Below are 71,327 nucleotides of genomic sequence, written 5' to 3' on the forward strand. Positions count from 1 at the left end.
GTGTGTCCAAAACAAACTCCCAACATCTGCCTTGTGGCAGATATCAGCTGTGATGTTCACCTGTCTCACTATAAAATGCAGAAGAGATGCGGTGAGTGGGGTGAGACTCAGTGAGAAGAAAAAAGAGAGGCCCCAATTTTTAAAAAATTAAAATTTTAAATTATTTTAATTTTTAAAAAGTTTTTTTAAAAAACTAAAACATTTTCATTATGTTAAAATTTTCTTAAAAATGAAATCTTGCCAGATTTTCACTTTACCCACATGAGTTTATGCAAATGTAAATACATTTGGACTGTATGTATGAGACTAATTTAAAGTATAATTTAAATTGTTCTAATTGTTTATGTCGTTAACTGTTGCCATTATATTCAGTGGTATGCGGGAATTATGATTTCTGAGTAACAATATAAAAAATATTGCTGAGGGTTCTATATGGAGTGGTATGGGAGGAGGTCAAGGAGTGTGTGACACTGAGTTACCACACCAGATGATGCCAACCCTAGTGATGCCACTGGCTCCCTTATTCAGCATGTCTGAACAGCAAAACAGAGAGAAAAAGGGAGAGCAGATACACCTGTTTCATCCACTACCCTTAACTTTTTTAAAAAAAGGAAAAGCAGAGATCTATATATTTGGGGAGCCAGCATAGTTTAGTGGTTTGAGTGTTGGACTACAGCTCTAGACCAGGGTTCAAATCCCAGCTCAGTCATGAAACCCACTTGGGCAAGGCACACACTCTCAGCCTCAGAGGATTGCAATGGCACATCTCCTCTGAACAAATATTGCCAAGAAAACCCCATGATAGGTTTTCCTTTGGATCACCATTGGTCAGACACGACATGAAGGCACACAACAACAACTATATGTTTGGGCACCAAAATGGAACTCATAGGAAAAGAGGAGGCTGGTGAAAGAAAGAAAGAAAGAAAGAAAGAAAATCCCTGGGTGCATTTTGGAAGACGCTTTCAAGTGGTGTCTTAAAGGTTGCAACTTGCAAGTGAATTTATTTACTTAGGTAAAGATTCTGACCTGGTTCCTTCATTTCACATGTGCAGATTGTTAGTTTTGAATAAAAGAGTTTGCTGGAACATGTTGACATGCTCTTCTTTCTTCTTATGTAGGAACCTTTCCCTATTCTGTCTGTGTTATCTCTGCCACTGGAAGCAAATTTTCTGTTAAAGAAGCAATGCCCAGGAACTCTAAAGGTATACCTGTAAAGTACAGAAGAAAATTCTTCTCCAGCACTCTTGATGACCAGCATAAGTTAAGGGGGAAAGGAGATTTTTACTCAGATGGAGTCAGAATTAGGGAAGGAGAGGAGAAGGAAGGCTCTTAGAGGGGAGGCTGATAAGCCAATCTGATTTATCACACAGATATCTCTACTCTTCCCTCCCTCCCAACCTGAACTAAATTGTCCAAGTGACCTACAGGCAGTTTGACTTGCGACAAGACAAGTGAAGAAGGCACACTGCACAGAAGCTGAGGTTGGTTGCTTTTAAAATTTGGTCCATCTGAGCAAGAGTGGGGGTTTGGTGGAAAGAGGGATCCTGCAGGTTGGTGGTTATTGTTTTGGGACACGTTTGTAAACCAAGAGGAAAATCATCTCACAAGAATTAATGCCTGCCTGTCCCATTTTTAATGGAGAAGAAGACTTGTCCCCCCCCCCCCCCAAGTTGCAGGATTGTGTGTTTCTGTGAGGCAAGAGCCTATGCTCCCCTGGTAACACTGCAACTAGTAGGGTTTCCAACATTAGGCAAGGTTTCTCGGAGGAGCCAGATGAAATGTGCATATGGGTACTGGGCAGTAGCAGTAGTGGAGGGTGGCACTGGTAGAGGGTCGCTCAGAGACAATGGCGGCAGTGCCATAGTGAACACTTGTTAGTACAGTGGGCCCTTTGAATCTGCTGAGGTTTGGTTCCAGGACTCCCATAGGTGCCAAAATACATGGATGCTCAAGTTTCATAAATACAAAGGCATAGGAAAATTGCCCCTTCTATAAAAGGGCACAATCAAGATTTGCTTTTTGGAATTGGTATATATTTTTGTATATTTTCCACCTGTGGATGCTTGAATTTGTGGATACGGATGGCCAATTGTACTGTGCAGAAGAAGGCAATGGGAAACCACTTCTGAATGTCTTTTTGCCATAAAACCCCTATCATGAGACAATCCCAAATGTACAGAGTGACTTGGAGGTCTCTCATTTGGAAAGTCACCATAAGTTAACTTGATAGCACTTAAGAACCAAGTTGCAGCTTATACAGTGAGCCATCTTAACTCTCATATTTGGAGAAAAGTCAGAATATGAATTAATTAAAGAAATAGCCATGAATTATAGCAGAGGAGGAAGGATGGGTGGGTTCACATGCCTGAAAAAGTCAAAACAAGGAGGCAGGAACGAGGGGTTGTGTCTACATGTGTGTGTATGTGCATGTTTTGAACATGTACTTTTCATTACAAGCTGCATCTTCACTGCTTGTGCTCTCCATGGAGGCAAATTTAACATTCTTCCTCCCTGCTCTTGAGGCTGAGAACTAAGGACCCTATAACATGGGGTAAAAAAACCTGGCTTACCTTTCCCAAATTGAATTCTAATTTGGGAGGCAGCTGGATCCTATCATACGTAAATCGCTGCCAAAGTTGCTGGCCAGATCCAGCCCGGATGCAGCCTGGGTTGAAGCCATGCCCAGCTGGCCCTTTTTCGAAAATGGAAGCTTTCTGCTTTACAAAATGGCCGCCAAAGCATTTCTGTGGACCCGGGCTGTATTTGGGTGGTGATTTCGGTGGCGATTTACTTATGATAGGATCCATCTGCCTCCCAAATTAGAATTTGATTCCTGAAAGTTAAGCCATGTTTTTTACCCCATGAGATAGGGTCCTAGGAGAGAAATAGTGAATTACTGCATTTTTAAAAAGTAATTTTATGAAAGTTAATCTAGGTAGGGCCTCCCCAAAAGACTACCACATGAATTCCCCATTTTGGCCATTTTCTGCATTGTTTTCCTGAGTTATCCTGTCATTTTATGACTTTCTTCAAGTCATAAAACTGCAGAGGTAGTCCTAAAACAAATTCTAAAGTGCACGCCGTAGTAATACCCTTAACAGATCAACCCTAAAGGCCCCAAATTGTCTGAGAGTTTCAAGGTAACATGCAGACTAAATAATAGTAATGTTGTCACTACCTCTTTTCCTTGTAAACATTTTTAAAAAAGCTTTTATTAAAGATTTATTTAAACAATTACATCACATTTGAACAAATCTCATAATCCAGCAAAAGTCCAACACTGCTCTTTCATCCCCTGTTATAACAACTCCAGGAGGGACCACATTACCCCGGTTCTAAAGTCCCTCCACTGGCTGCCCATTAGCTTCCGGACCCAGTACAAGGTGTTGGTTATCACCTTTAAAGCCCTAAATGGCTTGGGTCCAAGATATCTCCGGGACCGCCTTCTCCCCTACAATCCTCCCCGCGCACTCCGCTCCTCTGGGAGAGGCCTACTTCAGCCACAAAAATCTAGGCTTTCGACTACCTCCCAGAGGGCATTTTCCATTGTTGCCCCCAGACTGTGGAACGGTCTGCCGGATGAGATCCGTCTACTTACATCCTTAGGCCCGTTACAGACTGCAAAAAATAAAGCTGCTTCAGGTCTCTTTGGAGGTTTGCTGTTTAAATGATGCATGGGTCCTAAGAGTCCGGAGGTTGCGCCAAAGCCACACTCCATTCCTAAGCACTGGAGTGCAGCTTTGGTGCAGCTTCCAGATCCTTAGGATGCATGCATCATTTAAACAGCATACCTCTAAAGAGACCCAAAGTAGCTTTATTTTGGCAGTCTGTAACAGGCCTTAGATAGCTTTAAAAAGGCTGTTAAGACAGATCTCTTCTGGCAGGCCTTCCCAGAATAGAGAACCTGGCCTTAGAAAAACATCTGGGAAATATACTGCTGCTCCCACTGGTTGCTTGTTGGTATGATGTTGATGACCTTCTGGTCAGTTTTTAACTTGTATATTTGTTTGTTTGTTGTTGTTGTTTGTTCTGTTTTTTAAAATATTGCATTGAATTTAATACTTTTTTAAGGAGGGGAGGGTACCAGGGATTTTATATATTTTGTATTTTTAACTTTGTTAGCCGTCCCGATTGTTCTCAGAGGGGCGGAATACAAATAAAATTTATTATTATTATTATTATTATTATTATTATTAACTTATCAGAGTAACAAATTGTAAAACCAATGATAATTGTGTTCAGCACAACTGTATAAATCCATAGTAGTGTTTCTGGGTGAGCCAACATGGAGTAGAGGTCTGAGCACTGGTCTAAGATACTGGAGACTGGTAGGGATCAACTCCCTGCTTGGCCATAGACATCCACTAGGTGACCTTGGGCAAGTCACACTCTCTCAGCCCAGAAAACCCTGTAATAAGAGTTGCCTTAAACTTGCTACAAGTCAGAAAGGACTTGAATGAAGTCACACAAACCGAACATTTATTGTCCAGTGTTTTTGGCTAACAGGAAATCATCAGATCTGTGTATACTGAATTTTTAAATACTTTTAAATATTTCTAATGTGTAATGTTTTTAATTTTTCAATTGTTTAATCTTTGTAATGTTTTTGTATTGTTTATAATTTGCACAGTTTTGGATTGGTTGGTATCCGCCTTTCAGAATCATAGAATCATAGAGTTGGAAGAGACCACAAGGGCCATCCAGTCCAACCCCATTCTGCCATGCAGGAACTTTCAATCAAAGCATCCCCAACAGATGGCCATCTAGCCTCTGCTTAAAGACCTCCAAAGAAGGAGACTCCACTACACTCTGAGGGAATGTGTTCCACTGTTGGACAGCCCTTACTGTCAGGAAGTTCCTCCTAATGTTGAGGTGCAATCTCTTTTCCTGTAGCTTGCATCCATTGCTCCGGGTCCTGATCTCTGGAGCAGCAGAAAACAAGCTAGCTCCCTCCTAGAGTTCCTACATCAGGAGAAAGGCAGGACATAAATAAATAAATAAATAAATAAATAAATAAATAATTGAACCAAATTAGTCCCGTCTGGCATCACTCTTCACAGGTTCTTTTGCTCCCGATAAACAAGTCCAAAATAGTACCTGAACCACTGTGAGGTATGATAAGGGGATGGTCCTCTAAAGGATTTTCAGAGTGTGACCTGGAAGGAGGAGAGTTTCTGGGGGGTATGGAATGAATCTTTTGGGGGGATTTTTGATGGTTGACCCACACAACAAGCATTTGGGTGTCATTTTCCTGTTTAGCTTTTCCTGTTCTTGAGGGGTAAGGTTCCCTTTTACAGAGCCCTGGAAGAAGGCAGGGTGCTGATTCCCATTGACAAACCCCATTGACATTGGTCAATCTTGTCTGTTCAATCCACCATAAACGAAGAAGAAGAATCCCTTCTGCACCCAGCACTCTCCTTACACTTTTTGTTTGTGTGACTACAGGCTCCCAATGCCGAAGAGGAAGACTGTCAGCCAACTGCAGAAGCTGTGCTTGGAGAATGTGGCTAACAATATGGACCGTGCCTGGGTCAAGGACTACAGACAGAACCACCTGGGCAAGTACCACTCTGGGGACCTTAACTTGTAGACAAGAAGCACACGATGCCTGATCATCCCTTTTTCTGGCTCCTTGAGAGGCAGCAAAGTTCAGGACCAGCGACAAGTCTGCAGTTTGCAAAATCTGAGTAGGAAATCTTGGAGGGGAGGGAAGCTGTTTTGCTGAAGGGGTAATTTTGCAGGTCAATGTTTTAAAAATTATAGAGTACCCGGATCTTTTTGTCCTTTTTTAAAAAAACATGTAATCCTCAAAGGATTCAAAATCTGCCATCCCCTGTCGACTGCTACTACTCTCCACTCCACTCTGCCCAATGAGAGAAGATTAAACAAGTGAGCCATAGAAAAGGAGGTCCTCTCCTTGTTATTTGTATGGTCCTCTTTCAAGTTGTTTAATGTATCAAGTGCAGGTGTACACTCACCAGAATACTCCGGACTGCCCCCTGAGGATTCTGGCCTTGAATTCATCCCATACTCGCTCTCATTTGTTCAGCTCTTGCAGCAAAAAAAGAGCTGGTTGCCTTCCCCCACAGCCCCTGTTCATAGCTCAGCACCTCTGGATGAAGTACCCAGCCATGCTGTCAATGCTGGGTGCCTTGTTCTGACCTCAGAGTGACTTGTACCTACAGCTTGCAGGGACTGTGAGTGAAGACAGCCCCTGTCATCACTAAAAAGAGAGCCAAAAATATACAGCAAAAGGTGACCTATTTAAACACAGGTTAGGGGAAGAAAGTCCCAAATTGGGTATGGGTGTTGCAAAGAGAGTTCGGACTTGATTCAGAGGTTGGCCCTGTGTTGTGTAAACAAGACACACTCAGCTGTTCAGCAGTGGAATGCACTCCCTCACAGGGTGGCGGAGTCTCCTTCTTTGGAGGTCTTTAAGCAGAGGCTGGATGGCCATCTGTCGGGGATGCTTTGATTATTAGTTCCTGCATGGCAGAATGGGTTTGGACTGCATGGCCCATGGGGCCTCTTTCAACTCTATGAGTCTATGATTCTGCCATTTTATTTAATGGGACTTGAATATCCATGTATTTTGCCATCCATGGTAGATCCTGGAACCAAACCTCAGTGGATACCACGGGTCTACTGTAAGATAAGAAAATGCCCTAGTGACCCCATCTCAAACCTATCCTCCCCTGCCATGAATTCTTGGCTCTTAACCTTTTAGGACCCCTTCACATGGCATAATTATGGGACTATGGTTCCACTTTTGAACGCCATGGCTAAACCTAATGGAAACTTAGGATTTGTAGTTTGGTTAGCCTCAGGGGAAGGCAATGGTGAACCTCCTCTGAGCAAATCTTGCCAAGAAAACCCAGGATCGGTTCACCTTAGGGTTGCCATAAGTATCCAAAATAAAAATATCAGAAATGACTTGAAGTCACAAAACAACAACAAGAACGATGAGGTACTGGAATTCTCTGTTTGGGAATTGTAATAAGCTGCAAATCCCAGGATCCCACAGGTTGTTGTCATGGGAGTTAAAGTGGAATTACAGCCCTATGACTGAGTATTGTGGAAAGGTGCCTGAGTAGAGCATCTGTCTTAAGTGTTTTGGCCCATTCCATCCAGGTTCTACAAAGTTAATTTATATTTTCTCCTTATTCAGCTGGCTCTCTTGTCCTGAAGCTGTTCTACATAGTGGCCAAGACTGAACAACGAACCTCTGCCATGCTCCACTCACTCTTTTTGCCACAGCTGAAGGAGCTGTATCTGAGCAAATGCCCTGAACTGGTCAATGAGGTGACTGCCCAGATCATCACAATGCGCTGTAAAGTAAGCAGGAGTGTGTGTGAAAGAGAGATAACTGAGAGTTCTTGGTAAAGTAAGACATGAAAGAAGAGTATAAAATCACATATGATTTCAAACAAAGGGTCACCCACATGAGAGAAGAGTATAAAATCACATATAGTCTGAAACACAGGGTCACCCACTGAAGATCAATGGTAGGAGATTCAGTACATAGAAAAGGAAGCACCTCACTCATTGAATGGTTAACCTTGCTACAAGAAGCAACAGTTTTGACTGGAGGTCCTTATAGGTTCCAGCATAATGTATCTATCACAAAAGCACATCTGCCAAAAATAAAAATATATAAAAATTGGCCCAGTCAAAATGTCGGATCAAAAAGCTACAAAAGTGTCTGAAAGTAAGTGCTGCATCACTTTGCATTTAAATTTTAGTGAGGCGTAGAGGTTTGAGTGTTAGACTATTACTCTAGAGGCCAGGATTCAATCCCCCACTTAACCACGAAACCTAGGCCCCATTCCCACTGGCCCATTTAACGTGGGTGGAACTGGATAGATCCGGATTGCCCTCCCCCCCACCGTATTGAGTGCCCACTACGATTGAGGGGCATTTTAACCCGAATGCCTTATCGGGTTTAGCTTGAGGGCGCCTGCTGTCAATCAGGCAATCGTCATAGATGACGTTTGCAGGGGCATCGGAAGTGTACTCCCCCCTCCTTTTTTTAAAGAGCCATGCACAAAATGCCCCAAAGTACGCACATTTTGTCAAATAAACCTCTTTTGTGTGTGTGTGTGTGTGTGCTGTGGGCATTTGGGTCAGTGCAGGTTATGATCTGCCCCTGGCCCCATTTTCAACCCCAAAATGCAAGTTACTGCATCCTGTATCCCCCACTCTTTAGAATCATAGAATCATAGAGTTGGAAGAGACCACAAGGGTCATCCAGTCCAACCCCCTGCCATGCAGGAAATCCAAATCAAAGCATCCCCGACAGATGGCCATCCAGCCTCTGCTTGAAGACCTCCAAGGAAGGAGACTCCACTATACTCCGAGGGAGTGTGTTCCACTGTCGAATAGCTCTTACTGTCAGGAAGTTCCTCCTAATGTTGAGGTGGAATCTCTTTTCCTGCAGTTTACATCCATTGCTTCAGGTCCTAGTCTCTGGAGCAACAGAAAACAAGCTTGCTCCCTCCTCAATATGACATCCCTTCAAATATTTAAACAGGGCTATCATATCACCTCTTAATCTTCTCTTCTCCAGGCTAAACATCCCCAGCTCCCTAAGTTGTTCCTCATAGGGTATGGTGTCCAGACCCTTCACGATTTTAGTTGCCCTCCTTTGGACACGCTCCAGTTTCTCAATGTCCTTTTTGAATTGTGGCGCCCAGAACTGGACACAATATTCCAAGTGGGGCCTGACCAGAGCAGAATATAGTGGCACTATGACTTCCCTTGATCTAGACAATATACTTCTATTGATGCAGCCTAAAATCGCCACCCCAGAATTCTTCTTGCACATGTAATAATAATAATAATAATAATAATAATTTCCTCACCTCGGAAATGCCAGAAAAGGATGTGATTGCCTTGCATTCTTTTTTCTTTTAAAAGCAATTCAGGGCTAGTCCTGAAGAGACAATAGCATAAGCATGTATCGTTTTGCCAATTGCCTAATTGACAAGAGCAACAAATGTAACATTCGAATTGTAGAATTGATTCGCAAAGGGAAAAAAAGTCTTGCCCTTTGCAACATTTCCCTTTTACTGGAAGCCAGCAAATGAAAGGAAAAGTGAACATGCAGCTAGCCAGGTTCTATCTATCTATATATCTGCCTCAAGAAAAAACAAAACAAAACATGCACACATTTTGTCAAAATTAATTTAAAAAAAATAAAAAAGGGAGGAAAGTGCCTGATGGGAGCTCCGTTCTCATGCCCTGCCTTTGACCTGACCTGAACTGACCCTTTCCCTCCTGCTAGAGGAGCTTTGCTATTGCCTTCCACTGAGGCTGAGAGAGACTGACCTGTCAGTTCCGACTAAAGTAGACCCATAGAATCAATTGGGAATAAAAGGGAAATGCAGCACAGACATTCTGACTGTAGCATCCACATATAACACTAATAATAATAATAATGGCTCTTAAGTTCCAGGAGCAAGAGGAAGTGAAAGTAGAACAAGCAAGCACCCAAAAAATCATGCGCATAAATTATCAAAAGAGGCTGCTTCTGCTGCATCCATTTCTCTACATCCCTCAGCTTGGCCCCACAGCCCTATTTCCCTGGGCAATCCTCCTCCTCCTCCTCCTCCTTCCTTCCTTCCGACCCTCACCTTCCTCTGAGCTGCCCTGGTTCCTTCCTCCTCCTTCTCCTCCTCCATTATAGGATGCTCTCCAGGCCCCCTTCTTCCCACGGCTCCTTCCTCCTCCTCCTCCTCCTCCTCCTCTCCTTTTATGCTCTTCACCCTTTGCATCCAGATCCCCCATTTTCCTTTGGCTCTTTCCTTCTCCCCCTGGCCTCCAATGAGGGGAGGGAATGCTCTGACCTCTGCCCACACTCTGACCTTAATCCCTCCCTGAATTTGCCCCGATCATGATTGAGGGCAAGTTCATATTTAGCGGAACCCAGGTCTTTTGAGAAAAGACAGATTTTAGCCTGATTCTAGATACCCCGGGGTAAGGGGCATTGCCTTGTGCAAGCCTCGACATGGATTGTGACAGAATCAGGTCCAATATGAACTTCATGTGGAAGATTCGATTTCAAAACCAGTGTAAAAGGTAATTATTATTATTATTATTAACCTTTATTTATGAAGCGCTGTAAATTTACACAGCGCTGTACATGCAATCTTTTTAGTTAGACGGTTCCCTGCCCTCAGGCTTACAATCTAAAAAGACATGACACAGAAGGAGAAGGGGGTGGTGACGGGAAAGGGTAAGAGGTCCAGCAGTTCCTCTCAACCTCCGAGGCCTGGACCAAGGCAGATGGACTGGAGGGAGGGCTTGGCTTCATAATGGAAGGTTAATCATTATCCAGGGAAAATACATACTCACAAGTAGGATAATACATATACAGTACATAGCAATACAGGAAATGGATCGATAAACAGCCAACAACAGAACATCAGATAGTAAGCGACAATTATGCAATGCCTGGGAAGGCTTCTCTGAATAGGATGGTTTTCAACTCCGTTTTGAAGCTGGTTAAAGAAGTGATGGCTCTTGCTTGTGGAGGAAGAAGGTTCCAGGAGTGAGGGGCAGCAAGTGAAAAGGGGCGAATCCGAGATGGGGCAGAGGAAATCCTGGGCTGGGACAGCAGACCTTGACTACCAGAACGGAGGGCCCTGGTGGGAAGGTGAGGAGAAAGAAGGTCGGATAAGTAAGGAGGGGCCAGTCCATGGAGGGCTTTGAATGTCGACAGCAGGAGCTTATACTGAATGCGGAAAGGGAGGGGGAGCCAGTGAAGGGATGCCAAGACAGGAGAGATGTGGTCAGAGCGGTGGGTGGAAGTGATAATGCGTGCAGCTGAATGCTGGACAGAGATTAAAGGACGGAGGTGAGAAAAAGGAAGCCCAGCCAGGAGGACATTACAGTAATCAAGTCGTGAGATCACTAGGGCATGGACCAGGATCTTGGCAGTAGAGGCGGAGAGATATGGTCGGATTTTGGCAATATTGTACAAAAAGAATCTACAAGCCTTGGCTGTGGTCTGGATCTGAGGGATACACGACAGAGAAGAGTCAAAGATAAAGCCAAGACTGCGGGCTTGCTGGACTGGTTGAATGGAAATGTTGTCCACAGAGACAGAAAAGGAGTGTTGAAGGATGGGCTTAGTAGGAAAGACAAGAAGCTCCGTCTTGGACATGTTGAGCTTCAAACGCCGATGGCGCATCCACTGTGAGACAGCTGTAAGGCAAGATGAGACTTGCTGTTCAAGCCTTGGAGAAAGGTCAGGGGCAGAAAGATACAGCTGGGTGTCATCGGCATACAGATGGTAGGAAAAGCCAAAAGAGCTGATGAGTTTTCCCAAGGACAGTGTGTAGAGAGAAAACAGAAGGGGACCCAGAACAGAGCCCTGGGGAACTCCAACAGATAAGGGAACAGGAGAAGAAGTCTGACCTCCTGCAACCACTGCAAAAGATCTGCCAGACAAGTAAGATCTAAACCAGTCGAGAACAGAGTCTGAGAACCCAAGATCAGAGAGTATGTCAATTAGGAGACAGTGATCAACAGTGTCAAAGGCTGCAGACAAATCGAGAAGAATGAGAACAGAGTAAAGGCCATTAGCCTTGGCCTGTAAAAGGTCATTCGAGATCATAGTGAGGGCAGTTTCTGTGGAATGCTTTGGGCGGAAGCCAGACTGAAAGGGATCGAGAATGGAGTTGGCTTCAAGAAACTCCAGACAGCGCGAATAGACAACCCGTTCCAAAACCTTAGAAAGAAAGGGGAGAAGAGAAATCGGACGATAGCTGGACAAAGAGGAGGGGTCAAGAGAAGGTTTTTTTCAGAATTGGGGAAATGAGAGCATGTTTGAAGTCCGAAGGGAAGGAGCCTGTAGAGAGAGAGAGATTGAAGATATGGAGAAGCGAGGGCAGAAAAGAGGGAGCTATAGAGATTAGAAGACAAGTAGGAATAGGATCAAGAGGACAGGTAGCAGGTTTGGAAGAGTTCAGAAGTGTAGAGAGTTCATCCAAAGAGGCAGGAGGAAAGACAGAAAATTTGTTAGGCGAAGGCGATAGAAGATTAAGAGCAGAAGAAGAATCAGGAGGGACTATCTCAGAGCGAATAGTGGTAATCTTAGAGATGAAATAGTTAGCAAAGTCATTAGGAGAGAAAGATGAAGAGACAGGAGGAGAGGGAGGTTTAAGCAAAGTGTTGAAGGTGGAGAACAAACGCTGCGGGCACCTCTCATTGGCAGAGATCAATGATTTGTAATAATTCTGTTTAGCCATAGAGAGGGCGCGTGAGAAGGAAGAAAGAACAAATTTGAAATGGATAAAATCAGCCCACTCTTTGGACTTTCTCCAAAGACGTTCGGCCGCTCTAGAGCAGGACCGGAGAAACTTAATGTTGGGGGTAAGCCAGGGCTGAGGTCTAGTCTTGGAGGAAGAAGTGCGTACAGAGACAGGGGCAAAATGGTCAAGAGTTGAGGAAAGAGTGGAGTTAAATAAAGACATTGCTGAATCAGCAGAATCCCCGAGATTTAGGGAAGAGAGAGATGAATCCAGGGTCAGACCAAGATGGTTAGAGTCGACAGATTGAAGATCACGAAAAAAACGTTGAATAGTATGGCGAGGAGGAGGAGTATAATGTGAATGCCTCCCCCAGTGGATGATCTTGGGCAAGTCACATGCTCTCAACCTCAGGTGAAGGCAATGGCAAACCTCCTCTGAACAAATCTTGCCAAGAAAACTCCATGATAGGGTCACATTCCAACCGTAAACTGGAAACGACTTGAAAGGATCCAACAACAACAACATACGAGCAGAGAAAGTGTAACTCATACCAGAAGAGAAAAGTGTATCTCTTCTTTTGTTATGTTCTGAAACGTGTACATTCGGGATTTTATGTAAAACAGTAGATGAGACCCAAGTCTAAACATGAAATTCATTTATGTTTCATAGACACATAGCCTAAAGGTGACTTTATACACAATAATTTAAATAATTTTGTGCATGAAACTCTAGGCCAAAACAGATGTTTTGACTCCGTCCCTTTGATCACCGGTTTGGGGTCATGACAACCACCCACCATGTCCACAATATGGCATTTTTCTAGACCAAAAAGCAGTGGCATTTGGGCTGGAAAAGGGACACCCTTTCTGCCATGGTGGCAGCTTTTCAGTGCTCCTGTGGCATGTGCCATATGAGCACCACAACACTGCCTGGTATGTGGTTGGGTGGGTGTTGCGATGCTGGCTTGGGAGTGCCATTGGGCATGCCTCTACGCTGCCCCCAAGCTGACGTATTGTGCTGCTCTATTTTGCCCCAAAGTCTTTGTACAACGAACCTTCAGCAAACAAAGGTGTTATATTTCAGCCACCCATGTGGATAGTCTTGGATTTTGGAATATTTTAGAATTCAGAATTCTGGATAAGGGAGACTCAACCTGTGTGGGACCTGGATTTTGTCTCCCATGTTGATGTTTTATGAAGATAGGGGAGCAGAGAAGGCATTGGACTGAGTAAGTGCGTTTTCTCATACATTTCGTTCAAGTTTTGGCCACATGAGAAAAAAAAGGACACCTTTCCATTACTATAATAGTGACCTCAGTACCTATATTAAAGGAACAACACAAAAGAGACTACACAGATGTTTCTTTCCCCGGCTAGAGAGTGATGGTGGGAAGCAACACACATTCATCCATGCCTAGGGTACAAACCAAAACAAATGTCTCACTTACTTGCTCCCTTTCCCTCTCTCTTTCCTAAAATAGAATCTGTCTACACTGGACCTCAAGAAATGTGACCTGATCCCTGCAGAGGCTCTAGTAAATCTGATGAAAGGCCTGCCACATCTTGTAGCACTAGACCTCTCTGAGACACAATGCAACACCCAAGTATTATCAGCTGTGGGTTCCTCCTGCCAACATCTTCAAAAACTGGACATCCTTAACTGCAAGAGACTCTTACCAGATTCCCTCCTCTATTTGGCTTATGACCCTGTTGCCAGCTCCTTCTGCTGCCCAGCACTGCAGCAGCTTAGAGTTCATGGGTTGCAGCCCATCCCTAAAAGTCAAAGCCTGACCTGGGCTCTGGCCTTTTTGTTATTGGCATTACCCAGGCTGAGGATATTGATCCATGATCTTCTCCCAGAAGCCATGTGTCTGATCCACAATCAACATTTGGATAGTGCTCAGATGCCCTCTGGGTTTCCGTCCCTAGTTCAGCTGGCACAGGGCAGGCCGTTTCTTCATGGAAATGAGGAGCAATCCAGATATATTCTTGGCCTCAAAGAAGTTTTTAATGTGAGCGAGTCCTTCTTGCCTGTAGCCAGTGCCATGTGCCCATACTTGGAAGAAGCAACAGTGTTTCAGGAATGTAATGGAAGTTTCCTCCAAAGTCTCTTGTCATTCCGCTACCTCACCCATTTGTCAGTCTTCAGTATCAATGGCAGGGACTTGGCAGACCTCTTCGCAGTGACTGCATACCTTGGGCCCCAGCTTCAATCCCTGTGGTGCAAGGACTTTGGCTATTCAGATGCCTTGTCTTTTCATACCTTGCTGAGCCATTGCCCAAATCTGCAGGAATTTGCTGCTTTCCTCCACCCCCAAGTGCCTCCCTACCGGCCAAACATAGCCTTGGACCATGGTACCAGCCCTACTTCCCTTAAATTTCCCCTGCTTTGTTATTTTACCTTAGATCTTTTTGAAAAAGAGAACCCCTTGTCTTGCCAACATGCCACACAGGTTAAGAATTGCCTTATCTCTGTGTTCCAACATTCCCCAATGCTGGAAATCATGTCCCTGTACAGACTGCCCTTCTCCCTGGATAATTTGTTTGAGAAGGTGCTGGAACCTCCTAGCCATGCCCTGGCAAACCTTATTAGTCTTTCACTGACGGAAAATGAAGTCTCCATTCACACTATCCACTTGCTGTTGTCTGCAGACAATGAGCTGAGCTTCCTTGAGTTGCATAGGTGCCCAGATATCAACAAGAGAGCCTATGAAGAGCTCCGCCAGAGGATCAGTAGGCAGGGCCTTGAGGTGCGAATCAACTGGGAGGAAACCCCATCTCCCACAGAGAATGACCTTCCGTTTTAGTTGACTTAGTGATAAGAACTGTGTTGAATATTGTTTGCTTGGATAATTATGTGTGTTTTGTCACGGAAGTGCTCCAAGAGCAGAAAGAGTAGCATGCACAGTGGGCTGTTTACAACTGTGGGTCACCTGTGTCTGTGTTGTATCAGAATGGGTTTATACTAGTAATTCACAAACTTTGGTCTTCCAAGTGTTTTGGACTTCAGCTTCCAGAAGCCCTAACCAGTTTGGACAGCAGTCAGGAATTCTGGGAACTGAAATCCAAAACATCTGGAGGATAAAAGTTTGGGAAATACTGGTCTACACTTACAGCATTATGGAAATTGTTACTCTTTTGTACAACATCTTTCTCCTCTTGTTGCCACAGTATACAAACTAGGCACTGCTAAATCAGACCAGGGGTCCAGCTTTTTTACCATCCCACGTCTCACTTTGGTTATCATATACTTCTAGGACAAGCGTGAGAGCAAACACTTGGCCATGTTGTTATCTATAAACAGGTATTCAGAAGCATGCTGTCTTTATGAGTGGTAGGCACTGCAAGCCTAATCTTCCATGAGTCCACCCATCTTCATTTAAAAACCATCCAAGTCATTGCCTGATCCCACGTTTTGTGATGTGTGAATTCGTTGTGTTAGGAAGGTCTTTTGCTGTTAGGTTTCATTAAGCAGGCAAAGCTCATCAAGCAATCTCTTCTTCCTGGCTGAGGAAGAAAAAAAAAATGACCCTATTCCCTTCCTCTGCACCATCCATCATTTTACAGACTTCTAGTATGCATTTTCTCCTTCTGCTTTTTTAAATTTATGTTAAAAAGCCTGAATTCTTATTATTAGTCAGTCCCTATTTGGGTCCCAAATGTACTGGACAAATGGAATGGAAACACAGTGGATAGATTGTTGTTGTTAACTTCCCTTCATCCATCCATGACTCATGGCAACCCTCTAGATGAGACATTTCCAAGCTCCCTGTCCTCCACTGCTCTACTTAGGTCCTACAATTTCAGCCCTATGACCTATCTGGCGTGCAATCTTCCTCTCTTCCTCCTTTCCTCCACCTTTCCTAGCATTGCTGTCTTTTCTAATGAGTCCTGCCTTCTTGTGATGTGGTGAAAGTACAACAGCCTCAGTTTGATCATCTTGGCTTCCAAGGAGATTTCTGGCTTTATCTGTTCAAGGACTCACTTGTTTGTCTTTTTGGCTGTGCATCACATCTCAAATATGGTTTGATAAGCTGACATAAATGTCCTCTGGAAATGAGCAGATAAGAAAGTGCCTACAGTTTGTCTTGGATAAGGGTTTGTCTTGGAATCACAGCAGTTAACAGTCATTCTTTGGGTGGGGCTATTTTGAATGGAGATTTGAGATGAGTATTTAAGGATTCAATCAAATGTGTGTATAAATTGATAATTTTATTTGCTAGAAATCCTGTATCAATAAAATTCTCTTTCTTTCCTTAACAGTTATGTAATCTTTTGATCATTTCTTTTTGCTTGACATCAGTTGGAGTGTGGATACTGGATTAAATGCCTATTAATCTCTACTAGAGCTATTGAATCAGTTGAATTTACCTATGTATTGACTCCCCATTCAGCTATTGATTAATTTGGTCTACCTTAGTTGGGATTACCAAGAGGATTCCAGCCACAATGGTCCAAAACACACTGCAGAAATAACCCACTTATTGCTCTGTGTCCTTGGTATTAGAGAATCCTGGCAATTGTCGTTTATTGTGGCACCAGAGCTCTCTGACAGAGAAGGCTAAATATCTCACAAAACTACAGTTTCCAGAATTCCTTAGCATTGAACCAGAGCAATTAAAACAGTCTCAGACTGGATTATTTCTGTAATGTGTTTTGGACCTAAGTCTTAGGCTGAATCTGCACTGCAAAAATAATATAGTTTGACACTATTTTAACTGCTGTGGCTCCATGCTATGGATTTTGGGATTTGTAGTTTTGTGAGATATGTATCCTTGTCTGTCAGAGCACCCTAGTGCCACAACTATAAATCTCAGAATTCCATAGCATTGAGCTGTGGCAGTTAAAGTGGTGTTGAGCTACATTATTTCTGCTGTGCAGATTCAGCCTTCACACTTTCCATTCCTTTTCTGATTGTTACTATATTTTATTAATTTATGTCCAGATTTTTCCCCAATACTGGACCCATGCTTACTACCACAATTTCATGTACTGGTAATACTAAAAACACTGGTATGTAGAGAATTTGGATTAAAAGCTCTGGCTCCCATGAAATTGGAGGCAGGGGGCAGGGAGAGAATTTATCAGGTTCCACAATGGGTAGATCATGCCATATCCTTGCAGCAAAAGAGCAATTCTTGGCTTCCTCTCCATTCTAACATTTCATGGGAAACTTGTGGTCTGGTTCAATTATATAAGTAGCCACTTGGGGAAGTCTCTGTGTTTCTGGGGTGGGGAAGCAGCATTAGAGGCCTCCCAGCCAGGTTGCTTCTGATTCATATCTGTAAATGGAAATACATACAATTTGAGTCTCCCTTATCCAGAGCTAGTGACACCTTTGCTTCTGATGGTTCAATAGACATAAAGACAGCCAGCACAGTATAGTGGTTTCAGTGTTGCACTAGGAATCTGGAGACTAGGGCTCGAATCCCAGGTCGGTCATGTAAACCCACTGGGTGACCTTGAGCAAGTCACACTCTCTGAGATGCAAGGGCAAACCCGCTCTGAAGAAACTTGCCAAGAAAACCCCATGGCAGGCTTGCCTTGTTGTTGTGTGCCTTCAAGTCATTTCCAACTTGCGGCGACTCTAAGGCCATCACGGTGTATTCTTTGCAAAATTTGTTCAGAGGAGGTTTGCCACTGCCTTCCCCTAAGGCTGAGAACATGTGACTTGCTCAAGGTCACCCATTGGGTTTCACGGCCAAGCTGGGAATTGAACCCTCTTCCCCAGAGACATAGTCCAACACTCAAACCACTCTGCCACACTGGCCATAAGTTGGAAATGACTTGAAGGCACACAATGACAGCAATACACATAAACTTTGTTGCATGTACAAAATTATTAAACAATATTGCATATAAAATTACGTAAGTGAATTTTGGGTTTAGACTTGGGTACCATCTCAAAGATATCTCTTTACGTACATATCTGTAAATACCGATATTCCAAAAAGTTTTTTAAAATCCAAAATCCAAAACACATCTGGTTCCAAGCATATAATGTACAAGAAAACTAGGAAGTCCACCCCCCAAGAGAGAATCCACTCTCTTCTACACATGCAATTACAGTTGGTCCTTTACATTTGCAGATTTGACTTTTGCAGATTGGATTATTTGTGGTTTTGATTAATATGTTCTCTCTAGGAATCTCTTGGTCTTCCAGCACAACTCTGCCAAAGGTTCACCAATGAGTTATGCTGGAGAACCTACAAGTTCCTAGACATTTGTAGGACCTGCAGCATGATTCTATGATCAACATCTGGCAGATGTTGACCATGGAGTTTCACTGGAAGACCTGGAGATTCCTAGAGAGGTGTCCTCTTAGGTAAAAAGAATAGTTTTTTTTTAAAATTTACAGTTTTTCCACATTCATGGGGGTCCTTCACCTCTAATGACAGCAAAAATGGAGGGACCACTGTAATTGCTTATGGTGACCCTAATAAACAAACAAAAAAACCAAGCTTCATTTATATACCGCTTCATACCACCTAAGCAGTGTCTAAGCAGTTTACAATTATAATCATGGGGTTTTCTTGTTAGGTTTCTTCAGAGGAGGTTTGCCATTGCCAGGCTCTGACGCTGAGAGAGTGTGACTTGCTCAAGATCACCCAGTGAGTTTACATGCCTGAACTGGGCTTCAACCCCTGGTCTCCAGAGTCACAGTCCAATGCTCAAACCACTACACCGCACATTAAGAAGAAGGTAATTTCAGCAGGGGTTGCTTGTTAAGTGGTTGTATGACAACCCGCAGCTGCTGAAATTATTTCTTCTTTGCAACCATTAAAGATACAGGATCCCTCTCTATCTTTCAGTTTGGTAACTCTACAGTTGAGGACATTTCACCTGAGTTTCTGATAAGCTCAGGGTGAGCCCATCAACTATATTTACTCTGCCAAGCTGGGTTTTGAACCCACTATCTTATTTGCCTTGGGTACCAGAGTGGCCAGAGCTCAAGGCCTGCCCCTGAGTTTCCAGTTTTCATAGATTCATTTTCAAGAAAGGGCTGTGAGCAAAGCCCCAGCTCAGCCAGTAGAGCAAGCATCTAGTTAAAATTGGCAAGGTTGAATTGACTGGTTGGCGAGCCAACATGGCATAGTAGTTTGAGCATTCAACTACAACTATGGAGGGCAGGGCTCAAATCCCTGCTTGGCCATGGAAACCCACTGAGTGACCTTGGGCAAGTCACACACTCTCAGCCAGGAAGGCAAAGGCAAGCCCCCCTGAACAAATCTTGCCAGGAAAACCTTGTGATAGGTTCATTTTAGGGGCACCATAAGTCAGAAATGACTTGAAGGCACATGGCAAAAAACAAACAAAAAACAGTTGACTGTTTGCTCCACCTTGTAAAGTATTTCCAGGGCAGGGGTGAAATGTGTATGTACTGTATTTACTTAGCTAATTTCTTCCTTCCAAATGCATCTGAGGAAGTAGAGTGAAATCGACGAAAGCTCATACTGCCAATTTCTTTTGTTCAGTTAGTCTCAAAGGTGCCAGAAGAACTCTCTAAATACTTCCTCCTCCCTTCCCAGTTGTTGCGATGCAAGGGCTCACCTTCTGATCCACATCCCTCCTTAAGTTGATGTTGTTGTTGCGTGCCTGCATGTTGACTTATGGCATCCCTAAGGTGAACCTATCATGAGTTTTCTTGACACGCTTCTTCAGAGGGGGTTTGCCTTGGCCATCTCTGAGGCTGAGAGAGTGTGACTTACTCAAAGTCACCCAATAGGTTCCCATGGCCCAGCAGAGATTCCAACCCTGGTCTCCAGAGTCCTAGTCCAACACTCAATCCACTACACCACACTGGACACCAGGGTTCAAATTCCCTCTGGAGCATAAAAACCCATTGGGTCACCTTAGCCAAGCCACACTCTCTTGTCCCCAGGGGATGGCAATGGCAAACCTCCTCTGAAGAAACTTGCCAAGAAAACCCCATGACAGGTTCACCTTAAGGTCACCAGAAGGTAGAAATGACTCGAGGGCACACAACAACCACTTGACAAAGGAAAACTTTGTGAAGGCAAAGGCTTTTATGGCCAGCATCCATAGTTTTTTGGGGTTTTTCAGACTGTCTAAAGGCTTTCAGGTTGAACCAGCTATCCAAATCCCCTAGCCCCAAAATTATTAAGATGTAGAGAGAAAGAGAGTTGGGTCTTCTTAACTGTCATGTCCTGGAATGACCTCCCCTTTGCTGAGGCTCAGAGTAACCAGAGATCCTCCTTTTCCAGGACCTGTCAGGAGGAATTTCAAAATGTCCCCCATTTGGAGCATGACTAAGAAGCATGAATTTACAATTGAATAATAGTTACGGTTGATTCTAAACTGTGTAATTTGTATATTACCATGAGAATGCATTATTACTATAGGTTGTATATATGGAGTAAATAAGTAATTTACAATATGTGGTAAATATCCAAATGTAAAGGAAGTATAACTAGAAGGACAGTGATATCAATGATCTTATGTAAATATATGTGTGTATGTTATAATGTCGATATGTATTTCTATTGTTTAGTGTAGATATATGTTTTTTTCTATTCTTTTTTCTTTTCCTTATTCTTTATTCTTTATAGATTGTTATACTTTATTCTTATTAAAAAAAAAAAAGAATCCTGTGGAAGCAAGACTGGCAGACTCCATGGGGCATCTGTGGGACCCAGAGAAGTCCCCTCTTTGGTCAGAGGCTTACTCTGACAATACAGGACCCCGAACCTCTTCCTACAGATGGAGAGAACATTCTAGAAGAATGTAGGACACCACCAAATAAAAGCTCAAAACGCTCATATAAATATAAATTCATGCTTCTTAGTCATGCTCAAAATGGAAGACGTTTTGAAACTCCTCCTGGGCAGAAGCCTGAAAAGGAGGGCATGTCCTGGGAAAGGAGGGTGCCTTGAGCAAGTCACACTCTCTCAGCCTCAGAGGATGGCCATGGCAAACGTCCCTCTGAACAAAGCTTGCCAAGAAAACCCCATCATAGGTTTGCCTCAGGGTCACTGTACGTCAGAAATGAATTTTTGAAGCACATCATAAGGGTGGCTGTTAGAAATGACTTGAAGGCACACAACAACAACAACAACAACAACAACAACAACAAGCAGAAAGAGAGTTGGGGCTCCTTAATTGTCATGCCTTGCAATGGTCTCCCCTTTCCTGAGGGGAAGAAAAAGTAATCACATCTGTTTGCCTCAAATTCAGTCCCCAAAAAGAGGAAGGTGCACCCAAAGCAGATGGCCCCATGGCTGAAATGCCTCCTCGACTCCTCGAGAGAAGGTGGAGATGGAGGACATGTCTGGGGAATGGAGGTTCTTCCCTCAGCTGATAAAAGAGAGCAAAGGAAGGGAGGAAGAGAAGAAGCAGGGGTATCTCATCCCAGGCTGGAGGCTTTGGAGGGTTTTGCGCATCAAGGAGGCAAGAGGACCACTGGAGGCCAAAGGAACCCCACTGAAGGAGGCTAGAGAAGAGAGGCCCAGCTCGGCTTTATTCTTTTGGGGCTCCAGAGGTGACCAAAAGGGAATCAAAAGGTTGGGCTGGAGTGTTTTGGGAGCTCCTCAGGGTGAGAAGTGCTGAGCTTTGGTGCTGTTTCTGCCAGTTTCTTCCTGGAGGTGCCAGCCTGCCTCCCTGGGCATCAAGCAGCCAGGTGCTTTGCTTCCCACCTGCCTAACAATAGCAGCAGTGCCTATATTTCTGTACCGCTTCATTGGAGTTTATCATACTAGGGAGATCAAGAAGAAAAATGACATTTAAAAGAGATTTATTAAAAACCTGCAAATGTGGGAAGTTTATCACACAAAACGACTCCACAGTGAAATAACGCGAAGGTAAACTGAACGTAAAGCAGAGAAAAACAGCAGTTTTTTTACTTTCGGGAAGTTCTGAAAGTAAAAAGCTGCCGTTTTCCTCTGATTTATGTTCAGTTTAACTTTGTGTTGTTTCACTTTAACAGTGACGTCGTCCAATAAATCTCCTGAATTTGTGTGTGTTTTTTTTAAAAAATTAAATCTAGTTTAAATCCCATTTTTCTTCAGAATCTCCCTAGTGTGATAAACTCCACAGTGAACTCAGCTCTCTCTTCGCGGTTTACAAGTGTTTGCCAACTGCCCTGAGAAGCTGTTGCTTGGCTGAAATGTTCTCTCCTACACACCCGTTAAACACTGGTTCCCAATCTTTTCTGTGCCTCCACACACCGTAGAAAATGTTTGGTTAATATTGTTGTTGTTGTGTACATTTCCAACTTATACTGACTTACATGGTTTTCTTGTCAAGATTTGTTCAGAGGGGTTTCCCCATTGCCTTCTCTTGAGGATGAGAGAGTGTGGCTTGGCCAAGGTCACTCAGTGAGTTGGAATCGAACTTTGGTCTGCCGGGTCATAGTCCAACATTGCAACCATTATGCCATGGTGGCTATGTGTCTAAATACTACATAGAGTTCGCCTTTGCTATATTTAAATGTGACTCTAGGCAACATCTAGCTAATGCAATGGAACAGATCCATTGCATTAATAATTTCTTGTTGTTGTTGTTGTTGTTGTGCCTTCAAGTCATTTCCAAGTAATGGAAACCCTAAGGTAAACCTATCGTGGGGTTTTCTTGGCAAGTTTTGTTCAGAGGAGGTTTGCCATTGCCTTCCCCTGAGGCTGAGAGAGTGTGACTTGCCCAAGGTCACCCAGTGGGTTTAATGGCTGAGTGGAGAATCAAACCCTGATCTCTAGAGCTACAGTCCAGCACTCAGACCACTACATCACACTGACTGTCACATCCGCTACCAAACTAATAGCACATTTGAAATGGAAGAAGTTTAATTTTAAAATCACATTTGAACTACATACAACTGAATTGAAATTTATTTAGAAAAAAATGGCAAACTATTGTAAATTGGAAAATGATCTCCTTTGGATTAAATAAACAATGAGAATATTCTGTATGCAACACAACCATCTACTACCACTTCCCAAGGTACATTGGGAGTTGGCTTGAGTAATGATTTAGAAAGAACCTCCTGACAGTAAGAGCTGCTGAACAGTGGAATAGGCTTCCTTGAAGTATGGTGGAGTCTCCTTCTTTGGAGTTGTTTAAACAGAGGCTGGGTGGCCATCTGTTTGGGTGTGTGTGTGTGCTTTGATTGTGAGTTCCTGCATGGCAGAAGTGGGTTGGACTGCATGGCCCTTGAGATCTCATCCAGCTTTATGAATCTGTGATTTTATGATTTGTGACTTGTCATTAAGGACACAAACCACTTTTGTTGCTGGGGGTGAGGGAGAAGGCAGGGCTTTGATTCACATAGTCAGTTTTCAAGTTCTTTGGCCAAATTCTTCTCTCCCGTCCAATGAAAGAACAGTCTTTCTTGCTCTCTGTTTCAATCACCTGAATCCTTTATTGCTTGTGACTCTAGAAAGCCTGTTTCAATCAACTGAATTTTTTATTGCTTGTGACTCTAGAAAGCCTCATGCCCAAAAGGAAGAGTGTCCCCTCGCTGGAGAAACTGTGCCTGGAGAATGTGGTTAAGAATATGGAAAGGCTCTGGCTTAAGCATTGCGCTATGGATGGCAGCCTGGACAGGGACCACAGTCATGACATGAAAGGGCCCTTCAGCATACTGGGTGAGAATCACGCAACAAGCACACTCCCTGCTTTCTTCCCTTGCTTTAGTCCCAACCACAGTTTTGCAGTCGGCTCATCTGGTTAGGAAGGCTTATAGAGAGGTGAGGACCTTTCCCTAATGATCCATCCACTAACCTATGCTGCATATTTGCTATAAAAACCCCCAACAGCACTCTGCATATTTAAGTTTACGTTTGGAAAGTGGGAAGTCAATTATAGGCTGCATCCATATTGTAGAAATATTCCGGTTTGACACTGCTTTAACTACTGTACCATTGCTCAATGCTATGGAATTCTTGGAAGTGTAGTTTGTACATGGATTATTTCTGCAGTGCGGATGCAGCCATAGTTTGCATTAGTTTTGTTAACTGGGTTTGTGTTTATGGTATTTAATGTCATAGTTTTATATAGGGGGAGGGAGTTGGGAGATCAGGGAGCTTGGCACAGTCATTTAGTTTACTTTAGGGTCCTGTTTCCTGTGTTTATGGGGATGGCTCACATTGTCTTCCCCTCATTAATTTAACTCAGAGGGCTTGGCTTCCATCAACAGTGCTGCCCCTCTCAAAGCCTTAGTCCATTCGGCAGATGCTGATAGAAAATCAGTCTAGATGGTCAGATCAAAGGGTGAGTCAAGTGGAAGTTGCTCCTTGGGTTTGGGAAAGGGGAAGTCAATTATAGTTTGTGTCAGTTTTGTTAATTGGATTTGTGTTTATAGTGTTTAATATCATAGTTTTATATAGGGAGAGGGAGTTGGGGTCATTTAGTTTAGTTTAGGGTTATGTTTGTAGTTACTGTGTGGGGTTATGATTTTATAATGTCCGCAACCAAGTGTTCATATATATATATTTTGTTTTTGTATTTAATAAAAAGATTATTTTTTTAAATCCCTGGTGTATTTTTTCTTTAAAACGAGGGGAAGGGAGATATAGAAAAGAATGTTTGGGAAGTACTGGGCATTTATACCTGCAGGCTCATTTGAATATTGGCTTCAGTGGGGGAAAGGAATTAAGACTTGTCTTCCTTCTGTCTCTGTATTGCCACTGCTCTCCCATGCGCACCTCCTCACTCTCTTTCGTCAAGAAATAGTCAATCAGCCTGTTTATTTTATTTGCTTCTTTCTATTTATTTGATTTACATCTTCCTTTTCTCCTAAATGGGATTCAATATAAATTAAAACAGACCATCTGAAACAATACGAGTGCAAAAAGTTTTTTTTAAAAAAAGATTAAACCACATATCCAGTTAAAACACTTATTCTAAAACATCAAAAATATTTTTTAAAAATACCCATTACATACCAAAACCAGCACATCCATTTCCACATCATTGCACCCTGGTCAGCCAAGGCTGAAGGCTATTTAAACAAGAAGGTCTTTGCCTGCTGGTGAAAAGGAGAGATTTTCAAAGCCCAGGAGCACTGAAACTGAGAAGGTTCTCTCTTGTGTCTGCACCAGCTGAAATGATTGGCCTTATCCAAAATATCTTCTATTCTGTAGTTGCGTAAAGCTTGGTTCATAGCATCCCAGTTGCCAAATATGGGACTTGGACAACATAGGATAAGTTATTTCTGATTTATGGTGAACTTATCACAGGGACTGTGAGTATGTAATTCACCCAAGGTTAGTGGCCAAGCCAGCATTTAAACGGTCATGGTCCAACACTCAGACAAATACACCATGCTGTCTCTCATAACATAGGATACTTATAAGGCATTATGGGGTGGTAGGGGACCATGTATGCCACCTGGAGCTCCCTACCTAAACAACCTAAAAACAATCAAGAAAGCACAGTAGCTAAAGAGCTCCCATACTAGGGTCATACATGGATCAAAATGGTGACTGCAGCCAAGTACTAAGAAGAAAACTTATAATATTTTTGAGACACTCTCACATCTTACGCTGGTTTTTGGCTTGCATCTTCTGGGAGAGTTAACAGTCTCTTCTCTCCTTTCCCCATTCCCAGCTGGCTCCCTTCTCCATGAATTACTCAATATCATGAGAAAGAGGAAACTCATGAGTCCGGCCCTACTGCACCTTTTCTTTTTGCCACAGCTGAAGGAACTGAACTTGAGACCCTGGTCACAGCAAATTGGAGGGACAATTGCCCACATCATCTCAGTACGCTGCAAGGTAAGGGGTGGGTGAGTAAAGATGATCTGGAAAGAGAAATCTCTTGTGGACATCCTGTCTCTAAGATGGAGTCTGGGAAATTTCTAGGAGTTCTAGTTCTGTAAAGGAACTTCTTTTTTCTTCTTCTGTTATTGTTGCTTATTGAGTTCAAGTAGTGCCTGAGAGAAGCAGCAAGACACAAGAAAGGTAGAATTGTTATTGTTATCGAGGTTATTTTTCTTTATTATTTTTATTGAAAATAAACAGACTTAAAATAAATAAACGATCAAATCAAATGAAAAGAAAAAGAAAAAACATTGACAACAAAAATGAAAACACATATTTAAAAATTGTTCAAATATATAAAGTGCCTGATATATACAATAAACATCCCTTCACTTAATTTTATTCTCTTCTAAATGTTCCATCTCTGTTGTCTATGTTACATCTTATTGTTGGTTATTTGTGTACCTTTATAATTCTTCTTCCTATTGTTCTAAGGCCTGTTACAGACTGCCAAAATAAAGCTGCTTCGGGTCTCTTTGGAGGTATGCTATTTAAAGGATGCATGGGTCCTAAGAGTCTGGAGGTTGCGCCAAAGCCACACTCCATTCCTAAGCACTGGAGTGTAGCATTGGTGCAGCTTCTGGATTCTTAGGATACATGCATCATTTAAACAGCATATCTCCAAAGAGACCCGAAGCAGCTTTATTTTGGCAGTCTATAACAGGCCTAAGTAACTTTTTTAATGCTCTGGGAGAAGGACAGTCTAATTCCAACACTGGGGGGAAGCAGGAGGATGTTGAATTAGAAGAACTCTTGTCCTTGGTATGGCTCAGTGGATTACAGTATTAGTTTCTTAAGTTATCTATTCTGTAGCCATTATTTAGAACTGGGTTAGCAGTGAGCTTAGAGAAATACAGTATAATGAAGAGTCTACCATGGTGCACATTGACAGGGTTGATCTATGCTTAGTATGACTTTTGTGGAGGTGGGGTGGGGGTGGGATCTAAATCTCAGTTTTCTAGGCCTTGAATGGCAAGGTGAAGTGTCATTCGATGCTCTGCCTCAGGTAACAAAATCCTCAGGTTTGAGGCTGCAGGGATGGACTACTCTTTAATCTCACCAAACTCAAATATAACTGCAGTGTGCTTGTCATGGTTGAATGCATATTGATGTCATGTAGAGGTTTCAGAGGATAGCAAGTAAGGGAGAGGAGCATATGTGTGGATAGGCTCCTCAATTGGACAGTTACTCCTCTTGGCTTCACATGCTTCTCATTCAAGTTGGCTGATCACCCTTATTACACTCAGGCTATCTGATTTCCAAATTTCTGGCTCTGTGCCTGATTTTAATCAGCAAAACAAAGTGTTATGCGCTTTCAAGTCATTTCTGATTTATGGTGAACCCATCACAGGGTTTTCCTGGCAAGATTTGTTCAGAAGGGGTTTGCCTTTGTTTTCCTCTGAGGCTGAAAGAGTGGATTTCCATGGCTGAGGAGGGATTTGCACCCTGGTCTCCAGAGTTCACAGTCCAGTATTAAAAGCACTACACCACCCTTGCCCTCCAGCAAAAAATTGCTCTGCCACAATCTTGTGAATTTTAAAGATTCTGCAAGATGGGAGGTATCTTTTGTGCTGTTTTTATTGGTGGGCCTGGATTCTGCTCTATGATATTTCCAGTCTGATGCATTAGGAAATGATGTCTCAAACATACACTGTTTGACTTTTGCCAAAATACGCAAGACACCGTGCCTGTAACAGAAATACCCTCATGGCACATGTACATTTCACATTAGAGAAAACAGAGTCAGGATCCATAAATGTTTTCTCCTTTGGCTTGAAAAGGTGGTGTTGGGGACAGTGTAAATTTCATGGATGAAATATGCAGGCATACAAACCCAAATCAATCTCGCATTTGCTCATGTGATGTTCTTTCTGTTTCCTGAGGTAGAATCTTACCTCGCTGATTCTTAATTGTTGCGACCAGATCCCTGCAGATGCTTTAGTTGGCCTTGTGAAAGTTTTGCCACGCCTCACAACACTAAAGCTTGTAGCTACCCAGTTCAACACAGAAGTATTGTCCACCATTCGGACATCCTGCCTTGGGCTTAATGAGCTGGACATCGCTCACTGCAAGAGTCTGACCCCGGATTCCCTCCTCCATTTGGTCTATGACCCCATTACAGGATCTTACTGTTGCCAGTCATTGGAGGGGCTCACCACTGAGGGAGTGATGCTCGGTCCAAACCATCTCAGTTTGCTTTGGGTTCTGGCCTTTGTGCTCCTGGCATTGCCCAGTCTGAAATATTTGGGTAATCAAGCTACAGAACAAGCTGTGCGTCTGATCCATGACCAGCAATTTTCCCACACCCAGATGCTTGTTGGGTTCCCCTCGCTTGAGGAAGTGGCACGCTACAGGGCATCCACACACCCACATGAGGAAAGAAGCAGATTTACCTTGGGCCTCAAGCAAGTATGTGGTGTGCTTGATTCCTCTTTGCCGAAGGTTGGTGCTGTGTGCCCACACCTGTTGGAAGTCTCTGTGATCCTAAGAAATAGCCATGGTTTGGATCAGCACTTGTTGTCCTGGCACAACCTTGTCCACCTTAGCATTGATGGCATGGGAAAGGACCTGAGGGAGCTTTTTCCTGTGATAACATGCCTTGGGACACAGCTTAAATGACTGTCACTTGAGGGATTCACCTTTAAAGATGAGTTGACCTTCCATAGCTTGCTGAGCCCCTGCCCAAATCTACTGAAATTTGATCTTTTTTTCCTCTCTCCAGTGATATTTGGCCTTCGCAGGGAGACAGAGAATGAGACAGAAAATGAACAGATAAATAGGGATCTGAGCCTCCCTCCCCTCCAATTGCCTCAACTTTCTGAGTTTTTCATAATGCACACTGATGTACAGAATCCACTGCCTCCCTGGCATATAGCGGTAGTGAATAATATCTTGGTATCTGTGTTCAAATATTCCCCATTTCTCAAAACTTTGACTCTGGCCTGTCTGCCTTTCTACCTGGATAAGGCATTTCAAAAGGTGCTAAAACCACCTAGCACTGCCCTGTCACATCTTCATGAGCTCTCACTGGTTCAGGCTCAGATATCGGTTGGCACCATCAACTTGCTGTTTTCCTCAGAGAATCAGTTGAGCATCCTTTCCTTAGAGGAATGTTTGAACATAAGCAAGACAGACTACTTTGGTCTCCTCCAGAGGGTCCATAAAGAAAGCTTTGAACTGATTATCAAGTGGAAATGAAGAAAAAATATCCCTCTTCACCAGCCTGGAATGGTAGGTCCACTCCTCATGGGGCCAAGCTAATTTGTTTTTAATAAAGCTTGTTTTTATACAAGCTTTTGCCTCTGAACTATTTTGTGGGTAAATGTGAAGGAAGTCTGAGGTGTTCAGTAGGAGTTGCAACAACATCTGGAGGGACTAGAGAGTACATTGCATTGGTCCAAAACATAGTGCAGAAATAATCCAGTTTGAGACTGCTTTAATTGTCTTGGCTCAGTGCTACGGAATTCTGGGAACTGTAGTTTTGTGTGACATTTAGCCTTCTCTGTGAGAGAGCTCTGGTGCCACAATAACCTACAGTTCCCAGGATTCCTTAGCACTGAGACAGGGCAGTTAAAACAGTCTCAGACTGATTATTTCTGCAGTGTGTTTTGGACCGTTGTTAGGTACAGTCGGACCTCCACATTTGTGTCTCTGATTATTCATGGATTTGTTTAATATGTTCTCTCTGGAAATTTCTAGATCCTTCAGCACAAGTCTGTGGTCAGCATCCAACAAACATTGTGCTGCAGGACCTAGAGATTCCTAGAGACAACACTTCTTTAGGCCCTTGTAGGTCCTCCAGTCCAATTCTATCTTCACTTTCATGTGGATGTTGACCATAGAGTTGGGCTGAAGAGTCTAGAGATTTGTAGAGAGGTATTCTCTCAGGTAAAAAAAAAGTTTCCCTCCCACTTTCATGGGGCTCATAAGCCCCTAACCCCAGTGAATGTGGAGAGGGCCTACTGTGCTCTCGCCTACATTCTTTCCCCTACACGCCCTGTTTGCCCTGTGGCATTAAAAGAGGAATAGAATCAGGGCAACGATTCTTTTAATATGGTCCAGTTTCTCAATGTCCTTTTTGAATTGTGTTGCCCAGAACTGGACACAATATTCCAGGTGGGGCCTGACCAAAGCAGAATAGAGTGGTATTGTTACTTGCTTTGATCTAGACACTGTTGATGCAAGCTAGAATCACATTGGCTTTTTTAGCTGCCGCATCACACTGTTGACTCATGTTCACCTTGTTGCCTACTAATACTCCTAGCTACCTTTCACACATAGTCTTGTTAAGCCAGGTGTCCTTCATCCTATATCTATGCATTTCATTTTTTTCTCCCTAAGTGTAGTACCTTACATTTCTCCATGGTCAAATTCATTTTGTTAGTTTTGGCCCAGCTCACCCTAAATGTATCCCATTGTGGATGTAAAGAGTGGAGGAAATTTTGGCACTCCAGGTATTTTGAACATTAGTTCCCAGGAGCTCTTGACTGCATGGTCAATAGTAAGATATTTCAGGAGCTGCCTAAAATACCTGAGGGATCACTATTTCCCCAGTCTTAGCCTGTTATGGAACCATCTTATAGCAATAGCAACAGCAAGTACATTTCTATACCACTTATCAGTGGAATAGCATTCCCAAAGCAGATGACAATGTGTTAGCTGGGTACACCTTGAACCCCATTAGGTCCTTTGAATCCCATTTTGGGAGAAGGGCAGGATATAAATCCAATACCAAAACATGAATTTGTTGCTTATATACAGAAAAAATAGGGAAGATTTTGTCTTCTCCAAACAGACTTCACTGATCTGAATCTCAAGCAGGCATAGGCAACATGAGTGACCTGCAGTCTCCTTGCATACTTTTGACATGCAGTTGCCATTTATTAGCTTCACTGTTGCAGCAATGCTGCCTCAAAGTTATATTCTGTTAAAAAGAAAAAGAAAAAAATAAGGCACAGGAGACTCCACACATTGTTTTAAAGCAGAATCATGCTTCCACAAGTCTCTGGACAGAGTGGAGTGATTTATGACACCATGATTCTTATTAAACAAAATATCCACGCTTCTGTGAGCCAGCATGGTGTAGTGGTTTGAGTATTGGACTATGACTCTGGTGATCAGGGTTCATATCCTGGGTCGCCCATGAAAACCCACTGGATGACCTTGGCCAAGTCACACTCTCTCAGCGTCAGAGTGTGGCAATTGCAAACCTGCACTGGACAAAGAATGAAAACTGCTTGATCAGGACCAACACAGCAGCCTCCACTCCTGCTTGGTTCTTTGGGGGAATTCATTCGTATGTTACTACTAAGCTGAAATGTCTTCATTCCTTTATTGATCCCTGTCCTTTTGGATGATCTTTCCCCAGCATGGAGCCACTGTAAAAAAGAAAATCCAGTTGTTGCTTGAAACTGGAAAAAGATCTAAAGCTGTGATTGCATCTAAGCAAGAGGCAGCCTTGACATCTTAGGGTCCCATGGGAATGTTGAATTATGAAACCTCTGCCATTCATAAGAAATAGACCTGAGGTATGGCAGAACCAGCACAGTATTATGGTTTGAGCATCGTTTTCTCTGGAAACCAAGGTTGGAATCCACACTTAGCCATGGAAACCCATGGGATAATCTTGGCCAACTCACACTCTATACCACTTTATTAGTTTTCTAAAGCTAAATATTTTTTCTCTTCATTGAGAGCAAAAGATATCTTTTAAAAAAACGTTGTGATGGGTGGGGCAAGGCAATATGGTTAGAGATTAGGGCCCTTATCAGATGAGTGTGGAACTGGGGGTCTTCTGCACTGGGCGATTCGAATTCACGTTATTTCGCAAAGTACTGTCATACCTGGGAGTCCTTCCGCATTGGCAGGATTCAAATTGGCCAATCCGCATTCGCGCGAAGTGCATTCAGTGCAGAATGTTTTGTCACACCAGGTGCTCAACATGAGGATTGGCCGATTCGTATCGGTCCCCTCGCACATGCTCAGTGGTGCCCTGCATGGGTTGCGACCTTAAACTCTTCCGGGGTGAAGGGGAGGTCACGTCATGACAGCCTGGTAAACAGCTGGAGAGCCAGCTCATGCACATTAACAATCGCGATACAACTGCCCGTTACTGTTTCCTCTCTACATTCCCTGCTTGGTTTTTAACGTACCATGACCTTCCCTTGCAACAAATTAGCAATGCCCGGTTCTACGTGTGTGTGTGTGAGTGTGTGTGTATGTATTCTGGGGGGGGAGGATCATTCCGCGGCTGTCAAAGAGGCTGGATGGCCATCTAAGTCAATGGGGATGCTTTGATTAGAGTTCTCTCCTCTCCTCCCGGCTTGGGATCCAGTCTGGGCTGCATCCCAAGGCAGGGAAACAGGTGCGGGGCGCGCTAGAATCGCAGTGATCGCCACCGTTCCAGCGGCTTCCTCCCTCCTCCTCCGGCTTGGGATCCAGCCTGGGCTGCATCTCAGGCAGGGAACAGGCGCGGGGCCGCTAGAATCGTGGCGATCGCCACCGTTACAGCTTCCTCCTCCTCCTCCCGGCTTGAGAGGCAGCCAGGCTGGCTCCCAAGCCGGGAGAGGAGGAGAGAGGCTGCTGATCGCGATTCCAGCGGCCCCCGCGCCTCTTCCTGCCTGGGATGCCAGGCCAGGGATGCCTCTCAACCGGGCGAGGAGAGGAGAGGCCGCTGGAACCATGATTCCAGCGGCCCGCACCTCTTCCCTGCCTGGGATGCAGCCAGGAAGCCTCTCAAGCCGGAAGGAGGAGGAGGAGGGAGGCCGCTGGAACCGCCCCCCCCCCGCTTCCCTGGAACGGCAAGAGGAAAGACCCACCGAAAGTAAAAAATTGTGGAACTGGGGATCTTGCGATGGAATTCAGGACTGGGTAGTCACAACACCAGGACCCATTCGCACTGAGATCGAACAAAGCCCCAATCCAGGATATCGCAATCCCCTTATCAGCGCACTGGCCAACACCTCCAAAAAGAGGAGCCAGTAAGCATTCAGTTCGGCAGCTCGCGCATTCCACCGTGAGTGCGGATTGGGCCATTCGAATGCTGGTATGATGGTACTTAGCGAAATAACACGAATTCGAACCACCCAGTGCGCAAAACCCCCAGTTCCACACTCATCTGATAAGGGCCTATGCCTCCAGAAAACAGGTTTAGAAAGAAGAGATTATAAAAATAACCCAGAGGTGGAGGTAACTGGTGAATTGGTGCTTATCAAGCAGGAACAGATCTTTTGTAAAAGCAAAGGAAAGGGTCTTATGGGCCTATTCAATTTCACCTCAGGCTGGAATATTTGCATGAAAACTGAGACATTTCACATGACTGCTCTAAAGTTGGTCTGGACTCCTGGGGACCCTATGGATGAGAGTGTGAGTTGTGCAAGATCACCCAGTGGGTTTCCATGCATGGATTTGAACCTGGGTCCTAGCCTCCTTTTTTCTACCTCCATTACCCTCACCTCAGGGTACCACCATGCCTCCCTCCTTCCCTCCTTCCCCACTTGTCCCCTGCCTCCCACTTCCTTCACCTTCCATTGCTCTTTACCCCTTTGGCCTTTTGCCTTAATTTGCAGGTGGGCAGCAGCCAGCAGGGAGGCAGCATGATGTAGTGGCTGGAGCATGGGACTGGGAGCCTGGGAAATCAGGGTTCGGATCCCTGTTCTGCCATGGAAAACTATGGGGTGAGCTGGGTTAGAGCTACACTCTCTCAGCCTCAGAGGAAGACAAATTCCTTCTGAATAAATCTAAATAATGTGATAGGGTGACCATACATTGGAAATGGCTCAGAAAGCCCCATTATTTCCATCTGCTCCCTTTTCTCCATGCTGCCCCATTTGCCCAGGTTGGCAGCAAGGCAAGGTGAGACCTAAAGACAGGAGAGAGGAAGGAAGGGGAGCAGAAGATTCCATGCCATTTGGGAGCCCTCCTTGCTCTGCCCATTAGGCAAGACCTTGGGTTTCTGAGCCCTGCAGGCAAAAAGGCATCCAAAATGGCGGGGAGGGTGGGAGCTTTCCCTCCAACCTCCAGAAAAGAAGAAGAGCCCTGGCCCATCCCAGGTTTCGGTCTCCATGAAACTGTGCAGGTCTTAGGCCTGCTGAAATCTTCAAACTCTCTTCCAGCTTTATAAAAGGGAATTAGTTCAGAGACATGGCTGGGTTAGTCTGGAATATCAGGGTTCCAAGGGATCTCCAGACTAAGAAAAAGAAGGCAAAGAGACCTTGTAGCCCCTTTGAGATGGAACAGCGTGGTGCAATGGCTTGAGCACTGGACTAGGATATGGAGACTAGGGTTCAAATGCTGGCTTGGTTATGGAAACCCACTGGGTGGCCCTGGGCCAGTTACACTCTCTCAGCCTCAGAGGAAGACAATGGCCAACCTCCTGTGAACCAATCTTGCCAAGAAAACATATGATAGATTTGCCTTGGGATTTCCATAAATCAGAAACAGCATCTTTGAGACGAGAGAAAGAATGCAAAGGGATCTGTAGCACCTTTGAGCCTGAGGGAAGGAGGCTGAAGCATTAGCTTTCATAGACCTGACTGGTTTCCTGAGGTGCATGCAACTCCCTCTTGCTATAGTCCTTCCTGCTCTCATCCTTTCTATCCCCATCTCCTCCTCCTTTGCACACAGTGGCTCATGCAATTTCCAAAATCCACAGGCCACATGTTTGCTCCACACAGGCATTTTTGGCCCACTATTTTCAGTTGCAGGGAGGCTTTAAGGCAGAGAGCCAACATGGTCAGAGTGTTGGACTAGGACTCGGGACCAGGGTTCGAATCCCTGCTTGGCCATGGAAACCCACTGGGTGTCCTTGGCCAAGTCACACTCTCTCAGCCTCAGAGCATGGCAAAGACAAGTCCTCTCCGAACAAACCTGGTCAAGGAAGCCCCAAGACAGGGTCCCTTTAGGGGGCCCAGAAGTCAGGGAAGACTTGGAGGCACCCAACAACAAGTGTGAAGGTACCAGGCTTAAGGGAAACCCACTTGAACCCAAAAATCCTCCCCACGGAATTTGATTGGAGCAAGGCAGCCAATGGGGAAGGAGACCCCAGCCCCAAACAGCCAATCCTGAGGCTCCCAGGGGTTTCAATTTTCCCAGGAAAGTTTTTGGCAGTCTTTGCCTTCTTCTTCGTCCCCACGTGGTGAGAGTCCAGGGAGTGGGATCGAAGTAGGGGAGCCTGACCCCCTTCATTCTTTTCGCCTCTGGGAAACCTTTGGAAAGGGTGTGAGAGAGAGGCCTCTCTGGTGTCTCTATATATTGTGTACGTTGTTTTTGTGGGACTTCAATTTGTTTCCAACTTATGGTGACTCGAAGACTAACCTATCCTGGGGTTTTCTTTGCCAGCTTTGTTCAGAGGGGGTTTGCCATGGCCTTCCTCTGAGGCTGAGAGAGCATGACTTGCCCAAGGCCACCTATTGGGTTTCCATTGGCTGAGTCAGGATTGGAACCCTGGTCTCAAGTCTTATTGCAGCACTCAAACCACCATGCCTCCCAGAGTCTTGTGTATGTCTGTGTCAGTGATTAGATAGATAGGTAGATAGATAGATAGATAGATAGATAGATAGATAGATAGATAGATGAGATATAGATCTCTTAACCAGAAAAGCCTGTGATAGGACTCTGGAGACCAGGTTGGAATCCCAGCTCAGCCATGGAAACCCACTGAGTGACCGTGGGGAAGTCACACACTCTCAGCCTCAGAAGATGGCAATAGCCAACACCTTCTGAAGAAACTTGCCATGAAATCCCTGTGATAGGTTTACCTTGGGGTCTCTGTAAGTTGGAAATGGACTTTATGGGACAGGAGAACAACTTCAGAGAAGGTCTTTCTCTCGGTATCACCATCTTCACAAGCTCCTCTGCTGAGGACATGGGAGACAGCCATTTGGGGTCTAATCTGCACTGCAGAATGCAAACTCAATCACCAGGACCCTAATTCCTGCATCTTTGTAAGAACCAGACTGGCTTAGACCCAAAGGCCCATCTACTCTCTAAGAGTCTGTTCCTAAACCTGTGGAACATGTAATATCTGTCTCTCTTTTCTCACTTCAGAAGCAAGATGCCCAAAAGAAATAGAGAGCGCTTGCTGGAGGAGAGGAGCTTGGAGATTGTGGCTGAGAATATGAAGCATGTTTGGGCCAGAGATTACAGGGACAACCGCCTGGGTAAGTAGTACTGTGGCTGTACTACTATTGTGCTGTATACTTCAGCAAACTGGGGGAGAGACAGTCACAAGAAGTGGGTTCTTTTTCTTCCTTCCTGATACCTTGATAACCCCCTCCTCCCATCTGCTAGGCAACCTGAGGATAAATTCAGAGACCTAGCCATGTTAGCCTGGAATATCAATATGCAAAAGGATCATGTAACACCTTTGAGACTAAAAGGGTGAGAAAGAAATTGCAGTACTGTATAAGCTGTCAGTGTTATTTTAACATGTTGGGGGGTACCCAGAGAGACAGACTTGCCTTTTGTAGGCAGCTGTATACAGCTACAGTATCCCTTTTAGGGAAAAAGGTGGCATAGAAATGAAATAAATAAATAAAAGTAATAGTAATAGTAGGGTTGGCTAGAGCAGAACTCAGTCTTTCTCAGATCAAGCTTTATTGCATTGACTACTGCAGTTCCATTGCTGAAACCTTGTAACAAAAGTCTATCTAGCCCTCCCATCATTCTCTCAATGTTAATGCTGCTAAAAAACTTTCTGCTAGATAGAGGACCAGGAGGAAAGGGGAGCCTGGGCAGGCAGAAAAAGATTTCTTTATTAGAGGTTTTGTTAATAGAGGTATGACTGCCAACCAGGTTTAATCCTGCTTACCTTCCAGGGTCAAGAAGGATCTGGCGCCTTTAGGATATTTAGGACTCTTACCTGACACTGGCCTCATTTCACAAACCCATCCTGGGTTTTTCCTGTCTCTCTCTGTCCACACAGCTGGCTTCCATGTCGAGAAGTTGATCTTTTCCCTGTGGAGGACCAAGCGCCTTACTCCTCCCTTGCTTCACTCGCTCATCTTGCCCCAAATGACAGTGCTCAACCTTTCCTTTTGCTCAGACTTGGTCAAGAGGGATGCTGCCCGAATCATCGCTATGCGTTGCAAGGTAAGCTTATATGTGAGAACGAACTGGACATGGATTTCTTGGGGAATGTAAAATTAGGCACTGAGTAGAGAGAAGGAGAAGCTTTTCTCCCTCTTATTATATTAAAACCTGCTGCTTTCTACTCAACCTGGGAAACTCAGGAGAGATAAAAGGAAGGACTTTGTAAGATGGTGCAAAGTGAAAAGGTGGAATTCAGATGCGCAATATGTAGTGATGACTGCCAATTTAGATGGTTTTAAAATGAGAACACACACATTTGTGAAGGATCTGGCTGCACATCAGATTCCTTCCTATAGTATAGGCATTATGCCTCTTAACATTTGAAAGTGTGGGTGCTGTTGCTCTTGTGGTTATCTGATGGAATTTTGGGTTGAGCCAGAAGGGCTGTCACAGGACTGTACAGGACAGGAATCACTTGGGGAACGCTGTGTTGCTAACAGGGCCTTGCTGTGTGCTTCTTTCCTTGCCTATGGGGAAATCCTGTTCCTGGTGGCACCCTTGTTGGTTGTTTAGCACCACTTGGCATTCTAGCATGTGAAACCTATGGACACAAGGGAGAGGCCTGTGGCTCCTTCCAGACTAAGAAACTCTTAAATTACAATGGCTCCTCTTTCCTATGGAAAGTGAAAACTTTGCAATTTTTAAAAGACTTTTAGGAATCGACTAGAATGGGCTTATAACAATGTGCTGTGTTGTTGGTTTAATTTTTTTTTAGGTAACACACACACACATAGTAGTGATGTTTTTCTATGTTTTGTTAACCTGTACTGGTTTTAATAATTTGTAAGCTGCCTTGAGTCCTATTTTTGAGAAAAGGACACAATAGAAATGAGTAGTTCCAACCTTTTAGATTGCAGATGTTTTAGATTGCAACTCTGATAATTTATGAATGTTGCGCTAGTTGACTGGGGCTTCGGGGATATAAAGTCCAAATAAAATGGAGGAACAAAGGTTGGGAAACACAAGCAGAAATGAATAAAATTACAAATACCCTGAGATCAAATACTTTTTAAAAAATATATAAGAGAAGGTTGGTGAGGGTCAATGGATGCTCCTTGCCTTGGCCAAAATGGTGGGGTTGAGGAGCATACTGTACCCCCATGTGGGCAGTGTGCAAACCACAATAAACTGTACGTTTTCTCTCTGACATGCTTTTCTGTTTCCTGTGGCAGAATCTCTCTTCGCTGAATCTCCATGGATGCAAGTGGATACCAGTAACTGCTCTCACAGACCCAGTGCAACAAAAGAGTGTTATCAGCTCTGGCCTCCTCCTGCCAGCGGCTTCAAGAACTCAACATCTCCTGGTGTAACAAACTGTCTCTGGTTTCTCTTCCCCATCTTGCCTATAACTGCACTCAAGGCTCTTTCTGTTGCCAGGCATTGGAAAAGCTTGCCATTTTTGGACTGGGTGGCAGGGGAGACCAGTTTTCAGCCCTGGCCTTCATGCTGCTGGCATTATCCAATCTGAAGCACTTGGGTCATGAATTTGCTTCCGAGGCCGTAGTAATAATCCACAAGCGGCAATTTGAGAAGGTTCAGTTGCCCCATGGGTTTCCCAGCCTCGCTGAGGTGGCACAGCTGATGATCTCCACCCAGATGAATGAGGGGAGATCCACATTTTCTCTGCCCCTGTTGGAAATAGATAAAGTTGGCCAGTCGTTCTTGCCTATATTGAGTGCCATGTGCCCATTTTTGGCGAATGTGAATGTGGAGCTTAGAAACAATTCTCCCTTGGTCCCAAATTTCTTCAATTGCCGCCATCTTACTCACTTGAGCCTTAGTTGTGGGAAAGACAGCCCCAGGGACCTGAGGGACCTTTTGCCAGTGACAGCATTCCTTGGGGCCCAACTTCAATCCCTCATAATCCATGACTTCTCCTTTGTGAAAGAATTCTCTTTCCATGCTCTGCTGCGCCATTGCCCAAAACTCCAGGAGTTCGAAGTTTCATTCTTTCCACCGAGGCCTAGACATGACAGACAGCTAGATGCTTAGACCACAGACTGGGATTTCAGCCTTCCCCTTGAATTTCCTCAGCTTTCTAAATTCTATGTGGAGTGTTCCACAAAGTGGACTCCCCTGCCTCACTACCATGCCATGGTGTTAAGACAGTGTGTTGTAGACCTCATGAAACAATCACCTTGTCTAAAATCCTTGAATTTGACCCGTCTGCCTTTCTCCCTGGATCAAGTATTTAAGGAGGTGGTGAAAGCCCCTGGAGCTGCCTTGCAACAACTCTGTGACCTTAGTCTAGTTCAAGTGAAGATATCCATGTGCACAATCCACCTGCTGTTGTCCTTGGAGAATCCACTGGAACTACTGATCCTGAATAGCTGCCCAGGCATAGATAAGGAGGAGTATGAAGAGCTCCTCACTAGAATCGTCAGGGAAGGCCTTGACCTAAATATTGATTGGCAATGAAGAGCCCTCTAGAGATTTTGCTGGGCAGATTGGAGGTTTCCCTATTTCCCTTCCTGAACTGTCATTTTTGTTCCAACAGAAAAATGAAGTTCCACAGGGAAAAATCCCTTTATCAGTGAGAGAAATGCTTTTTAAGATGGGTTTACTCCAGGAGGTGGGCACCTGAAGTTTTGGGGGATTTAGCTTCCATAATCCATAATTCTGAGTTAGATCTCAGAAACATCAGGTGGGTTGTGGTTGCCAGAAAATTTGTAGTAAAGGCAATCCCCAGAATTAAAGAATTTGAAGTCTCCCCCTCGTTTTGCATTCTATGTAACCTAGAAGTACTATTTAGCATATATATTGAATCACTTTTAAAGCTTCAGTTTTGTACTAGTGTACCCTGTTCCAAAGACAGAGCTGCAAATTTGGGGTGGTGGCCTTCTAGGATATAAGGTTTGAACTGAGAACTGATAATAGTGAACTCTCCAGCTATGGTTTTGTGTGTGTGTGTGTGTGAGTTATTCAGGTTATGAGGCCATATTGTAGAGTTTATTCTTAGGAATAAACTCTTCTATAACATGGCCTCATAGCCTGAAAAACCCCACAAAAACCTATGGATGCTAGTCGTGAAAGCCTTCATCTCCAGCTGTGCTTTGTCATAAATAGCATATGACCAGTAGATGAAGATGGTTTCATTTGAAAATAAGAATTTAATATCTTTCCACATTAAAACTGATTTTACTCAAAACCTTTTAAAATTAATTTACTTTAAATCTTATAATTGCACTAATGTCTCATAATAAGAATGGCATTTATTTCAGGGTTTCCTCATATTTCCATCCCCTCCTCCATGACTTTAACATTTCTGGAAACGTAATATCTCTGGCTTCAGTGTGGCCCAGGCAGCTTTCACCTTGTGCTGGGCCCAAGAGAAAATGTGTATTCATAAACAGTGGTTTGGATCGTGGGCATTTTCAACTTTGATTTAAATATAGATAAAACTGCAGGAAAACTGGGGAGATCAACAGGTTCCTGACAATGCAGGTCAAGTGCATGTGTTGGGCCAGAATTCAAAGACCTAGCATTGTTAGTCTGAAAAATCAGTTTTCAAAGGAATCTTATAGCACCTTTGAGACTGAAAGAAAGAAAGAAAGAAGCTGGTATCATGAGATTTCCAAGACATGAGCCTGCCTTTGGAGATGCAGCTGAGGAAGTCTGCTCAATTGTAGGAAAGCTCATGCTACCAACATCTTTCAGTCTCAAAGGCCCGTTACAGACTGTCTAAAAGTGGCAGTCTGCCGGCGCTGCTGGTTGCTCTGTGAGGGAGCCGCAGGAGCCAAACTGCGCGGCTCCCGCGCAGAGCAAAAAAGAAGCCCCAAAATGGCGCTTCTGGAGGCGCAGTTATGACGCTGCAAGGCGCCAATGGTGCACTCATGATGTCATAAATGCCGCATGACGTGTGGACGTTGTGCTTCCAACACGTAATAATGGTGGCGCCTGTGTGTATAGGGCGCCGCCATTATTACGCCACGTCACGTGATAGGGGTGAGGCCGGTGTGGACGCTAGGTCCCCGGCCAACCCCTATCACGTGATGGGGGTGCCTGAAGAGCCCTTGTGTAATGGGCCAAAGATACTGTAAAATCCCGTGAGTGCTGAGCCAGAGAGAAGCAATGGCTTGCTAGGCTTGCCAGCTATTCGTCTCAAATCAGCTGTCACATCTGTTGGTATCATATCCAAAGACCCCTAGTTTTAGATACTCAAGGGTTCATCTTGTCCCTCTTCCATAAAGTGACCAACCAAGTGCTACTGGGAAGCCATGAGCAGCAGTGAGTGCCAAAGCCCTCTCCTGTTCCCTAGCACATGAGATGGGGTTCATTGGCAGGCCTAATGCTTCTGAAGCTGATGGTAGCATTTTGCTGCCATGACAGTTAGACCTTCCATTTGATGCATCTCCCCTTTAAAGTCCTCCAAAACCACACTGATTCTCAGATGCTTGGGCACAAATTTAGTAGGCTGCATTTATGATTTAAGCATGTGCAAAGAAATTTGGACTCCCCTGCTCCATTGTTTTCCCCCATTCCTCAGTACACCTGGAACTTGCTAAATGGACAGCGCTATGAAATCCCTGAGACCTGGACAGAAGACTTCCTTTCCCTTTCCAAAGGGAGATCCTGGATCCAAAACATTGAATAAAGCAATTGACTAGTGTGTGTTCAGGATCTGTTACAAGTGGTTTGGTGAAAGGGGGAAAATAGCTGGTAGATTATTTTACAGCTACAGTTTTTTAGATGGCTAATGCTAATTGTTACAGTTTGTACTTTCTGCATTTCCAATCCAACTGTATACATTCCCAACCCACAACCGTGTTTACTGAAATTGTATAAACACTTAAAATTCTCAGTAGCCCTTTATTTATCTACAGCAAATAGATACAGTAGATTGTCCATGAATTAGTGGGTCTCAGTCAGTGTATTAGGTGCTGTTCACATTATGCAGTTGCTCCTGGTTTTCTGAGGTGCTGGAGCTCACTGAGAAAGGATTCTGATTATGTCATAAAACTACAGATCCCAACGCTCCAGACAATGGAGCCATGACAGTTAAAAGTGGTATCTAAATGCAATGGTTATGTAATGCGTGAATAGATCTTGCTCTTTTAGGTCCCACAGGACTCATTCTTATATCTGCCTGAGAATTCTAAATACTCCTCCTTAAAACTGCAAATCCCAGAATGCAACAGAAGGCAGCTAGAGGAGTCAAAGTGGAATAGCAGCACTTTAAGAGTATAGTGTGATAAACATCACAGACTAAAAACACAATGAAATTGTTTGATTTTGGAAAGCAGTATTTTCATACAGAGAGCAAAAGGGGGGGAGGCATTATATGGGGGGAGTGAACCAAACTATACTCCCATTCATGTTTTAGGAACAAGCAAAATATGTTCAAGTCCTACGATTATCAATAGATGGATCAAATTAGATGGCCAATTTTCATCATTCCAAATTAAAGACGATCTCAAAGATGTAAACATGAATGGCTCTCCTTTGCATTCCAGGAATGCTCTTTTACATACTGAGGCTGGAAGGTAAAGGACATATGAGAAAAGTAAAAGTGCTCCTCTAAAGTTAATAGCAAACTAGAAATAGGCAGCATGGCTGCCTACAAGGCACATAAATTACATACCCAGAATTAAATACAAAAGAATACCACAAATTGAAGAGTCCTTGCTAAACAAAGCATAGGACATCAGCGGGCATATGTCTATACAAATGCCTAGTGGTAGTGGATGATCAGAAGAGAAGTCGAAGGCTTTCATGGCCAGCATCCATAGTTTTTTGTGGGTTTTCTGGGCTATATGGCTTTCGCCAGCCACAGATGCTGGCGAAACATCAGGAAGGAACTCTGCTAGAACATGGCCACATAGCCCAAAAAACCCACAAAACGATCTCTGAAGTGGCTCAAAGTTACCTTGGGAAAGTGATACTTGTCCAGAACACAATATAAATTGGATCTGCAGATTCATACTGTACTCAGTTTTTGCAATGAAAAAAAAATAGCTCTTTCAAGTTCCAGCATCCCTTCCAGAGTCTGCCAAGTGCATGTCAAAAGCCTTTGAAAGGAGATAAGGCCATCACTGGCTGTCACTAGTACTAGGCAAATATAATAACCTCAGATGCCACAGCAGAATCATGCACTGCCACTGTATGGTATCGGTCTAAATTACCCACATTTTGAAAACCCATTTTGAAAAGGCAGATAAGATAATGGTTACTATTCACAAGAGCAATATATGAATTCCACTGTCCATGGGGTTTTCTTGGTAAGCTTTCAGAGGGGGTTTGCCAGCCTCTGAGGCTGAGAGAGTGTGACTTGCTCAAGATAACTCAGTGAGTTTACATGGCTGAGCCAAGATTCAAACCCTGGTCTCCAGAGTCGTAGTTCAACGCACCTACACTGTTAAGAAGAGAGCAGTTCAGCAGGGGTTTCTTGTTACATGGTTGCATGACAAGCAGCAGCTGCTGAAATTCCATTTTCTTTGCAACCAACCTTTAAAGATACAGAAGTCCTCCCTACCTTTCAGTCTGGTAACCTTACAGTTGAGTATGCTTCAGCTGAGTGTTTCTGGTTAGCTCAGGGTGACCCCATCAACTATATTTACTGGTAGAGTTCAAAGATTGAGTTGTGTTAGTCTGAGGAAACAGTATGTGGAGAGATTTATTGGCAGCATAAGCATTTGTAGACTTCATTCTACTTCCTCAGAGGAATGTGAGGAAGTACACTGCAGTCTATGAAAGCTCATGCTGCCAATTTCTTTCAGTTAGTCTCAAAGGTGCTACTACAAGATCTCTCTATGAACTGTATTTACTGTCAAGCTGGGATTTGAACCCAGTGTCTTGTGTGCCTTGGGTAGCAGAGTGGCTAGATGTTAGGGCAAGCCCCTGAGTTTTCAGTTTTTGTGGATTCACTTCCAGCGAAGAGGAAAGGGCTGTGGGCAAAGCTCCAGGTCAGCCAGTAGAGCAGCAGCTAGTTGTAATTGGCAAGGTCTAATTGACTGGTTGGGGAGCCAACATTGCATAGTAGTTTGAGCATTCGACTACAACTATGAAGGGCAGGGCTCGAACCCCTGTTTGTCCATGGATACCCACTGGGTAACCTTGAGCAAGTCACATACTCTCAGTCTCAGAAGAAGGCAAAGGCAAGCTCCCTCTGAACAAATCTTGCCAAGAAAACTCCATGATACCCCATGATACCATATGTTAGAAAGCTGGGCCAAAGCTAACAAAATGAAATTCAACACGGAGAAATGTAAGGTACTGCACTTAGGGCGGAAAAATGAAATGCACAGATACAGGATGGGGGACACCTGGCTGAATGAAACTACATGTGACAGGGATCTAGGAGTCCAAGTAGACCATAAGTTGAATAGGAGTCAACAGTGCGATGCGGCAGCTAACAAGGCCAATGCGATTTTAGGCTGCATTAATAGAAGTATAGTGTCTAGATCAAGGGAAGTAATAGTGCCGTTGTATCCTGCTTTGGTCAGACCCCACCTGGAATATTGTGTCCAGTTCTGGGCACCACAATTCAAAAAGGACATTGAGAAACGAGCGTGTCCAAAGGAGGGCGACTAAAATGGTGAAAGGTCTGGAAACCATGCCCTATGAGGAACGCCTTAGGGAGCTGGGTATGTTTAGCCTGGAGAAAAGAAGGTTAAGAGGTGATATGATAGCCCTGTTTAAATATTTGAAAGGATGTCATGTTGAAGAGGGAGCAAGCTTGTTTTCTGCTGCTCCAGAGACTAGGAACCGGAGCAATAGATGCAAGCTCCAGGAAAAGAGATTCCACCTCAACCTCAGGACGAACTTCCTGACAGTAAGGGATGTCCGACAGTGGAACACACTCCCTCAGAGTGTAGTGGTGTCTCCTTCCTTAGAGGTCTTCAAACAGAGGCTGGACGGCCATCTGTCGAGGATGCTTTGATTGTGATTTTCTGCATGGCAGGGGGTTAGACTGGATAGCCCTTGTGGTCTCTTCCAACTCTATGATTCTATTCTATGTGATAAATTCACTTTAGGGACACCATAATTTGGAAATGACTTGAAGGCACACAACAAAAAATGGTCTGCTTGCTCCAACTTGCAAAATATCTCCATGGTGGGGGTGAAGTGTCTATGTATTTACTTAACTACCTTCCTCCTTCGTTCCCAGCTGTTGTGTTTTAAGGGCTAATCTTCTGTTCCTGTTGGTTCCATCCTTGGTGATTCCATGCCCTCAAGTCATTTCTGACTTATGGCAACCTTAAGGTGAACCTATCATGGGGTCTTCTTGGCATGTTTTTAAGAGGGGATTTTCCATGGCCATGTTCTGAGGCTGAGAGAGTGTGACTTGCCCAAAGTCACCCAGTGGGTTTCTGTGGCCCAGCAGAGATTTCAACCCTGGTCTCCAGAGTCCTAGTCTAACACTCAAACCACTACACCACGCTGGAGACCAGGGTTCAAATCCCCACTGGAGTATAAAAATCCATTGGGTCACCTTGGGCAAGCCACACACTCCCAACCTCAGGGGATGGCAATGGCAAATCTCCTCTGAAGAACGGTGCCAAGAAAACCCCATGACAGGTTCACTTTAGGGTCACCATAAGTCGGAAATGATTTGAAGGCACACAACAACTACTTGACAAAGGAAAACTTTAGTTTTTTGTGGGTTTTTCGGGCCAAGGAAAATTTTGTTTGCACATACAACTGTCTAAAGGCTTTCAGGCTGAACCAGCTACCCAAATACATTGGCCCTAATATTATTAAGAAGTAGAAAGAAAGAGAGTGGGGGCTTCTTAACTGTCATGTCTTGGAGTGGTATCTCTTTTGCAGAGGAGCAGAGTGACCAAACATATTTCTTTTCCAGGATCTGTCCTCCATTTCAACCTTCTGTCCAGGAGGAATTCCAAAATATCCTCCATTTGGAGCATGACTAAGAAGTTTAAATTTATATGAGTGTTTTTAGTTTTTATATGGTAATGTCCCACATTTTTCTTCCTCCATTTCAATATTCTGTCAGAAGGAATTTCAACATGTCCTTCCTTTGGAGCTTGACTAAGAAGTATGAATTTATATTTCTATGGGTGTTTTTAGCTTTTATTTGGTCATGTCCTCCAGTTTGTGGTGTCCTCCTTTGCGGTTAGGACATCTGGTCACCTTGCCTCTGAGGTGAAAGGAAAAACAAGACCACCTGTTTGCCTTGGATTCATCCCGCACCAAGAGAAAGGCATGCCCAAAGCAGAGCCCCATGGTGGCAAGACTGGCAGACTCTGTAGGGCGTCTGTGGGGGTTACTCTCCCACGACAGGGCCATGTATTGTAGGATACTACCAAATAAAAGGTCAAAACACTCACAGGAATATAAATTCATGCTTCTTAGTCATGCTCAAAATGGAAGACCCTGCTTTGGCTGAGTCACAGTCTCTCAGCCTCAGAGGATGGCCATGGCAATCCGCCCTCTGAACAAAGCTTGCCAAGACAGTTGAAGGCTTTCATGGCTGACATCCATACATTTTTGTGGATTTTTTGGGCTATGTGACCATGTTCTAGAAGAAAGATGCCAGCCACAGATGCTGGTGAAACGTCAGGAATAAACTCTTCTAGAACATGGCCACCTAGCCTGAAAAACAGACAAAAAACTTGCCAAGACAACCCCAGGATAGGTGCTCCTCAGGGTTGGCATGAATCAGAAATGACTTCAAGGTTGCTAGAAATCAGAAATGACACCACAAAGGTCGCAATAAATCAGAAACTATTTGAAGGCCCACAACAACAGCCAACAACAGGCAGAAAGAGAGTTGGGGGCTTCTTATCAATTGCCGTGTCCTGCAATGTCATCTCTCCTTTGCTGAGGCAAAGGATAAGCAAGTGCATTTGCTTGCTTCCAATATAGCCAAAAAAAGGAAGGTGCACCATGACTGAAACTCCTCCTGGAGAGAAGGTACAAATGTATGACCTGTCCTAGAAAAGGAGCAGGCCTGCTTCCCCTGAGAAAACCCCATGGGAGATTCAGGGCCTCCCAGCTGCATGTGGGATCCAGAGAAGTCCCATCCTGGCCCAGGGGTTTACTCTCCTTCCCAAAGGCTCTGAGGCTCTTCCTTGAGCTCATAAAAGAAGGAGGGAAGAAGATGAAGAAGAAAAAGGAAGGGTACCTCATCTCAGGCTGGAGGCTCTGGAGGGTCTTGCGCATCAGGAGGGGAGCGAGAGGACCACCAAAGCCCAAATCAGCCTCACCAAAAGTGGGAAAAAGAGGACCCAGTCTTTGCCTGGTGAGTAGGATACCTTGGCTTGGCTCTCTTGGGCAAGGTGGCTCCAGAGGTGACTAAATGGGGCCAAGGTGGGCCTGGGGGTGTTTGTGGAGCCCCTCAAGATGGGAGGGGGTGAGGTTTGGGGCCTCTGCACACAGAGCCCCTTCTCTTTCTTGCTGGGGGTCCCAGCCTCCTTCTTCAGTCGAAATCCACTTGGCTCCATTTCTGCCCCAGCCAGGTTGACCAGAGGTCCATCTCCTATGGCACACCTCAGGGTGACCAGAGGTCATCCTTTTTCAAAACACTTCTTAATCATGCTCCAAATGGAGGACATTTTGGAATTCCTCCTGGGCAGAAGGTTGAAATGGAGGGCATGCCCTGGGAAAAAGAGGACCTCTGGTCACTCCTGAGCTAAAAACACCCCTAGAAGTGTAAATCCATTCTTCTTAGTCATGCTCCAAATGAAGGACATGTGGATTTCCTCCAGATGACATGTCCTGGAAATAGAGGACATGTCCTGGAAAAGGAGGGCCTCTGGTCACCTCTGAGGGTAGGGAACTGGTGTGCCCCCAGAAAGTAAGGGGGGCCAGTTGGCAAACCGGGGAGAGTGCCTGTCCCTTGAATGTCTGCCTCTAAGAGGGGATTTCTGCAGGTGTGACTTGTTTCTTTTGCTGATGTTTCACACCCATTCAAGCTGTGGGAACCTGATCCAGTTTTCTCTCTGGACACCCTACCAGGCAGAATAGAGTGGTGCTGAAACAGGATCAAGTCAGCCACCACTGGGGGCAGGGGGGGAAGGTTATGGCGATCTTGGGCTGAATTTGCACTGCAGAAATCATGCAGTTTGATGTGGTTTTAGCGACCAAGGCTCCATGTCACAGAATTTTGGGATTTTTTTGTGAGATATTTATCCTTCTCTGCCAGAGAGCTCTGGTGCCACTACAAACTACAAATCCCAGGATGCGATAGCATGGAGCCATGGCAGTGAAAGTCATGGCAAACTGCATTAGGGTACTAGCCCTCCACAGACACCAACAGATATTCTTCTTCAGTCTCCACTGAGCAAACAAATTTCAGTTTTTGCTCAAACAAGTATTTGACATACAGAGTATCATTTTCTATATGAAATATCTTTAATACATTTAATATGTATTCCCTCTTCCCATCCTTTTACCCAGTTTCTTTGCAGAAATTATCCAGATTAACATGACAGGGTTGATGCTGCTATGCACAGACCATCCTCCCCCAGTTTCTTGCTGGAGTTCCCTGCCTCCCTGGGCAGCAGCAAGTCTTCTACTTGTCCCAGAAGGTCTGATGGGAGTGAGGCTGAGGGAATATTTGGCTGCATCTGCACTGCATAAATTATTCAGGTTCACAGCACTTTAATTACCACTCTTAACTCTAATGCTAATGGATCCTGGGATTTGTAGTCTGTTGTGGCACCAGAACTCTCTGACAATGAAACTAAATATCTCACAAAATTCCATAGCATTGAGCCAATGGCAGTTAAAGCAGCATCAAACTGCATTCTTTCAGCAGCGTAGATTCAGCCTAGGATATTGTTTTGCCTCTTCACTTCTGTGAATGTAGGAAAGCATCTAACGCAAGCCTGGAGGCAAACTTTTCCCTGTCTACTCACAGAGTTGCAATGCTCATTTCGATATGTCTAGGTTATTGGGTAAGAAATGTGTATGCCTGTCCAGGTGTTGATTTCCCAGCACTCTTCACCAATTGGTAACCAAGAGGGGATTTCTGCAGGTGTGACTTGCTGGGAGTCACCAACAACATCTGGTTTAGACAGAAGCCTGAAAAATATAACTCAGAGAGCCATGGGAAGGCTGCACTCCTGTCGAATGCAGGTTACAACAAGGTTTGCTTACAGTCATGTACCAAACAAGGAATACCTGGCCATCTGGATCATTCCCTCTAGGCTTGTCCTGTGCTTATGGAGAAGGCTCACAATGCCACCTCTTTATCCCCCTGATCACTTTAACACACTTTTGTCCACTTTTCTGCCCTTCTCAAAGCTATAATCCATTGGGCAGATGCTGCTAGAAAATCAGTCAGAGAGCGCGAAGGATGGGTCAAGTAGAAATTGATCCTTGTGGCATCTGGACTGGTGGTTTTTCAGGGCTGGTTCAGTGCCTTTCCAACTAAGCTGTGGTTATTTCAGGCTTCACCTGTTACTCCAGGAGAAGGCTCCTGATAAGTTCCTCTGGGAGAAACCAGGGCCTTGATTCACACTGTCAGGATTCAAGGGTCTTGGTGATGTTCTTCTCTCCTGTCCAACAAAAGAATGGTCTTTCTCCCTCTCTGTTTACAGCAACTCTCTTTGAATTGCTTCTTGCTTGTGACTCTATAAAGCCTCATGCCCAAGAGGAAGAGTGCCCCTTCACTGGAGAAACTGTGCCTGGAGAATGTGGTTAAGAATATGGAAAGGCTCTGGATTAAAGATTATGCTACGGACGACAGCCTGGACAGGGACCACAGTCATGACGTGAAAGGGCCTTTCAGCATGCTGGGTGAGAATCATGCTTTTTTCCCTTGCTTTAGTCCGAACCACAGTTTTGCAGTCATTTCATCTGGTTAGGAAGGCTTATACTTTTCTTGAAAGGTGAGGACCTTTCACTAAGAGTTATTCTGTGCACTAACCTGTGCTGCATGCTTGCTTTTAGAAATTCCTGGTGGGTCTTTAGGTTTGGGTTTGGGAAGCGAATTATAGCTTGTATTGGTTGTGTTAATAGGGGAGAGAGTTGCGTACGGTTGGGGGGCTTACTGACAAGAGACAGCTAAATATCTCACAAAGCTATAGTTCCCAGAATTCCCTACCATGGAGCCAGGGCATGTAAAGCGGTCTCAAACTGGATTATTTCTGCACTGTATTTTGGACCTGAGAAGGTTCTCTCTTGTCTGCACCAACTGAGATTATTAGCCTTATCCAAAATATCTTCTATTCCATAGTTCCATAAAGCTCTGCTCAGAGCATCCCAGTTGCCAAATATAGGACCTGGATAACATAGGATTTGTTGTTGGGTGCCATCAAGTCATTTCAGACTTATGGAGACCCTAAGATGAACCTATCACAGGGCTTTCTGGGGCTGCAAGTGTGTGATTCACCCAACACCCATGACCAAGTGGGGAATTGAACCCTGACCTACAGAGTAATAGTCCAACACTCAGACCACTACACCATGCTGTCTTTCATAACACAGGATACCTATAAGCATTATATGGTGGTGGGGAGCCATGTATGCTGCCTGGAGCTCCCTACAGAAAGTTACAAATGTATCCAGGATTCCAAGAGCTACAAATGTACCATTTGAGGAACTCTCACTTCTTACATTGGTTTTCGACTCCCACCTTCTGGGACAGTTAACATCTGAGTCTCTTCTCCCCCTTTCCAACTTCCAGCTGGCTCCCTTCTCCAGGAACTGCTCAGCATCATGAGAGAGAGGCAACTCCTGACCCCAGCCATACTGCTGCTTCTCCTTTTGCCACAGCTGAAGGAACTGAACTTGAGAGACTGCTCACAACAAGTAGGAAGGACAATTGCCCACACCATCTCAGTACGCTGCAAGGTAAAGGGTGGGTAGGAGGATGTGGAAAGAGAAATCTCTTGTGGACATGGTTTTTTATGAGGTTTTCGGGCTATGTGGCCATGTTCTAGAAGAGTTTCTTCCTGATGTTTCACCAGCATCTGTGGCTGGCATCTTCAGAGATTCATTAATGTTTCTTCCTTCAGCCTGAGAAGTTGGTGTTGGGGAGAGCATGAATTTCATGGATGAAATTTGCAAATTTACAAACCCAAATCAATCTTGCATTTGCTCATGTGATGTTCTTTATCTTTCCTGAGGTAGAATCTTACTTCGCTGATTCTTAATGGCTGTGACCAGATCCCTGCAGATGCTTTGGTTGATCTTGTGAAAGCTCTGCCATGTCTCACAAAAATAAACCTTGCAGCTACTCAGTGCAACAGACAAGTATTGTCCACCATTCGGACTTCTTGCCCTGGGCTTAATGAGCTGGACATTACTAACTGCAAGAGACTGACCCCAGATTCCCTCCTTTATCTCGCCTATGACCCCATTAGAGGATCCTACTGTTGCCAGTCATTGCAGAGGCTCACCGCTGAGGGACTGATGCCCAGTTCGAACTGTCCATGCTTGCTTTGGGTTCTGGCCTTTATGCTCCTGGCGCTGCCCAGTCTGAAATATCTGAGTCATCATGCTACGGTACAAGCTGTGTGTCTGATCCATGACCAGCAATTTTTCCATGCCTGGATGCCTGTTGGGTTCCCATCTCTGGTGGAAGTGGCACGCTACAGGGCATCCATTCACCCAAATGAGGAAAGCAGCAAATTTACCTTGGGCCTCAAGGAAATATATGGTGTGCCTGATTCCTCTTTGCCAAAGGTTGGTGTTGTCTGTCCACAGCTGTTGGAAGTCTCTGTGATCCTAAGAAATAGCCATGGTTTGGATCAGCACTTGTTGTCCTGGCACAATCTTGTCCACCTCAATATTAGTGGCGGGGAAAAGGACATGAGGGAGCTTTTACCTGTGACAGCTTGTCTTGGGACACAGCTTAAACGACTGTCACTTGAAGGATTCACTTTTAAAGATGAGTTGACCTTCCATACCTTGCTAAGCCACTGCCCAAATCTACTCAAATTTGAATTTTTATTCTTCTCTCCAGTGGACTATGGCCTTGATAGGCAGCCAGAGAATGAGAATGAAACCATAAACTGGGACCTGAGTCTCCCTCCCCTCCATTTCCCCGAGCTTTCTGAGTTTTCAATAATGTACACTGACATAGGGAATCCACTGCCTTCCCAACATGTAGCTGTAGTGAATAATATCTTGGTTTCCGTGTTCAAGTATTCCCCATTCCTGAAAACTTTGACTCTGCTCTCTCTGCCTTTCTCCCTGGATGAGGCATTTCAGAAAGTGCTAAAACCACCTAGCACTGCCCTGCCACGTCTCCATTGGCTCTCACTGGTTCAGGCTCAGATATCGGTTGGCACCATCAACTTGCTGTTTTCCTCAGAGAATCAGTTGAGCATCCTTTCCTTAGTGAAATGTTTGAACATAAATGAGATGGACTACATTGATCTCCTCCAGAGGATCCACGAAGAGAACTTTGAACTGGTTATCAAGTGGAAATGAAGAAAAAAAGTCCCTCCTCACCAGCCTGGAATGGCAGCTCCATTTATCATGGGGCCAAGCTAGTCTGTTTTTAATAAAGTTTGTTTTTAAATATTCAGGCTTTTGTCTTTGAACTATTTTGTGGGTAAAAGTGTGGGAAGTCTGAGGTGTTCATTAGGAGTTGCAACAACATCTGGAGGGACCAGAAAGGAGATTGCATTTTGAGCTTGTCAGCTACTCTCACCTACGTTCTACTCACCAACACCCCTTATTTGCCCCATGGCATTAAAAGAGGAATAGAATCAGGGCAAGGGTTCTTTTAGTTAACTATCCTGCTTCATAAAGTGCCCAATCAGGTGAACTCATGTCCTGCTCATGAACTAACCAGAGATAATTCCCTGCTTTGCCATTTCCCCAAGTGACTAATATTTAAGAGTGGCATTTTGAAACTGGGCCAGGGAATTGTCTATACAGTAGGCCTCTCTGTTGGTACAAGTTGCTCCTTCTGAGGTCACAATGAGGGGCCCAATCGTGTGATGAATGATGGGTGCCTTAGTTGTTTCTGGCTTCAGAGGGAGTGTTCTTCAGTGGCCATCTCCAGTTCTTCAGAGAGGTATCTCAGCTCAGGAGGCTTGGTTGCTGCAGCACATTACAGTGCACCTTTGGTATCTGCTGGGATTTGTTTCCTGGACCCTCCAGTCCCATGAAATACAATGGCATAGCAATGATGCCCCTTACATCAAATGACAAAATCAAGGTTTGCTTTTTAGAAATATATAGGTATAGCTACCCTAGCACAGTGGTTTCTTGGCAAGACTTGTTCAGAGGTTTGCCATTGCTTTCCTCAGAGGCTGAGAAAATATGACTTGTCCAAGATCACCCACGGGGTTTGATGGCCAAGCAGGAAATCAAACCCAGTCCTTCAGAGTCCCAACACTCACATCACAACACCATGCTGGATCCCCATATATGTATATATATCTGTGAATGGTTGAATACATGGATATCAGTGGTTATGGAGGGCTGTCTGTGCTTCAGCTCTTGTAATTCAAGTGCCCGATCAAGGCATAAGATCCTGCTGTCTCTTTCTCTTCCTCTAGGATGACTTAGGCGGGTTACAGACTGCCTGTTTGGGGTGGCCTGTAACTGGCCCTTTCCCTGCTGGATCGGGGCCTCAGCTGCCACAACAGCAGCCTCTGAGGCCCCATCCGCTGCTTTCCAGGCCGCGGGGAAGCGGAAAAAGGCTGCCTCCCCATGGCCTGAAAATGAGTGTCCTTGGGGCTTCGAGCCCCCAAGGACACCCGGCGACGGCGGGGACCAATAGAAAGGGGCCGTTTGGCCCTTTTTTCATTTGCGTCGCTGTTGCAGCTGTGTAGAGGTTGCGCCAGCGACGCAAATCCTGGAAGGAGCTCTGAAACGGAGCTCCTTCTTGCGCCGCCAAAAGAGCACCCCAGGTACTCTCGCACGGCGTGACTACATCACTTCCGTGCCACCTCATTTGGAGGTGGCGCAGTCATGATGTAGTCATGGCGGCGCCCGTGTGCATAGGGCGCCACCATTTTCTATGTGCTCCGCACGTATTAGGATTAGGGGCATCAAGAAGTGACGCCTCTTTCTAATATGCGCAGAGTCAGTACTTTTGGCCATAGTGAGCCTTAGTGACAAGGTTGCTCTGGATGTACCCCATTGTGGATGTCAAGGGTGGAGGAAATTTTGGCATTCCCAAGTATTTTCCAGGCTGCATGGCCACTAGCAGTAAGACATTTTAGGAGTTATCTAAAACACCCAAGGGACCAAAATTTCCCCTCTCTTGGCCTACATTAATTTGTTCTTTATATGCAGTATTGCTTTTGCTGTCTCTTTCTGCCTGGCCTGTCACTGTCTCAGCCCTGAATGTGGAATGTTAGGCTCTACCTGATAAAAGCATACCTCTTACTCCTGCTTTTCTTTTGCTTTACCAAGAAATGCCTGGCTTGCCTGCCTCTTTGATTACTGAGGATTACAACAATATTTTTCAACATGGTAGCTGTTTTTACATGGGGGGGAGGGAGCTGAAATAAACACAATAAAAATGCCATACCACACACACAGTCCTTTCACAAATTCACTACTGTTGGCCTTCTCTATCCATGTTTTTTTTATCCATGGATTCAACAATCATAGTAGACCATAAGCTGAACATGAGCCAACGGTGTGATGCGGCAGCTAAAAAAGTCAATGCGATTCAAGGCTGCATCAATAGAGGTATAGTGTCTACATTGAGAGAAGTCATGGTGTCACTCTATTCTGCTTTGGTCAGGCTCACCTGGAATATTGTGTCCTGAGCACCACAATTCAAAAAGGATCTTAAGAAGCTGGAGAATGTCCAAAGGAGAGCAACTAAAACGGTGAAGGGTCTGGGAACCATGCCCTATTAGGAGAGACTTAAGGAGCTGGATATGTTCAGCCTGCAGAAGAGAAGGTTAAGAAGTGACATGATAGCCATGTTCAAATATTTGAGGAGGTGTCACATTGAGGATGGAGAAACTTTGTTTTCTGCTGCTCCAGAGACTAGGACCCGGAGCAATGGATGCAAACTTCACAAAAACAGATCCCACCTCAACATTAGGAGGAACCTTCTGACAATAAGAGTTGTTTGACACAGTGGAAAAAGTTCCCTCAGGGAGTAGTGGAATCTCCTTCTTTGGAGGTTTTTAAGCAGAGGCTGGACGGCTTTGATTGTGATTTCCTGCATGGCAAAAAAGAGTCGGACTGGATGGCCCCTGGGGTCTCTTCCAGCTCTATGATTCTGTGCTGCCCCAAAGTTACATTTTTTAAAAAAATAATAAAAATAATAAGGCACAAGAGAGCATCACATTGTTTTAAATAAGAATTATCCTTCCAAATGCTTCTAGCAGTAGGGGAATGGTTTAGGATACCATGATCTTTATTAAACAAAAATTAGCACACTTCACCTCTGTGAACCCTGGCTCATATATTGTACTGTACCGACAGTGTAGTGTCCTAAATGTCCTACCCAAATGTCCCATTTCCTGCTACAATTGTGGCAACAACAACAACAAATTTTGATTTCTCTTTCCCACCTCTCCTCAAGGCAGGGTGCAGCATGTTAAAATACAAAACACAATTAAAACACATAAACCCTTATTCAAAATACAATATTATAAAACCATTAAAATACACTCATACTAGTACATATATAAATTAAAAAATCATGATTTAACACTTAAAATGCTCCTTAGAAGGGAACAAGGAGTTTCATCCTGGCATTGATCTTTTTTTAGGTGGCATTCAGGTATCATGGTTGCCTCTCGTCCAAGTGAAATATAAAAGTCTCTGTTTTGTTTCTGACTTCAGGGAAAGTGGGGCCCTTTCCTTTCCTAGAATGATTGTGTGTGTGTGTGTGTGTGTGTGCGCGCACACACACACACACACACAGCCTTGACATCTGTGAGTTCCATGAAAATGTTGAGTTATGAAATAGCATCCTCTCAGAAGAAGCAGAACCAGTGTGGTATATTGCTTTGAACGTTGGACTAGGACACTGGAGACCCAGGTTCGAATCTTCACTCAGCCATGGAGATGCACTGGGTAACCTGGGTCAACTCACACACCTTCAGGCTCAGAAAACCCTATCATGGGGTTGCCTTAGTGTAGCCATAAACCAGAAAATGATATGAAGGCTCACAACAATAATAAGAACATAGTAAAATCAGGACTTGCAGAATCAGAGAACTATGATTTTTTTTTAATGTGGAGGATGATTGCATTAACTGCCATCTCCCCCCCCCCTCCACTCCCTTTTGTGCTTAGCAGTGCCTCCAGTAGCATGAGAAGAAAAGTGGGGATTTCTCAGCTTCATGCAATCATACAAGGACAGTGTAATTCAATTCACCTTCTTCAGACTTCATGATGAACTTCCTCTGAGTATTTCTGACCCTGGGACCTTAGGGCCTAATATTTCTCTAAGTTTACAAAAATCAGCTTTCCTGGGTGAGACAGAAAAGACACAAGAGTCTATTGTTGTGAATTGTCTCAGTTGTCATGCAAAGTATTCCAGCCTGGGGTGAACTGGGATGGGCCCTTAAGACCCTTTGCTGTTACAAAAGATCTGGTCTGGTAAGAATGAAATCTGCCTGATAAGTAGCAACACAATTGCCTCCACCCTGGCATCATTTTTATAATCTCTTCTTACTAAATGTACCTTCTGGAGGCATAATCTCTAACCATATTGCCTTGCCCCGCCCATCACAATGTTTTTTTAAAAGGTATCATTTGCTCTCAATGAAGAGGAAAAAAATATTTAGCTTTAGAAAACCTATCACAGGGTTTTCTGAGGAGTGAGCGTGTGGGTTACCCAAGCTCATCCCATGTGCTTCCATGTTTGAGTGTGGAAATGAACCCTGGTTTCCAGAGTCATATTCCAACACTCAAACCAGTACACTATGCTGATTCTGCCAAACCTCCGGTCTATTTCTTCTCGATGGCAGAGGTTTCATAATTCAACATTTCCATGGGATCCCAAGATGTAAAGGCTGCCTCTTCCCTAGATGCAATCGCAGCTCCACCTCTTTTCCCAATTTTAAGCAACAACTTGATATTTTCTTTTTTTAGAGTGCCTCCATGTTGGGGAAAGATCATCCAAAAGGACAGGGATCAATCAAGGATTGAAGACATCTCAGCTTTACTTGTTGGGGATTAACAAACACACGAACCAAGAAGAATACTATACTCACATAAATCTAACATGATTTAAAACCCAGATGATAACTTCATGATTTTCTTTCTGACCTCTCCTCTTTCTCTTCCTGGATTCATACAACTTCAGGCTATGTTTACAAGGTGTATATGAAACATAAACTAATTTTGGGTTTAGACTTGTGTCCCATCTGCAAGATTTCTCACTATGGATGTATATGCAAATACAAGCATTTCAGAATCCCAAACACCTCTGGTCTGAAACATTTCAGACAAGGTAGACTCAACCTGGACAGGCTTGTGACTCCAGTTTTACTTACTGGGAGCTAAATATTTCTCTCCATTGAGAGTAAGATGCCTTTAAGAAAACCAACAACAACATTGTGATGGGATGGGTGGGGTGGGGCAAGGCAATTTGGGCAGAGATTATCCCTGCAGAAGATAGGCTTAGTAGTAACATATGAATGTCCCACCAAGAACAAGGAAGGAGTGGGGGAAGCTGTGTTGGTCCTTATCCACCCACCAGTTCAAGCAGTTTGCATTCTTTCTAGGAGCAGATCTTTTGTAAAGCTGAAGGGTCTTAAGTGCCCATCCCAGATCCTCCCCAGACTGGAATACTTTGCACAACAACTGAGACAGTTCACAACAATATACCCCAGTGTCTTTTCTGTCAGAACCTTAGACTACAGGAAAACTGGTTTCTGTAAATTTAGGAAAATAGTAGACAATGTCCATGGTTAGAAATACTTAGAGGGAAGGGACATTTAGGGATAGCCGTGTTGGACATATAGCAAATCCAATAACACCCAAGGAGTGATACCTTCATTGGATCAACCAAAATGCACAATTACATGTTGCAAGCCTTCAAAGTCACACTGGCTTCTTCATCAGGCAAACAGAAGGAAAAAAGTTAAAGATGTTAGTCATAGGCCTGCATTTTCTGTACTGTGTCTTAGTTCAGAGGGTAAGGAGGGTTATCTGCAGGCTGGCAACTTGGAGAGAAGGCAGTTCATCATGTTGTGGGAAAAGTGGGTTGGATTAGGTGGCCCTTGAATGATTGTATGAAGCTGAGACAATTCTGTCTTCTCTTATCCTGTACTACTGGAGGCACTACTAAGCACACAAGACAATGCGAGGGATAAAGGAATAATCTTCCTTCAGATTCCATGAGGGTGCCATCTTTCTCTCTTCCCCACCCACCAGTCCCTTCCTATGCCACTTTATTCTTGTTGTTAACTACCCCTGAGTTGGTCCAGATTTATGGTGACCCTGTGGATGAGAGTGTGAGTTGCTCAGTCCGTTTCCATGGCCATGCATGGATCTGAACTTGGGTCCAAGCTTCTTTTCTTCTACCTCCCTAACCCTCGCCTCATGGTGCCAGTGCCACCATGCCTCCCTCCCTCCCTCTCTTCCCATTTGCCCCCTGCCTACCACTTTCCCCTTTCCATTACTCCCCACCCTTTGCCTTTTCCCCTAATTTGCAGGTGGGCATCAGTGTGGTATTATGGTTGGATGATTGGACTAAGACCCTGGGAGACCAGAGTTCAAATTGAGTCATCTGAGTGAATCATACGCTCTCAGCCTCAGAGGAAGGCAAATGCCTGCTGAGTAAATTTTACCAAGAGAGCCTTGTGATAGGGTCACAAAGCAGCGTTGGCCCAGGCTTTCCTACCCCCAGGGATGAGGAAAAGAGCAGCCACCTTCCCCAGCCCCATTCTTTCCATCTGCTCCCTTCTACCCAGATTGGCAGCAAGGCAAGGTGAAACCTAAGGAAGGAAGGAAAGAAGGAAGACAGAAAGGCCCCTGGGCAGTGGATGAGAGTAAGCCATGCCATTTGAGACACCTTCTTGCTCTGCCCATTAGACTATTTGGGTTCCTGAGCTCTGCAGGCAAAGAGGGCAGCCAAACTGGCCGATCTTTCCCTCTTGACCTCTAGAAAAACAGCCTTGCATCCTTCCTAGGTCACTAAAATGAGTACCCACTTTGTTGGGACAATTGGTTTACAGATTATAAACTGTTTATGGAGTTTTTACATGCACTGATATGTGGTATAGAAATGTACTTGCTATTGCTGTTGCTAACAGCAGAAGAGCCCTGACCCATCCCAGGTTTCAGTCTCCAAGAAACTGTGCAGGTCTTAGGCACACTAAATCCTTCAAAACCTCTTCAAAGTTTATAAAAGGGAGACAGTTCAGAGACATGGCTGGGTTGGTCTGGAATATCAGGGTTCCAAGGGATCTTGAAACTGAGAGAAAGAATGCTAAGGGATCTTGTAGCCCCTTTTTGAGATGGGACAGTGTGGTGCAATGGTTTGAGCATTGTAAAAGTGCAGAGACATGGCTGGGTTAGTCTGGGATATCAGGGATCCTGTAGAAAGCATCACCTTTGAGCCTAACTGAGAGAAAGGCTGCAAAGGGCTCTTCCGGCACCTTTAAGAGCCAGTGTAGTGCCTTGAGTGTCGGACTAGGAGTCTGGAGATCAGGGTTTTGAATTGAAGATCAGGTTATGCTTGGCTGGGTGACCTTGGGCATGTCACATTCTCTCAGCCTGAAGAAGCCTGCCAAGAAAACCGTGTGATAAGGTCGCCTTAGGTTGGCAATTAGTCGGGAGTGACTTTAAGGCATGTAACAACAAGCACCTTTGAGCCTAACTGAAAAAATTTAAAAGGGGTCTTGTAGCACCGTTGAGACTGAGGTCTAATCCTTAGTACAGAAATCATCCAGTTTGAGACCACTTTATCTGCACTGGCTCAATGCTAGGGACTTATTAGAACTGTAGGTTTGTGAGTCATTGAGCCTTCTTTGTGCTCTGATACCACCATCGACTACAGTTCCCAGGATTCCCTAGCACTCAGCTAGTCTCAAACTGGATTATTTCTGCAGTGTGTTTTGAACTTGAGGGGGGGAAATGGAAAATGGATCTGTAGCCTCTTTGAGCCTAACTAAGTGAAGGAGGCTGAAGCATTAGCTTTCATAGGCCTGGTCGACTTCCTCAGGTGCATGGAACTCCCTCTTGCTATAGTCATTCCTGCTCTTGTCCTTTCTATCCCCATCTCCTCCTCCTTTGCACACTCTCTCAGCTCCTTGACCTGAGTGGTGCATACATTTTCCAAAATTCACAGGCCACATGTTTGCTCCACATAGGCATTTTGGCTCACTGTTTCCAGTTGCAGGGAGGCTTGAAGGCCAAGAGCCAGCATGGTTTGAGTGTTGGACTAGGACTCTGGGGACCAGGGTTCAAATCCCTGCTCAAATGGGGCACTTCGGGAAAGTCTTTTGTTTTAGAGCATTTTGAATATCTTTATCTTTTTAATTGCATTTGCTCCTTTTAACAGGTAACTTGTTTTAATATTGTAATAATTTAATTATATTTTAATGTACTGTTTTTGCATGTTTGCAATGGCACTTTTTTTTTAATGTTGTGAGCTGCCCTGAGTCTCAGTTTTGGAGAAAGGACAGGATATAAATAAATATTATGATGATTATGATAGTCACACTCTCTCAGCCTCAGAGGAAGGCCATGGCAAAGCCCTCTCTTGCCAAGAAAACCCTAGGGGAGGGTCTCTTGAAGGTGGCCAAAATTTGATTGGAGAAAGGCAGACAATGGGGGGTGGGAGGAGGAGACTGCAACCCCAAGCAACCAGTCCTGAGCCTCCCAGGGTTTTAAAGTTTCCCGGGAAAGCTGGCACCTTCTTTGCCTTCTTCTTCTGCACGTGGTGAGAATCCAGGGAGTGGGATCGAAGTGGGGGAAACAGACCCCCTTCATTCTTTTCACCTTGGGGACCTTTGGAAAGGGTGAGACAGAGGCCTCAATGTGTGTCTCAATATATTGTCTGTGTTGTTGTTGTGGGCCTTCAAGTCATTTCCGACTTATGGAAACAAGGCAAAGTTGTCTTGGCTAATTACCAACATATTAATCTTTTTACTTCAAGCTGTTCACTTCAGCTTCTTTTTGTGTGTGTGTGAGTATTTGTAGTTGTGTAGTTGTGTGCCCTCAAGCTGAAAGTCTCCCTCTCTCATATATCTGTATCTTTAGATATAGATATATAGATATCATATAGTCCAACCTTGGTCTCCAAAGTCTCTCTCTCTGGCCTGTTACAGACAGGCCAAAATAAAGCTGCTTCGAGTCACTTTGGAGGTATGGTATTTCAATGATGCATGAGTTCTAAGAGTCTGGAAGCTACACCAAAGCTGCACTCCAATCCTTAGGACTGGAGCGTGGCTTTGGTGTGGCTTTTGGACTCTTAGGACGCATGCATCATGGAAATACCATACCTCCAAAGTGACTCGAAGCAGCTTTATTTTGGCCTGTCTGTAACAGGCCAATATATAGAGAGACAGACAGGCAGGCAGAGACTTTGGAGGCCAGGGTTGGAGTGTGTGTGTGTGTGTGTGTGTGTAGTGTTCAAATCCAAGGGTCTGGCTCTAAAGAGAAATGCAAGTGTTTTTGGATCCCAGCTGCTGGGATGCCTCTGTATTGGCTAGGATTGATGGGGGCTGAAGATGAACAACCTCTAGACTGGCCCAAATGCTGGTTAGGAAGGCTGCAAAGGGAGGATTTGGGGTGAGAAGGAGAGGTCAAAGACAGGGCAGGCACTTCTTTGCTGGAAGTTACTATCTATCCCTGTTTGTGTGTGAGAGAAAGGGATATCCTGAATATCCTGAAACAGAAAAGGTTAAAGAGAGAGAGAGAGAAACGTTTTATCTTCTGGGCACTTGAGGGTTGTCCCTGAAATAGAAAAAACAAGTAGTTTTTCCATTGCATGGATCCCAGGTGACCAGATGTCCTAACCATAAAGAGGGACAAGATGCCACAAAATGTAGGACGTTTGAGAAAAATGAAGGACATGACCCAATAAATGATAAAAACACTTGTAGAAATGTCAATTCCTGCTTTTTAGTCATGCTCAAAATGGAGGACACTTGGGGATTCCTCCTGATTGAAATGTAAGACATGTCCTGGAAAAGGAGGATGTCTGGTCATCCTTCACTGATCTCCCCCAGGTTGCATCTGCACTGTGCAGGTATTGCAGTTTGAAACTGCTTTAAGTGACATGGCTCAGTGCTATGGTATTGTGTAGGCAGGTCTGTGGGTGCTTCTACACTGTAGGGATAGTGCAGTTTAACACCACTTTTAAGTGTTTTAGCTCCATCCTTTGGAATCCTGGGATTTGTAGTTTTACAAGTTCTTCTAGCCTTCTCTGCTGGTGCTTCACAAAGCTACACATCCAAGGAATCTGTAGCATGGAGGCCTGGCTGTTAAAGTGGTGTCAAACTGCTTTATTTCTACCATGTAGATGTGCTGTCCAATAAGATTGATGTTTCCCTAGGTTTTCCACAGTGTCTCTCAGGAGGAAATAGGTTTCCAGTCTATCCAGAGTTGATTTGGGCTAGCTTTGGGTTGGCTTTTGAGGCTTGATCCAGTCTCTCAGAGGAGCTGCCTCAGTCTTCGCAACCTTCCGAGCTGAGGCAGTGTATATAGTGGTTTGAGTGTTGGACTATGACTCTGGAGTCTAGGGTTCAAATCCCTGCTCAGCCATGAAAACCCAGAGTTACCTTAGGCAAGTCACACTCTTTCAACCTCAGAGGATGGCAATGATGAAAACCCATTCTGAAGAAACATGCCAAGAAAACTCTGTGACAGGTTTGCCTTAGGGCTCCGTAAATTGGAAACAACTTGACTTGATGGTGACAAACCCCACCATCAGCACCCTGATTCCTATAGCTTTTTTAAAGCCAGGCTGGCTTTGACCCAAAGGTCCATCTGCTCTGAAAGAGTCTGTTCTTAAACCTATGGAATTTGTGCAGGGATTGAGATTTCTGTCAATACCTGTCTTTTGCTTCTCACTCCAGAACCAAGATGCCCAAAAGAGAGAGAGACCGCTCGCTGGAGGAGAGGAGCTTGGAGATTGTGGCTGAGAATATGAAGCATGTTTGGGCCAGAGATTACAGGAACAACCGCCTGAGTAAGTACTACTGTGGCTGTACTACTACTATTATGCTGTATACTTCAGCAAACTGGGGGAGAGAAAGTCACAAGAAGTGGTTTCTTTTTCCTCCTAATACCTAAATAACTCATTGGCCACTACACTCACCTAGTCAACCTGATGGTAAAGTCAGAGACCTAGCCATGTTAGTCTGGAATATCAGTATGCAAAGGGATCATGTAGCTTTGAGACTAAAATTGTGCAAAAGAACTTGCAGCATAAGCTTTCAGTAGACAAAGGTGCTTTACAGACTGCCCAAAAGGGCAGTCTGAAAAGCGCCTTCATTTGCTGTGTGGAGGAGCCTCAGCGGCCAAACCACGTGGCTCCTCCACGCAGCAAAAAAGAAGCTGCAAAATGCAGCTTCTTCTTGCGGTGCGCTAATGACGCTGCAAGGTGCCAGTGGCACACTCGCAACGTCATTAGCACCATGCGACATGCGGACGCTAAGCGTCTGCTACGTCAAGATGGTGGCACCTGTGTAGAACGGGTGCCGCCATTTTGTATGCGCCAAGCGCGTACTAGCATTAGGGGTGTCCGAAAAGGACGCCCCTTTCTAACCCTACTACGTGCTCAGCATGTACTAGGATGCTTGTTTGTAATGGGCCAAAGTCTGAGACTTCAGCCCATGTTTCAACTGACTTAAGAGAGCCAATGTGGTGTAGTGGTTTGAGCATTGGACTATGACTTTAGAAACCAGGGTTAGAATCCCAGCTGAGCCATGGAAACCAACTGCAAGGATGGCAATGACAAACCCCTTCTGAAGAAACTTGTGAATAAAAACCTATGATTGTTGGTTTTATTTATGCAAGCCTTTGGCTTTTAATTTGTTCTAGCAGAGGAAGGGTTTTTTTTAAATGGGGCGTGTTATGTTTTAACTGTTTTAATACTTAAATGGAGTTGTTTAAATTTTTTTGATCATTTGTTTGTTTGTCTCTTGATTTTTTTTTAATTTGCACTGCATGCTGATTTGGATAAATGAAATTGTGATTGAGTGTGATTGAGACCTCTTAAAGATTTCTTCCAGAATGCTTCCAGGGGAAACGTTTGCTTTCATCATTTTTCAATTGTTTATTATTGTTTCTGTTTTAGTGGCCATACATATGGATCTGTGCTTTTTTAACATATTGGGGGATACCTGGAGAGTCAGATTGGTCTCCTCTTTTCTTTCTGTTTACTATTTCCATATCCTCAGTGAGAGATTTTAGAGGCAGGTAATTTTTACCTTACCTTTTGTAGGCAGCTGTACACAGTTACAGCAGGGTTGTCTAACAGAACTCAGTCTTTCGCAGATCAAGCTTTGTTGCATTGACTTCTCCAGTTACATTGTTGCAACCTTGCAACAAAATCAATCTAGCCCTTCCATCATCCTCTCAATGCCAATGATGCTAAAAAATTTCTGACATAGAGGACCAGAGGAAAGGGAAGACTGGGCAGGTATAAAAAGATTTCTTTTTTTGCAGTTTTTCTAACAGAGGTATGCCTACTAACCAGGTCTCATCCTACTTAATTCCAGGATCAAGTGGGATCTGGTGCCTTTAGGATACTTAGTCCTCATACCTGACATTGTTCTCATTTCACCAACCCATCCTGGGTTGTTCCCCCTCTCTCTGCCCACATAGCTGGCTTCCATGTCCAGAAATTGATCCTGTACCTGTGGAGGACCGGGCATCTCACACGTCCCCTGCTTCATTCACTCATCGTGCCCCAAATGACAATACTCAACCTCTCCTTTTGCTCAAAGTCAGTCAAGAACGATACTGCTCGAATCATCACAATGCGTTGCAAGGTAAGCTTACGTGTAACAATGAACTGGACATGGTGAAGTCGAAGGCCCACAAAAAACTGGATATGGATTTCTTGGGGAGTGTAAAATTAGGCACTGAGTAGAAGAAGGAAAAGCCTTTCTTCCTGCTCAGCCTGAGAAACTCAGGAGGAAGGACTTCTTTACATGGTGCAAAGTGAAAAGATAGAATTCAGCTGCACAGTATGTAGTGATGACTGCCAACCTAGATGGTTTTAAAATGAGAATACACATTTATGAATGATTTGGCTACATCTCTGATTCCTTCTTATAACAGAGACATTATGCCTCTTAATATTTGAAAGGGTGGATGCTGTTCCTCACGTGATCTTCTGGTGGCCTTCCCATTGAAACATCTGGATCGCCCTGGGGGAACAGAAGGCTTGTCAAAATGGGATTTGGGGGTTGGTCCAGAAGGGCTGCACTTAGCTCCCCCCCCCCCCCGAACAGGATAGGAATCGCCTGGGGAGGCTATGTTGCTAAGAGGGCCTTGCTTTGCACTTCTCTCCTTTCCTGTGGGGGAATCCTGTTCCTGGTGGCACCTTTGTGGATTGTTTGGACCCATTGGCATTCTAGCATATGACTTTGTTCTGTGAAATCTATGTGGAACAAGGAAGAGGGTTGTCTCTCTTGTGGCTCTTCCCAGACTTGGGAACTGTCTTAATGTACAATGGTTCCACTTACCTCTGGCAAATGAAAAAAATCCTATTTTGTTAAGCTTTGTGGAATCGACTACAGTGAGTTTATAATGACTGTCGCAACTTAAAATTATGTGCTGTTTTGTTGATTTAAATGTTATTAGAGAAAACACACACAATGTACTAATGTTTTTGTATGGTTTTTTAACCTGTTCTGATTTTAATAAATTGTCCCATTTTTGGAGGAAAGGACAGGATGTAAATCAGTAGTTTCCAACCTTTGGTCCTCCAGATGTTTCAGATTTCAGCTCCCACGATACCTGACTGTTGGTCAAGTTGTCTGGGACTTCTGGGATATAAAGTCCAAAAGAAATGGAGTACCAAAATTTGGGAAGCACTGATACAAATTAATAAAATAACAAGTGCCCTGAGGTCAAATACTTAAAGAAAATGATAAGAGAAGGGTGAGGATCAGTGGGTGCTCCTTGCTTTGGCCAAAGTTGTGTAGTTGAGGAGCACACTACACTCACACATGACCAGTGTGCAAACCACAATAAATGATGCCTTTGCTGTCTGACATGGTTTTCTGTTCCTTGCGGCAGAATCTCTCTTCGCTGAATCTCTGTGGCTGCAAGTGGATACCGGTAGCTGCTCTAGTTTGCCTGGTGGAAGGTCTGCCCTGCCTGGTCAAACTGGACCTATCACAGACCCAGTGCAACAAAAGAGTGTTATCAGCTCTGGCCTCCTCCTGCCGGCGGCTTCAGGAACTCGACATCTCCTGGTGTGACAAACTGTCTCTGGTTTCTCTTCCCCATCTGGCCTATGACTGCACTCAAGAGTCTTTCTCTTGCCAGGCATTGGAGAAGCTTGCTGCTTATGGACTGGGTGGCAGGGGAGATCAGTTTTCGTCCCTGGCCTTCATGCTGCTGGCATTATCCAATCTGAAGCACTTGGGTCATAAATTTGTGTCTGAAGCCATAGTAATGATCCACAAGCGGCAATTTGAAAAGGTTCCGTTGTCCCATGGCATTCCCAGCCTTGCTGAGGTGTCACAGCTGGTGATCTCACACCAGGTGAATGAGGGGAGATCCACATTTTCTCTGCCTCTGTTGAAAATAGATAAAGTTGGCCAGTCATGCTTGCCTATAGTTAGGGCCATGTGTCCACTTTTGGAAAATGTGAAAGTGCAGATTAAAGACAACTCTGCCTTGGCCCCAAATTTCTTCCATTGGCGCCATCTTACTCACTTGAACCTCTGCTGCAGGAAAGACAGCCCCAGGGACCTGAGGGACCTTTTGCCTGTGACAGCATTCCTTGGGGCCCAACTTCAGTCCCTCTCAATCTGTAACTTCTCCTTTGTTGAAGAATTCTCTTTCCATGCTCTGCTGCACCAGTGCCCCAAGCTCCAGGAATTTGAAGTTTCATTCTTCTCTCCTCCAAGCCCTAGGCTTGGCAGGCAGCCAGATGCTGAGACAATGGGCTGCGATTCCAGCCTTCCCCTTGAATTTCCTCACCTTTCTTATTTCTCCCTGGACTACGCCAAGAAGGAGAATCCCCTGCCTCGCTACCACACCATCATGTTAAGAGAATGTATTGTAGGCCTCATGAAACAATCTCCGTGCCTAAAACACTTGATTTTGACCCATTTGCCTTTCTCCCTGGATCAGATATTTAAGGAGGTGCTGAACCCCCCTGGAGCTGCCTTGCAACAACTCTGTGAACTTAGTTTAGATCAAGTCGAGATATCCAAGGACACAATCCATCTACTGTTGTCTTTAGAGAATCCACTAGACTACCTGTTCATGAATAGGTGCCCAGGCATAAATGAGGAAGACTATGAAGAGTTCCTCAGTAAAGCTATCAGGGAGGGCCTTGACCTAAGTATTGATTGGCAATGAAGAGCCCTCTGTAGAGATTTTTATGGGGGGCTGGAGGTAATATGCTATTTATGACAAAGCACAGCTGAAGAGTTGACTATTATCAGTTCTTTGATAAAACATTATATCCTAGTAGGCTGCCACCTTAATCAATAAGGTCATGATTGTATGGGGCTCTTCCTGTCCAAATCGTACACTTCATCTTGTCTGTTACAAAACTTACTGTTTCTCATTTCTCCCCTCTTTTGGGGATAAAAAGAAAAAGGATCTTAGGTTGCACATGGTATAGGAATTTGTAGTTCTCTCTTTGGAACAGCTGCCTGTGCCACATAAATATGCTAAATAGTACTTTTATATACTATCTTATAAATACAAAATGTAGACTGAGGGGGGAGGGACTTATAACTCTCTGACTGTGAGGATTGTCTTTACTACAAATTTTCTGGTATCTTGAGTAAACACACCAGGGATGGGCAACCATGGCCCAGACAAAGTTTGTGAGCTCTAACTCCCAGCAACCTTAGCCAATGGTGAAGGATTATGAATACTGTAAACTCCCCCCCAAAAAACCTCTCACTCAAAACCTTGAAAAAAGATTTTACTTAAAACCTTGTAATTGCATTATTGTATCACAGTAAGAGTTACATATATTTCAGGTTACATATATTTCCACTCCCTCCTCAATCGATTTAACATTTCTGGAAATGTTGTATCTCTGGCTTCAGTGTAGCACAGGCAGCCTTCACTTGTGCTCATAAACAATAGTTTGTGCTCATAAACAACATGTGTGCTCATAAACAATCATGGGCATTTTCAGATCTGAAGTGAATTATGTGCTCAGGAAATGTTACATGTGCTTCAGACATTTGGTGATAGTGTAAAAATTAGCTGGTAGAGTCTTAGTATACTATATCTTGTGTTAATAGGGGGTACAGTCTCATCCTGCAATCTGTGTTTTAGGTCCATTTTGCACTGTGCAATTAACTCCTGTTTTTGTGACTCACTGAAGTTCTCTGGCCAAGAGATATCATAAAACTACAGATCCCAGCACTCTGGATGATGAATCCATCACAGTTAAAATGCTATCAAAATGCTGTTATATAATATATGAACAAATATTGATTTTTGAGGATCCAAAGGAGTCATTGTTATATGTTCTTCAAAAGGTTAACATGACTATACCTTGTGATATTGAAATTAATATGTTGATATGATGCAGAGTTATTTAAAGAGTAATTTAAGGTATTTATTGAAATGTGGAAAGTTTGAGAAACTATTTTTGATTGTAATAGGTTTTATAATATATGGTAAGAACTGATAAAATGTATCACTTTATCTGAGTAGTAGATAAAGACAATATAAAATAGATTTATATTTTTGTATAACATTTGTTTTTATATGTTGGATGGTTGAAATAAACAGACTAAAAACACAATGAAAATGTGTGATTTGGGGACTTCCGGTAAGATGCCGGGGCAGAAAGCAGCCTATTGCAGTAGCAGGTAATAGGCAGTGGCAATTCGTGTCCAAGTAGCCAAAATAACAACGAATCTCCCAAAGGGGAAGAAGGCTAAAAAAAACCCAGATAAAGGGGACCTGGATAGGCCCATCGGGATCCTCCTAGAGGGTGGATTATGACTGATTAAGAAGGTCGGTACGAGATCCCCCGAGGACGAGGGCGACCGCAGATGCGAAAGTGAGGCTTTTAAAGCAAAGCTCTGCTGGTTTTGTTTTTTTAGTAAGTTCCCTAACCCAAGAAGATTGGGAGAAGAGTAAGAAATAGAGAGGAAGGACAGACAAGAGAAAATGCGTACCAAAATGCTCCTTCATGTGGGTATGGGTTGGAGGAGATGGGCAGCCAAAAGCAGCTCGATCCAGGATTTTCTGAAAGCAGAAATCCCTCTGTGTTGCCAGTGTGGCATAGTAGCTTGAGTGTTGGACTGTGACTCTGTAGACCAGACTTCGACTCCCAGCTCAGCCCTGAACCCCACTGGATGACCTTGGGGAAGTCACACTCTCTCAGCCTCAGGGGAAGGCAAGGCCAAACCTCTGAAAAAAACTTGCCAAGAAACCCCCATGTTAGGTCCGGCTTTGTGCCACCATAAGTCGGAAACGACTTTCAGGCACACACCACCACCACCAATAACCACCACACTGCGTTATGGACTGCAGGTATAAGTAGGGGGACAGAACTGAGATACCAGTCCCCATCACAAGCACCCCGAATGTATGTGGACTGTGGGTTTAGACCCTAAATCTACCTGGTAAGATAGTTATCCTTGATCAAGGAGGTTCCCTTTCTCCCACAAGAGAAGAGCCCGACACACTGTACAAGGAGCAAAGAACAACTGTATTAGCATAAACCAGAAATCTATAAGCTCACATTGATACAGCAAGCATTAAGCCCATCAGATAAATTAAAATTTTTGGTCTCAGTAAGAAAAAGTTAAAGTTGAGAAAACCCCCCCTAAATTTATGATTTTGGAAAGCAATGTAGAATATTAATATGAACTAAAAGTCAATGAATAAGGTTAGGAGAATAAAAAAAAGACACAAGAAATAAGAAAGACGATAGAATATCAATGAACAATAAAAGTATATAAGACAATTTAAACTAGCAAAAGAATACAGTTGGAAATTAAATGAGAATTTATTGCAAAAAAGAGATGATCATCCAAAACATTAAAACTATACTTGGAGTGAACAACGTCTTGAGGGCGAAAGGAACATAGTGCATAATGTATAATATATAATACATTCAATTTATCTTTTTTACTTTTATTTTATTTTTGCTAAAATTATATAAAAATTTAATCCTGAGTTTAACAAATGGTTAATAAGAAAGGGGAATTTATATCACCCGCTGAATAAAGTCACTATATGAAGATGGGATATTTTATTTGTATTTTTCAATTTTGCATTTTTTTTTCTTTTCTTTCCCTAATTATAATGGAAATAGAGATGATAATAAGACAGAGAGATAATTTACTTTGGTTTGTGACATTTATTCAAAGTCAGTTTTTGCTACGGATTATAATCGATAACTATTACACTAGGAAGTCATGTTTTATGTTTGTAAGAAGGAGATTGGTAGTATATTAATGGGTATGTCTGTATGTGTCGATATGTATCTATGTTATTCTGAATGTATGTAGATGTGTAAGTGAGTTTTTGTGCAAGTTTGTTCTAGTTTTTTTATAGTTGCTGTAAATTTTAATGTAACACTAATAAACTTCATTTAAAAAAAATAAAAATATATTTCGAAGAAAATCTGAAGAAAGAAACAGTTGCAATTATGGTTTGGGAATCATAGAATCATAGAGTTGGAAGAGACCGCAAGGACCATCAAGTCCAACCTCCTGCCATGCAAGAAAGCATCCAAAGCAGTCATGCATGGATATTTTTTATCCAACAAAATTGTGAAATGAAAAGAAAGAAGAAAGAAAAAATTAAAAAAAATCATGAAAAATTGAAAGAAAAAGAAAAAAGCTTTACAAGAAAATCCTTCAAATATATCAATAATAAAAGAAATCAAAATGCTGCAGAAACAAATCTCAATAGATGAAGCAATGGAAATTCAAAATAAACCAAGGAATGTGAAACAAGCTACCGGTTCATTTCTGGGCACAATTCAAAGCACTGGTCACGATCTATAAAGCCCTACATGGCCTTAGGCCCAGACTATTTGAGAGACCGTATCTCCCCATATGAACCTACTAGAGCCCTAATAATTTCGGGAGCAGGCTTTCTCTCGATCCCACCACCATCACAGGCTCGCCTGGTGAGGACATGAAAGAGAGCTTTCTTGATGGCTGCTCCCATCCTCTGGGACAAATAATTTGTTGTTGTTGCTGCTAAATATTATTATATTGTAATAATATTTT

At 44.0% G+C, this 71,327-nt stretch overlaps 2 protein-coding genes across 4 annotated transcripts; both read left to right on the forward strand.

The window, feature by feature from the left end:
- The first annotated feature begins 5,455 nt into the window (after nucleotides 1-5,455).
- On the forward strand, nucleotides 5,456-15,063 carry LOC121923954. Its single transcript, XM_042454917.1, has 3 exons — nucleotides 5,456-5,561; nucleotides 7,172-7,338; nucleotides 13,738-15,063. Exons 1-3 carry the CDS (start codon nucleotides 5,456-5,458, stop codon nucleotides 15,061-15,063), a joined length of 1,599 nt encoding a protein of 532 aa, XP_042310851.1.
- Nucleotides 15,064-22,916: 7,853 nt separating this feature from the next.
- LOC121920894 lies at nucleotides 22,917-40,630 on the forward strand. 3 transcript variants are annotated; one of them, XR_006101791.1, is made up of 5 exons: nucleotides 22,917-23,853; nucleotides 25,817-25,983; nucleotides 36,076-36,188; nucleotides 36,953-37,119; nucleotides 38,292-40,630. XR_006101791.1 is itself a non-coding variant. In XM_042448174.1 (3 exons), the coding sequence occupies exons 1-3, from the start codon at nucleotides 23,700-23,702 to the stop codon at nucleotides 28,645-28,647; spliced, it is 1,053 nt and encodes a 350-aa protein (XP_042304108.1). In that variant the 5' UTR covers nucleotides 22,917-23,699; the 3' UTR covers nucleotides 28,648-29,238. The 3 variants fall into 3 exon arrangements, 2 of the variants coding, with proteins under 2 accessions (XP_042304108.1, XP_042304109.1); XM_042448174.1 differs by lacking the exons at nucleotides 36,076-36,188; nucleotides 36,953-37,119; nucleotides 38,292-40,630 and adding an exon at nucleotides 27,916-29,238; XM_042448175.1 differs by lacking the exons at nucleotides 36,076-36,188; nucleotides 36,953-37,119; nucleotides 38,292-40,630 and adding an exon at nucleotides 28,751-29,238.
- The last annotated feature ends 30,697 nt before the right edge of the window (nucleotides 40,631-71,327 follow it).

Source organism: Sceloporus undulatus, chromosome 2 (genome assembly GCF_019175285.1).
Source record: "Sceloporus undulatus isolate JIND9_A2432 ecotype Alabama chromosome 2, SceUnd_v1.1, whole genome shotgun sequence".
Classification (NCBI taxonomy): Eukaryota; Metazoa; Chordata; class Lepidosauria; order Squamata; family Phrynosomatidae; genus Sceloporus; species Sceloporus undulatus.

Bases quoted from the DNA above. Each gene is read 5' to 3' on its own strand.
- LOC121923954 (XM_042454917.1), top strand. From the start codon at position 5,456: ATGCCGAAGAGGAAGACTGTCAGCCAACTGCAGAAGCTGTGCTTGGAG. The intron at 5,562-7,171 runs GCAAGTACCACT...CTCCTTATTCAG, and splicing joins CTACAGACAGAACCACCTGG to CTGGCTCTCTTGTCCTGAAG. The intron at 7,339-13,737 runs GTAAGCAGGAGT...TTCCTAAAATAG, and splicing joins TCATCACAATGCGCTGTAAA to AATCTGTCTACACTGGACCT.
- LOC121920894 (XM_042448174.1), top strand. From the start codon at position 23,700: ATGCCCAAAAGGAAGAGTGTCCCCTCGCTGGAGAAACTGTGCCTGGAG. The intron at 23,854-25,816 runs GTGAGAATCACG...CCCCATTCCCAG, and splicing joins AGGGCCCTTCAGCATACTGG to CTGGCTCCCTTCTCCATGAA. The intron at 25,984-27,915 runs GTAAGGGGTGGG...TTCCTGAGGTAG, and splicing joins TCATCTCAGTACGCTGCAAG to AATCTTACCTCGCTGATTCT.